Genomic DNA, 71,702 nt, shown 5'->3' with positions numbered 1-71,702 from the left:
CAAAGACATCTGTGTGTGCATGTAATAATTGTGTCTTTCTTAGGTAGATATCAATGTTGAAATTATTGGGAAGTCTTCCGTTGACATTGCAAACATTGAATGCGATTCAACTGTTGTTGAAGCTGAAGATGGAAACATTACTCTACACAACATTAAAGTACAGTACATGCAAAGGATATCATGCTGTGTGTCTCTGGCTTATTTAGTGTAGCGACACAAACCTAAAACATTGAGGTTTGGTATTGGACTACCGTATATCATATCTATTCACATATCACATACTGACTGCATTTAATCCATTGCCCTTTAGCAAGTATTCCAAGTGCCCCTAACATTGTTTTATAAATGTGTTATTGCATGGGTGCTAGTTACAGTTTAAGCATATCAAAAATGAAAATAAACATGTTTTTATGGAATCTTCCTTAGCCTACCAGCTGTTTTGACCACTGCGTATCTAAGTAGTATAATACAGGTTGTGATTTGTGCATACACACTACACAGCCTTTTACGCTTTAATTACTGAGCAAAAATGGTGTTTTGGCCTGCAGTGTTATACGTTGCATTGGAAGTTTTTCTGCTGTGATTGCCAACTACAGTATACGAAATCAAAGCAATTAATACTTGCACCCACTGTTCTATTTGTTTCAGGGCAAGACGGTGACATCAAACACCAAAACTGGAAACATAAAAGCAACTAAACTGCTGCAAGGAAATGTGAACTTGAAAGCTGAGAAAGGCACAATCACAACAGACAAGCTTCAGGGATCACAGATATCTGTGGACAGTGGTGAAGGAGGCCTGTGCTTAGTTGATGTGTATGCAGAAGAGTTCAAAGCTTTTGCAAAAAGTGGAAATATCAGGTACCGTGCGTGTTAAGTTGTTAACACTGGCTTCCTTTTGGTTGGTTTTGAATCTTTATCCTCGGACTGACAAAGCCTTGATTGGTTATTCCTGGAAGTTTCGCATACTTGTAGAGGCTCGACGCAGGGCCGGTTACCGAGATTAGCAGAGTGAAGTTTTCCGGTTGTTGCTGGGGAATTATCCCATTCACTAGGTGCCGCTGAATGGAGAACAGTCCTAAAATGCGTTGCTCAAGCGCACAACCCGAGAGTCGAACCAGCGCCGCTTGATTGTGAGCCGGGCGCGTAACGACTGAGCTAACGGGGCAAACTTTCCCTGTCACTAGAATCTCCTGAAGTGTCCTTGTCCGCCCCGATAGCTCAGTTGAACGCCCGACTTTGTGTAAGAAGAAACCACAGGCGCTGGTTCGGCTCTCGGGGTATATGCGCTTGAGCAACGCATTTTAAAGACTGTTCTCTGTTGAGCGAAAGAATTCACAGACATAACTCTCCAAGAAGCAGATACTTTTTTTTCGGTCACCGAGCCTGTGTCAGCCTCTGCCAAGTATGCGAAACTGCCAGGATTAAGCTTGCAAAGGCGCTTTCTCAGTCAAGGGATAAAGAATTCCACAATCAATCAAGTCTTGAATTTAAATGAATCGTTTTTCTCCACGACTATTTTAGTCAACTAAACTCCTATCTCGAGCAACTTCAACTCAGCTATGTTTAATACGGTACCGTGTTTTATTTTATCGAGACTTCCGATTTGTAGACACCCCTTTTGCATTTTTTCTGTGCCAAACGTTATCTCTTTTATTCGGGTCTGCTACTATTCGGTGAGTCCAATTCGGTGATTTTTTTAAATTATTGGGTACCATAGCTTAATTATCATTGCCGCTTTTACATCGTTTTAACATTGAAATAAGACCCTAACCCTAAAACGGCAATGATAATTTGGCTACGGTACCCGATAATTTCAAAAAATCACTGAATCGGACTCACCGAAACGGGAACTCACCGAAACGGGCAATTCCGCTTTTATTCAAATATATTTTCTTAACCACCCGTTTGTTGCAGTATTAAGAGCTTGCATGGCTCTTCGATTGTTGAGGCGCTCAAAGGAAACATTGTACTGGGGACAACAGAAGGAAATTTAACTGCATCATCAGAAAGAGGAAATATTAACACGCATATCGCTTCACCTGCTACAACTAATCTGGTCGCAAATCAAGGTGAGTTCTAAGAAATTGCCGTTTAATTTAATCTTGATTCGTCGATGCTGATACAGTTAGATTTCAGGAGATATTGTGTTATCGACCCCTCCGAACCTTTCTTCGCTACTGCGTCTAACTGCGAAAAGCGTCACGAACAACGCTTTACAATCGTTCGCCTTAAAAGAAGAAGTCAAGAATGATTCTGGTGTCGTTGTCACAGGTAGGCCTTGTCAAATATTGAACTTTTGTTACTCCACTTTGACAACTATATAATTTCATACGAACGACGACTACATAATTGGAATTACCCCGACTGTGGTGGTTAACTGCCATCTTTGTGCTAGCTGATAAAATAGTCAGAATGAAAATGCGATAAATTTATTGACATGCCGGTAATAATTTTATTGATTGCACACGGAAAATTAACAAGACATAAACATTATTATACGTAAACTATATTGATGACTGGCATCATGGCGGAGAAAGAACGTATACTGGATGCTCTATCCATGTTGTCATAAGTCGACAACAATAACAGTCAGAAACAAAAATGCGTATACTGTATTTTCAGGACATCTTGAATCTGACGGCCCTCTAGTTCAAGCCAATGCTGTTCATGGTAACATTGAGCTCCACACATCAACATGGTTAGAGCGAGTATCTAAGTACGCAAAGCTAGTCCAATCTTAGGTTGATTTAATTATTCCTGTGCACACTCCGTCGGTCATCTTGACGAGAAGGTTAGCGTCCGATGTCGAAGTCTTTCCTGTCGTCTCCAAAACAATGACTGGAGAATCCTGATGAACAAAGTTCAATCACTCATCGAAACACATCGTGACGTTTTTATATTGCTACTTATTAAAATAATGAATTACACAACGATAAATATTGTCTGTTCCCGAGTGTGTGTGGCTTATCTGCTCACCAGTCAGCTATTGCTTGAAGAGTATAAAGTTGAGGATGTTATTGGTTTAAACTCGAATGCAACAAAACAAAGATGTTAGGGACCACCATGGATGAAGAGTTTGCAATGTTTAATTTGGTTCCACGCGTTATAATTAAAATGAGGAGTGAAAAGATTGGTCAAGCTGTGGAGAAACGAATGAGGTGTGTCAAGTCTAGCTCGAACAACTTACCAAGGAGGCCCAGTGTTTGGATGCCTCATCACACAAAGCTGCGATTGGTCCAGATAGGTTTTCTGATGCAAGTCCCTTTCTCCCCATGCACAGCCCGCTCATGTTGGCGCAAATCACTCCTTGTACTTGTGGCTTTGTCATTGCTTCTTCCATCTTCAGTTCCAACTCAGCTTCCATACTAACTGTACAAAGGATAAACCTAGCTTACAATAACCTTAAGACACCTGCAAGTACAAAAGAATAGGTAACGCAAGGATTCAGAATCGAAATATCCAATCAAAAATAAATTCTAGTTGAAAGGAATGCTGACAGGAATTTAATAAAACCATTTCAATTTTATTTCAGGATAAAACAACTGATGTTGCATGTAAATAAGGAGCGAGAAGAATCGGTGGTTCAACTCTCCGTCAGTACAGTCCAAGGATAGCTCCACATTCAACAGCACCATACAAACTGCATGTTAAAGTGGTTAGGCGCTTTTTAGATATGACATGATGATGCTCTTGCTATTCAAGGGCCTTCTTCATAAGATATACACTACAGTACGTTACATAATCTTTTACTAAAATTTCTTGCTGGCAAATTCCAAACAAGCGGATGTATGAAAGCAAAGGGAAATAAAATACGTGTCACAAAAAACGTCATACAAGCTTGTGCTTCACTTTCAACAATAGCCCTGAAAACCTTCCTTTCCCGACAACGTAGGTGCTATTTTAGCACCTCCTTACGCCAATATTAGATCGTGCGATAGTGCATAACGAACCAAATACTTCAAGTATTCAAAAACGTGTACTGTAGGTGTGGAAAACACCTGGCAGCAGTGGCGTAGCAAAGGGGGGGGGGGGCTTGGGGGTTTCAACCCCCCATTTGGCACGCGTGTGACGTCACTATATTGAGAATGATGCTTTCAGTCTCTGTATGTCTCTAAAACAAAGTTTGCCTAATTTTAAACGAAACTGCATTAAAAGAGCGAGTTTTGCCGATACCAAACATTCAAATATCTCAGGCAGGAATTAGCAACAAGAAAACATAGAGACTTAATTTTGTTTCCGATAAATGCCGAAGAAAATATGACCTTATCCTTTTGCTATGCCACCGGACAGCACCATTTACAGGAATATTCATACCCACGTTTTTGTTGAAAATGCTCTCAGAATGCACCAAATTCAAGGTAATTTTTCAAAATTTTCTGGGGGAAGCCCCCCAGACCACCCTGCTGGGTGTCATTTTAGGCGAACACGCAGACGGGCTTCGCCCCCCGGTCGTCACCCCCCCCCCCCTTTCAAAATTTCTGGCTTCGCCACTGTCTGGCAGCAATCGTTCAAACAGTGATTGTGAACTATACAAAAGATCTGCTGATAGGAAAAAATCCTACTGTATTTCTTGAGATAAGTTACATGTCTTGAAAATCATACAAGTCTATCTTCACAATGTAGATACCAAACGACCTCTTTCAGCTTGATGCTGCGAGTTCGCTGTGGTAATGGCGGTTTGCACAAGTCAGGAAGCCGTACAGAAAACTTTGTTTGAGTTTAGCGAGTGTTACAATAATTTTGTCCAGCCCTTGTGTCTTGCAGTAAAGAATTAAAATAGTTGAGATAAAATCAAATCCATCAATTCACAAATGCATCTTGACAACTGTGCATCAACACTCAACCTCTAAAATCCTGGTAACTTCAACAGATGACTCACTTGATCCTCACAGTCAAATCGTTTGTATTAATATTTCCTCTCCAACAATTCTCTTAATGCTTCAACAACCATTCTCATTTTAGACCTTGCTTCAGCCATGTGTTTAGTCAATGCCTGAACACGATTATTTATAAACGAAGTTTTCTTGTCAATGAAATTTATCGCTTCTTGGTGAGTGAGCTCAGCATAAAATCCATATCCAATGCTAACATTGATCATAGAGGGATCATCACTGTAACATATGACAATGAATGTAAGCGTGCAAATTGCAAAAACCGCCAGGCTGATGCATTTCCCTTGAAGACTGAATGTAAACAGAACAGACACAAACTAAATATGACTTCAGTTGCATAGGCTATCAAATGAATTAAACGAATTGTGGTTGAACTAAATCAATGGTTTCCAAACTATGGGTTGTGACACAAACATGGGTCACAAACAGTCAAAAAATAAATCATGCAGGAACGATTCAAATCCACTAAAGTGGGATTGAAGAAAAAAGAGTGAAAAAAATGGTAGAGAGCTGAAATTGTGCATACAGGTTTTCCAAATATCCTAGCCTTGGGCCATGAGTTGTTCAACTAACTCAGAATGCGTTCCACATAAAAAAAGTTTAGAAAAAGTTAAGAAAGTTTGTTCTAATGGCCCAGTGAAATTTTTCACCACTTCGAATAACATATCTTGAGAGCAAGCAATGAAGATGTGCAGGTCTATATCAACAGTTAAACAACATTACATAGTGCTTCAAGGCAAACAATGCTAATAGCTCTGAAATATAAGATTTCATGAATACTTACACAACAGCCTGAACATAAAAGTTGCACCCGAGGTTAACTTGAGTTTGTATAGGTTTTTTCTCCGGACTTTCTTTGAGAATGTTTTCCACAACCACTTTTAGCTGGTAGTACTGGGCCAATTCTTCATATAAATCATCTCGTAATTTAGTCAGTTGCCTGAAAAAAAACTGTGTTACTTCAAAAGTACCGGTACATCATAATATTCACTGAAGTTATACGACAGGGGTGTCCAACCTTTTTGGCCAAAGGGCCACATGTAGTTTACGAATGGTTGCGCGGGCCACTTGAGTATTTACTGCTAATTTGAATCTTAAAAATGACGGTCTGATAATTTCTAATTAAAACCCTCACACCCAAATTCTAATCTTAGAAATGTGTTTGTACATTTTGTGGGTTATATAAGAAGAGTGAAGTTGGTTTTAAAGTGGTTTAAGGTTTTTATTTGAAAGCAAGCCAGCAGCAAAGCGTAAAAAACGTCAATTTGGCAATTGACCCTTCTGATGTTGCCGGAACAGCGGAGTTGCGCGTCCCGTAATGTATTGTCCGGCTGTCCCTAGGTTCATCCACGAAAAACTTGCTTGCACAAGTAGGTGCTGCCAAATAATGATGTCACGAAAACTGCCAATCTATGAATCCTCTGATCTTTTTCTTAAGAAACAATTTTTTTTGTAAAATTCTAGCAATAGAAAGTTTTGAACTTCTCTCGCTAAAAGCAAAAAATATTGCTGATTGACTGACTCTTGAAGCACCAGTACTATTGTGTGAAAAAGGGTGGACGTAACAATGTGGAAAATGTGATGCATAACAATGTGCATTGTGATACAATAAAATTAACTTGAACAGTCGCGCACCCCATGCACTAGGGATTATAGAGAAAGAAAGCAAACAATAAATGCCAATTTATCGGAATGTAAGTTCGCTATAAATTACGTTGGCGATTGAGTTGATTATATAATATATTATGTCATTTCGAAAAATATCACGCGGGCCACTCAGAACCTTCTCGCGGGCCACGGGTTGGACGCCCCTGTTATACGATGTATTTAAATATATTGCAACAAAATAAACATAAAATGAGAGATTATTTGACGAATAAAATGCAAAATAAAAGATGCAATATAACATATCAAAGAACAACTGCACACACAGCAAGCTGGTGCTAATGAGAAGCCCAATTACGGAACGGATTCATAGGATGCACTGCCTGGTAATTCTATATTCAAGGAAAACGTACAACAAGTGTAAACTACACCAAGTTATAGTGTTGCATATCGTAATTTCGCATATCAAATCCTCCTCAGTACAACTTTATAACAGGTACAGTAAAATTTTCAGTAGTTCAGTTGCTTTTTAAATACGAAAAAGAGTACCGTAACTGTTCATTGTAATAACAAAAGTATAAATTAATAGCTATACGAGATATATACTAGAAGCTTTGTAGGACTTATCGTACAGATAAAGCACACTTTGTTCTCCTTTGCTTGACAGAATGGCATCAGAATGATTTACTAACTCACATTAAGTGCTCTTTGTCAGCAAAATACATTTGAAACATTTCAAGCCAAACTGCTTGTTACTATATAGTTGATATATGTTTGAATTATCAACAACTAAGCAAGAAGCGGTGACAAGTTAGTAATATAACCTTACCAGGTCAGCCAATATTTTCAGGCGTGAGGGTACAAGTTATAACAGTCAGTCAGTCAGTCAGTCAGTTCATTTATTTGTCACAAACACAAACATGAAAAGAATACAAAGTATACAATAATTGGTTGTGTGTCATATGACGAGGAGACTGCGAAAAGACCAAACGGTCATCTAGTCAGCAGCCACCTCAAGGCAAAAAGCAAAAAGCAAAAAGCAAAAAAATAACTTCGACAATCGACACTTCAAAACAGAAATTTGTAATTTACTATTTATTTACACCAGAAAGGAATGTTGATATGATAAAGCTTTGGTAGAGAGTTTGCTTTTTCGAACCATAGACAAAGTAACCTTAACTGATTTAAGATAATGTAGGCTATTACACACAAAACAAAATGTATAATATAACTCTTGAAAACGTTTTCGACACGTATGTGTGTCGTGTGTACGAATGTTGATATATAAGCCAAAAAAAGACACAAAATTACAGCAGCTGTGCAAAACCAAACAAAAGACAATTCAACACAATTAGATTTATCGGAGCTGGTATACAAGTCCCCCCCTTGGTAACTCATGACAAAGACAGGACTCAACCAAACATATAGGGTGAAACTACTTTACCTTTGCTTTACTGTTCACACACTTCAATCCCCATGTTTTGGTCAATTCCTCTTTGTCATGAGTTGCCAAGGGGGGGGGGGGACTTGTATACCAGCTCCGATTTATCATATCATCAAGCTCATTGAATTCAGATTTATTTAAGGAAAAACCTACATTTTATGATAAAACTGTGCTTTAATAGTACACATTCAAGGTACTAAACCTCAGCAAAAAGCTTCAGACTAAACATCAGCACATGTTTAATGAACTTGTATTACAGTTGCAACAGGACGTCTTTAACTAGTAAATAAAAGCAAATACATCCAGAATTCTATACCGTTACCTCACCGTAATTCTTCTTTAAGTTCATCATTTAAAAAATGCTCATAGTGAAGAATTTTTGCTTGGTCTTTTCCTTCCATAAAGCCAGTTCAAATTTGTCACTGAGATGGTCTTGTGATGCAGCTTGCAGTCAAAATATTACAAAATATTGACAGTCAGAGTTGCCAGATGTTCTCGCATGCATTTCCGCGTTTCTTAACCCGTTAAGTGCGTAATTAAATTTTCGAAACTCTCCTTACTGTGCGTATTTAATTTGATCACTCGCAGTATTTTTCGTCGCATTATTGCTTGCAAGGATATTGGGGAACCCCCATGACGCAGCACAATACGCTTTTGTTCAATTTTCTTTTGTGTCTATTGCTTTACCTTTTCATCGACTTCCGCGGAGAAGTCTCCGGCTGGACTATTGTTTTCTGGTGTAATCGCATTACTCTCAAGTGATTATACCTTTCACCATTGTGAAATTATTCAACTAGTTGCTTATTATGGAGAAAAAAAAATCAGTTCACAAAACAGAATAATTTCTAAGCATTTATAGGATACTAAACAAAGTACACGTAAGTTTAGTTTGGAAATATTCAAACTGTATCATTTTCTGACTCTTGTTCTAACATTAGCAGCAACACAAAACCCTATTGTTTTGTTTACTATATGTTACAAAATATGTTTTCGAACACCAAAAAATATTTCTGAAACTGCTCGCAACATTACATCAAAAGGACTTCGCACTGACTGAACGCGTATAATGTGGTTCGAATTTTATACACCAGAAGGAAGCCATTTCAGAAAAAGAAACACATTTAGGATGAAATCGTTTTATTCTTGCAATTGTGGTTATATTGTAGGTGAGTACAGAAGCTACCTAATATTGTAATAGAGTGATTTAGGGATTAATGATTTCTGTCAGGCTTCAATCGTTATTGTAGTTTAAACAATGCATCTATGTTTCTTCACACGTCATAATTGCGCCTTCCAGACAAAGCGAATACAGGAAAGCGAAATTAAAAGTGCCATGAATAGCTGCGATCACGAAAACGACAATTGTCGTCTTACGCACAGCAAGAGCGACTGTCTCGGACGACAATTGTCGTCGTACGCACTTAAGAGGTTAAGAAAACTCAGTTGTTGTGCACCGGGATAATTTTGATGGATCATTTTTACTCAAATAACCTTTTACCGGCAGCTTTCCTCAAGTGATTCTGTTTAATGGCAAGTCATCGCTTTCAATCGTCTCTGCTTTAACAAAACGTTGTATCCGCAGTTCACCCCTGCGACGGAATCTCACCAGGAGTTCACTCCGGTTCTTAAACATTGTTGAAATTTGCCAATTTTTAAATTACGTAACTGTTTGCTTTTCCCTTTTTCTGAAAGTGGTTTATATATGTATATACCTCTGCACAAAACAAAAATTTTTAACTCAGACTCAGACAGAGACTCATAATATTACTGAAAATAGACTCAGACTCATAAGATTTCTTTTCAAATTCCAAATCTAAATTCAATTCGAACTCACGAATAAAAGTACTTGAGACTCATTTGCGTTACGTCTGTTGCCATCGAAGCTTTGTTACGCCAGCAGCGGTTCTGCTGTCATCAGGGGAATAAACATTATAAACCAACAATAAAACCTTCAAACCCCTGCATTTATCATCATAATAAACAAACTGTCGAAAGAGAAACTCATAATATAAGACTCAGACAGACTCATAATATTACTGAAAATTAACAGAGAACTCGAACTCACGAATAAAAGAACTTGAGACTCATTGTGTTATCTCTACGCCATCGAAGTTTTGTTACGCCAGCAGCGGTTCTGCTGTCAACAGGGGTCATAAACATTTTATAATCAACATTTGTAAAACATTCAAACATTCAAACCCCAATGGGAGTCTGGGGGTAGTAGCCTACACACGGGGTAGGCTAATCTCAACGGTAGGCTAGTACACAGAAAGCTCAAATTTGGTGAAAATGGCTATTAGGCCTAATTGGTTCAAACCCCTGCAGTTTCTTCAGTTATTACTGACATCACATTGTTTATTCTGGAAAAATTCCAGTTTATAAAATATGCAGGTGGGCCGTAGGGCGTAGGCTATAGGGTTGCGACTGTGAGCCAGATCTGGTTCGCAAGAGCTTTATGTTAACCACTACTTTTTGACTCTACAAGTAGCCTACAGTAGGCTATGTGAGCTGCTGGATTTAGCTTACGAAAGAGGCTTTCTCAGTCCCAAGGTCAATATTCTCATGATTTATTAACATGCTTGGAAAGCAATCACCAGTGATTCAATATTAAACAAGCAGACTTTTTTTGGTATTTTTATTAGCAGAGCTTCAGCGGCATGACAACAAGGAATCATGTGCGGCTCGATACTTGCGCTTACTCCGTGTCCTACGGTAGTACGTTAAGGCTATTGTTCCGTCGTACACCGGTTGAAAATCATGTAGCCTAATGGTTCTTTTGTCGAAATTTGCGAAAGCTGATAAAGGACAAACTGTTTTTAATTTGGTGAGGTTTGGAAAATCTAATAAGTTTAATTGCGAGATGTAGCCTAGTTCTTAGATCAACTTACATAGTAGCCAGTTAGTTCAAATGTAGCCTAGCCTACATGTAGCCTACTGTATATATAGCCTACTTTTTAAATTTTGAAAAATATAGGCTACAGTCAGACAACCTAATGCCTAATATAATAAACAAGATAACCTTATAGTCTACGGTACTGTCAAATACCAACTTTAGACTAAACTTATTAAAGCTTGCTCTGCTACAAATAATGTAGGCTACTCACAGTGGCGTATTTAGAAAGTTTGTTAGGGGGGAGGGGGGCAAGACATTGTGTCAGTCAGCCGCGTAGCGGCTGAAGGCCAATGGGAGTCTGGGGGTAGTAGCCTACACACGGGGTAGGCTAATCTCAACGGTAGGCTAGTACACAGAAAGCTCAAATTTGGTGAAAATGGCTGTTAGGCCTAATTGGTTCAAATTTTTTCTACTTGGGTTAAAATTAGACTTGTTTGACCCTTTAAATAGGGGGTAGCCTATACCAAAATTTCGTATGATGCGTCAGAACGGGGGAGGAGGTTAGGTGAAACCGTCAGATTGGGAGAGGAGGTCCAAAATCAAGAGCGAATCCGCAGAAGTAAGTTACTGTTCAAATCAATGAACCAACAAAAGATATCAAACACTTTAGAACAGTGGTTCCCAAAGTGGGCGCCAGCGCCCTCCTGGGGGCGTTTGCGACCATGAAGTGGGCGCTGGCTATAAAGTGGGCGATTTGGGAGCGCTGATGGTAAATCCTGGCAGTTACAAGAAGAGGATGGCAAAGCATTTTTTGTCATGTTTTGCTTCTAAGAAATACAAAAGACGGTGGCTATAAGAGCTTCTTGGCAGATATTGTGGCAATTATGTTGGCAACGTCGCTTCGCAGTACCTCACAAGTTAGTTGAGGTCGTAACATAACGCATGACAATTTGAAGCACTCCCATTACGAAAATCCGATCTTACAATCCGAGAGTATTTTGATTTAGAGTTCGTCTTAATCTATCTTGAAACACTGTCAGTCTGTCATCAAAGCAGTGAATAAAAATTAAATCGCACGCTCTGAATACACGCTTATTCAAACGATTGTGCAATGAGAATGATGAAGCTTTTGAGCGCTTACTACTCCACACCGAAGTAGGCTACGATGGCTTTCCAAGAGAAATTGCCTTGCACGATTTTATTCGCTGTTTGAAACTGTCGTGGAATTTCTACAGAGTTGTGATCTTGGCCTTGCGAATGACGTCCTGGTTGTGAGAAATGATATCGCCTACTTGTCAGTTGTCAGACATATTTTCCAAATTTAATGAATTGAAATTATCCCTTCAGGGTAACGAAATCTCGTGTTGTAAGCCTATCAGCGAAATTTAGCTAGACGAGAATTTTTCCAATTTTCCAGCTTGTATCAACTTGATACCAGTGACAAAGATATATCTGATGTTGATGTAGAGACGTACAGCAATCATCTTCAAGAAGTACACAAAGGCATGGGGGTTCGATTCCAGGATGTATTCCAGTTAGTAATCTATGACTGGATAATTAACCTATTCTGTGATATTTCCGAACATGGAACTCTTGAGGAGGAACTGATAACATTGCAAAGCGATATTGCACTCAAACCGAAGTTCAATATCTCGTATCAATCATTCTGGCTACAGAACCAAATCAAAGAGAAATACCCTCACGTGTGGAATCGGATCAAAGTTTTTATCATTGCCTTTTCCAGCTCATACTTGGTGGAGCGTGCTTTCAGTGCCGTGACAACGCTTCTGGATAACAAAAGAAACCGTCTTGACATAGTTAGACGGGGAGACTTAAGATTGTTCCTATCCAAACTGAAACTCGATATCAAGAAGCTGATGGCATTGCACCAACCTCATCTGTCTCATTAGAGTTGGACTTTAAGTTGTGATGAATGGAAAATAACTTTGGTTTTACTTTTTTTGTCGAAGGGGGCGTTTGATACTCTGTTTGTTGTCCAGGAGGGCGCGTTTGATACTCTGTTCGTTGTCCAGGAGGGCGCTATTAAAAAAAAGTTTGGGAAACACTGCTTTAGAACATAAACAATAAGTTAGTCCTTCCGACCTCGAATACCTTTTGAACAGTCTCGGCGATTCGCAATGACAATTTACAGTTTAATGCGATGGCTGCGCTTGGCAAATATATCAATGACTGCATCATACTCGAGTATCGTTGTTTAAATACAACTGAGCTAGACCATCCAAACGTGGCTCGGTCATGGTCGTGCGGTAATAATTTTTCGGGTACCTTAGTGAACTGAAACATCGCTCATTGGAGGCAGTTGTAACTGGAAGCGTAGTAAAGATTCGAAGTAATTTATGGATAATCGGATAAGTGTCGAGTTGTTCAGCAGCTTGACACGCAGCCACAAGAGTCGCAGGTCGTTTAGTTACAGAAACTGCAAGCCAATTCGCTCTCCATCTTCGCAATTCAATAGTAGCTACAAAGCAATTACTTGGTTCAATATCCAGTATTTCATGGTAGAAGTCGAAAATCTCGTCGATCGGGCAGTCCTCATCTTCATGAATCAATGAAGGCAGAAATGTGCTGACTTTAAAAGCTAGCGAGCAGTGCTCATTGAATGTGTCGTGAATTTGTGCCATGCAATTGTCAAGAAAGGGAAGAACAACTGTTCGTTTGGAACAGATCTCCGCAGTTTCAGCCGGAATATTAGGTCGATGTTGTTGTCTAGGTGCATTGCAAAAAACATACTCCCCCCGCGGTAGGATGAATCATCCAAGCAATTATGTCTTGCGCTACAATTTTTTTTTAAAAAATTTGTATTTTTTTACCTGATCATTAGGGGGGGGGGAGGCATCGCCCTTTATCCTCCCCCCTAAATACGCTATTGGCTACTCAAGAGTTGGTTTAAAAATTTACATAAAAAGTTTGAAGGATCTGTTTAAAATATGCATAAACCATAGCTTATCGATTCCACGGAGAGAGCCAGTATAAAGAAATCAATCGTTTCAAAAGCAGAATTGGTTTATTTACAAATTACAACATTTAACAAAAACACATTATTCGCATATTTCACACTGATTTCACACTCCAGAATATTCTTTAATCGACAACTTAACCGTCATTCTAACGCCAAAACATGAGCACAAAATCTACTTAACGGGAGTTAGGACAACGGATAAGCCCCGATGTTCTGGCAATATAAAGCTATGGTTCGTTGTAGGAAGACGTGACGCACACAATTTTCAGTAATACAGCCCATATCGTAAACATGGACTCACATGGAATACGCTTGGAATACGCTTGCCAACTGTAATAGATTAAAAAAAACGCAATTTCGATTCAAAGGGATCCGTTGGTGGGCTACAACAACGAGACAGAACGAAGTGCCTGAAGAAAAAAAAAAAAATTTTTTTCTGATTGAATTGAAGAAGCTACACAAAAAATTTTGATTTCGCAAAGTTAGCACAATTTTCAAATGAGATGAAACAAACCATTTTTTATTATTTTCACGTGAATGTGAAACGCATCGAAAAAAATTGGCTTCTATCAAACGGTTACACAATATGCCAGCTTATAAAAATCATCCATATTGTAGCTTGGTCAGTGAAGTCATTTGCGACATGTCAGCACAATTATGTTTTTGAAAGTAGAATAGAAAAAGGGTAACAACACTTTCCATTAAAGAAGATTCACCCGGAAAATCATTAAAAAAAAAACGATTTAATGACATGTAAAGCCAATGGGTGACTACAGAAAATAACAAAATCAGGGATCAATAGCAAAACTGTGCACACCGTTGCGCCGAATCAGCCTAGCATAAGTGCAATGAATGTTTTTACTTTGGTGAGATCCGCAAGCAAACAGTTGTCAAAGTTCAATTCACTTGGTTTGTGTTTGTTGGAAAATTGTTGGAACACTTGTGCAATAAAATACACAACCATCAAATCAGTCCTTTTTACGTTTATTGAACATCTGTAGACATTGAATAAACGTGAAAAAGACTGATTTGCTGACTGGGTAGTTTTCAGAACAAATTCACAATGACATCAAGTAAGAAATACACCATCGCGGCCATTCTTTATCATATAACAAACAATACAGTTGCAGGGCTCGGCATTATTCAGGAATGCAAACAGATAGGAAAACTACACCAAGAAACAAACTCATTATCCCGAAATAGCCTATTAAGCCCCGGGTGACCTTCACGACAAAACTAGGAGCGGAAAAATGATATTGAATCAACTGAGATATAAATACTAGCAAGAAAATAATAAAAATACGTGACTCATCGCTGTCGCACGTGGTCGGCTTGTCAAATAACGATCATAAAAATTCCAGGAAGCCGGTAGCAATTGGGACAGCTGATTCTAAAGTGGCCCAAGTCAAAACAGTGATTTTGAGATAATCGAGTTTGGAAATTCGTGCTGTGGTGGACGTTGTCGCTGACGGTTTGCAATCTTTATTAATCTTCATTAGGGCATGCAACCTTTATTAAAATAAAGATTGCAAACCTTCAGTGGCAATGTTTGTCGTGGCATGGGTCTTTGAACTTGATGATCTCAAATCCACTTTTTTAACTTGGGCCAATTTAGAATCAGCTGTCCCAATTGCTTTCATGTACAAGAAAAAATATGGAAAGATTCGTGAAACTAGCTAGCAGAGATGGATTTGTTTTGAATCTACTTTGTAGAACAAGCAGAGCATACTAGTTCAGATATTCAAAACAGAAACAATTATACTTCAGAAGCCATTACAGTAAATTACTAAACAGAGGTGCACTTGTTAGATCAAAGCAAAAATAATCATGAAACTGAGTGTACACGTGCAGGCCAACAACGTCATTTAGCGTCCAAATCAATCAAAACTAGTTTCCTGTTGGGAGCTTTCCTCTTTCACCCAACGAGCGTTCGAACGAAATCACGTTGGCAACGTTTCTTGGCCATCCACAACATACTTCCTCAGTTGGTACAGCTGCGTCTTCTCTCGAGAGAGCTTCAACCTATCTGAGAAATTCTTATCGAGGTACCGGGTTTGTAAGATAAATTTTGCCCTGGGCTTGGCTAGTGAAGATGGGGGCACGTTTATAATGCGTCAGTAATGAGTCCATCGAATCAAATTGCCTCTGGCCAATCCCGTATTGACCGTTGGAGAGGATAGTCACTTTAAAATGCCTTATTCGTCCGGGCATCCGCATCGAAATGGAAAACTCGCCAGGCTGAAAGAAATGGATCACAATCAACATATGTATGTTTTAGTAATTCAAAATTTCTTAACTAGTGGGTACATTGTGTATTAGTCGGGAGCACTTGCACCTGACTTGCACGCACAGCCAGTTGTTGGCACTCCGGGCAATTTATAAGCACTAGCAGATATAAGATGAAAAAAAAAAAAAAACTGAAGTCGTGGCGAGATTATTGAACAGTTGATTGGATATTTTCCTCAACTTGGACAATTCGAGCATTCAAAATGAAATCAATAACCCAGCGTACACTTTCACTGTAGCTTGTGCATTTTGATAACTTAGCCAAACTGAGATTAATTAGTAAACTACAGTGGGTTGATTGAAACATTGACGTTTGGAAACGAAACATAATTTCTTTCAAGTAGAAGTCATCATTCGCCGTCTCGTTTTGAATTGCATAGCTCAAAGAAAGATGCAGAAAAAGCAGGTAGTGCTCCAGGCACAGACGTAGACCATGAACGTAGTGTGAGGCGTGACGCTGATTCACAGAGTTTTTGCTGAGTCAGTGGCCAACGAATCACAAGAAAGCTACTGCTCACGTCACAATACGCGCATTGCACCCACGTAATAAAATGGTTGGTGGATGACTGCAGACGTAGAATCAAGGTAAAAAGGGACTGATTTGCTTGCCGCAGCACAAAACATGACACATTGCTCAGCAAGCAAAGGAACTTACTGCAGTCTCACAGTTCCTGACGAGAAATTCGCCGTTCTTAGCACGTTCATTCAGCAGCCGTTCAGCGTCAACGCGTCTGATGGGGCCAAAAAACCAATCTTTCTCATCGAGATTGTTGCTCGTTTGTTGTGGGTACGAAGGCTCGCTCTGTGAGAAAGCAAAATTGTAGCCAAACAAACTAACGTTAAATCGATGAAAAAAAAAATTGTTGAGCTTCAACTGGAAGACGAAAAGATGAATGTAGTCATTTTTGTTTTTGTGAGAAATCAAAATTGTAGTCAATCAAATTAACGTTAAATCGATAAAAAAATGGTCTTGCTGGGATTTTAACGCAATGACGCAACGATGAAGATGCGAAACTTACATCCACGGTTGGAATCATGGCGCCTCTGAGTGGAGTTACAGGATCGTAGCTGGGTTTGCAGACGGACTTTGCTCCGGGAACGGTCTCAACGTAGTTTTGAGGTACAAGGCCTTCTCTCCCTTCGCTGTTCCTTGCCAGCCACCATTCTGGGTCGTTGCTTGGCTGTTCTATGATGTCGAGCAACTCGTCCTTTTCAAAAGCTAACTCCTCTTCATTGCCAGAGTCAAAAGGATAAAGTGCGCGAACAACCATTAAGCAATCGCTGTCCGTGGGCTTCATAGAACCGGCAGAATTGTTGAACGCTGGGCCACTGCTCGGAGAAGCATGTGATTGCTTCGTGACGTAGTTAGAAGGAAACCAACCAGGGTTGCCAGGTTGATCGGCGTTCCTCCCAAACCACCATCCATCTCCTTCCATCTCTATGACGAGAACACGCATCCCTTTTGTTAAGCTCAATTCATCGTCTTTTGTTGCATCGTAGTTGAACTTGCTGACATATTCTTCGTTTAGATTGGCATGATTTGAGTGGTTGTTAGCTGCAGAGCCCGATGACGGATTTGGATAACCCGATCCTCCAAATGATCTTCCTCCGCCTCCAGCTCCGGATCCTCCAGCCATCCCTGTTCCTCCGGATCCTAACTTCCAGCTTCCAGGAAGCTTGTTTGCTGAAATATAGAAATAGTTGTTTAGTACATTAAAATGGCTACAAAACTCGGGTAGCTTTCAAGTTAGAACTTAAAAACCTTCAAAAAGCGGGGTAATCTGATGTGCAAGCTAAACAATCGTAACAAATTGCAACTGGAAGTCTGCATCATTTCAATGTTTCGTCAACCAAATATAATTGACTTTTTCAAGGAGCAAATCTGCCCTGCATATGATGAAGAACAAAGCCAAATTGCTATGCAAGCAAGTGAACACATAAATGAAAATCAAAACAATGTTTGTTACATTAACTTGAACCCAGCAACATTAAACGCCTTTTTTATTTGTAAGTGTAGCCTAGGAATTGCGTAACCAAGCACGGAGTTCAAAGGTAGATAGTTGCAAACGTTGCACGTTCCAAACCTTGCGTGTCACGATTTTGCCACATTCGAGACATTTGCTGTTGTTCTTCTGTCAGACAATAAACCAAAATGTTTTTAAAAAAGTATCACAACGCTTTCAAAACGCGACTGAAATGACAATCACTTAAATGTTTATTTTCTTTTCAGTGGGATGCCTCACAAAGTTAAACATGACTGATTTTACTGTGCAATGCAAACAGTTGATTGCCACACAAAACAATTTTTATTATTGCAAAGTAATAAAAACCCAAACAGCCGTCATATCTGGGTTTACAAAAGTTATAGCTAATCTACGGGATTGAAATGCAGCATCAACGTCAACCAGCAGCCAAAACTTTCTGTAAAATCATGATGCTAGTATTAATCTGCCCCTGAGAAAAAAATTTCAACCTAGCGCTCATGGTTTGTTATTGAATTGAAAATGCAATCCATTTAGTGTAGATTGCCTTTAATACGAAAGTTCATACTAAACAGATGGCCGATTTGGTGACCTGAAACAAAAACGACCAATAGAAGAAAAACCTGTTTTATAAAGCATACACTACAAGTTTAATAATGTAAAGCATGTGGCAAAGAAACACACGGAGCTGAAGGTGATTTGGTTCAATTCTTTTGTTTTTCACTTTTATTTTGAATCACCAACACCGTCAGAACAATGGTGCGTAGCGCAGCCGAGAGAAGGCTTGTTGGGAATGCAGGCAACGCTGTTTAGAAAGACATCTAGTCAATGATCCCATTTTTATGCTTCAACTTTCAGAGAATTACTATAGTTTAAAGGAGCTTTTGTGAAGTAAGGGATTGTACAGCACAAACGATCTTGTTTAAAATAAAGCCACAGCAGCATTGATTTATCTCAATATGTTTACCAATGTTTAGCTGCTATGTTAAATATGCGGCCAAATTTTATATATTTACTTTGTTAGGAAAATGGCTAGAGAGCGCTGAATGCCTTTGGCCCACACAATGAGAAACCGAGCTATTTGCTTGTAACAAAATTGCATTTAACTGACATAAAACTTAAAGGAAATCGGGCACATGCAGCAAACACAATTCCCAGACAGCAAAATCCGTCGTTTTCGCATTAATTTAACCCCTGCTTAATGTAAAAATGACGGATTTTGCTGTTTGGGAATGACCCAAACCTTAGAAGCAGTGAGACTGGCAATATATATACAACTTATACATATCAACCGCGATAAAATATTTTGAACAAAAAGAAAACTATCTCGCATTCTACATTCGCTGCGCGTACAGAGACACAATCGCTGCAGAAATGATAAAACTATATGAGCAGCATCGTAAAGTTTTTTTTTCGCTTAATACAGTGCTGCAAGACGCGTTGTCACAGCAGATTTTTCACATAGCTTCAAGGAGGAACTCTACAAGTCGATTTCGGATGAACGATTTTGAATGGAAAGCGCCAGTCGCACATATAGAGTAATACATACTAGATTTATCACAAAGATACAACTTTACTATTTAAATGCAGGTAGGCCAACTGTCTACAACAATTTTCAACAAATCAAATCATAACAAAGAAATAAAAATCCCACGATTTACTTCAACATCTGTTACAACAGTCTGCGCGTCATTTCGATTAAAATCATTGACGCGGAAAGTCTTGGGCATTGTACAAACCATTACTAAATTGTCTTACATAGTTCACCTCATCTGCTCACAGTCAGCACCAACTAACGTCTGAATATTATAACAATGGTGCTACGCTAACATTACGCAGCAAATATCCTGAAAAATTACCTGACTAAAATGCATATAATTAAGTCTAACTGAAGCACTTGACCAATTGCTTCAGCTAAACTTTTTTTAACTCCTTTCATAATGGTGATATCCAAAAGCAGAGCAGAGACGTTTGATATGACTCAGACCAGACAATGCAACACTGGTCCTGAGTGACTCTTGGTCTATATTTTGATCTATCGTTTCAAAGGGCACTTAACCTACAACCTATGCACTGAACAACAACGGTTTGCTTGTGCTCGATAGAGTTTTTTAACCGAATATCGACTGGGTTTACTAATGCGCAAGCACGCACACACGGGCAAGCAGCAGCGTAAACGGAAACTGTCATGTAAACCAGCACGTAGAGAACTACGCGCCATGCAGCACTTCCGCCAGTGGCACACCTCACTCGTCTAAGACGAAAAGCCAACTAGTCTGACTGTTGACATAGCAACGTAAAAGCCCCTAAAATTTCCCATGGATCTTTTGGTCTCGGGGTAATTTGGCTGTAATAGAGCCCTCATTATGTTTTTCTTAAATAGATTGTAAAACCAAGGTCTGTCCTAGTCAGGAAATTAGCAGAGTCATTACCCCTTTGTGCTAAAACAAAACATACCATTTTCACTGGTCTTGTAACAAGATTTTCTTGACAGAAACTAAACGAGCAGAGCTCATCAAACAAGACCTACCGAATAAGATGAAAAATATCCATTTAATTCAAAGGTATTTATGATCAAGCGTACGACTAAGTTTCAATTCTCTCTGTTGAAACTGAAATAACGTCAAGTTGTGCCATGCCATAGATTTGAGGTGATACTCGATATGGAACAAGGAAAAACAACTTATAATTCACTGAAACTGACCTATACATACACATAAAAATAGCCACTCAGTGAGTAGCTTTGTTTCAATGCAAAACGTTTGTTTTGCCCTTGAAGACAACGCTTAATGAAAAGCAACTTGAACTATATTTTACTGCACGTTAATGGATATTTCTCTCAAGGAACGCCGGGATGTCAAAACCGCGAGTAAGTGGTTGCATTACAACGCGCTATGTCTTCCAAAATGAGATGACAGACCGCAACAAAACCGCATCAAATAACGCATTAAACAATAATTCCTGCCAACTAGGTGAAAAATGGTTTGTTGACTTCGATTAGAGATTCAACCATGGCTGCACAAAGATAAGGAATGATTCGATGCATTTTCGTGCTGTTTCATGCTTTGTTTCTTCAAGATGTCATGTTGTCACATTTCGCAGACTTCTGTCGACTATTCATAACTCTGACTGTCTAATTGTCTTATCTTACCTGCCTCACCTTGCATAAGTTGTTATAACATTCCTTGGCATCGAAACACGAAATATAGCACTAGAAAGTTTCAACAAAAATGTTAGCAACAGGGGACAAAATCTGCAATAGTCTGCAGAATGCGACAAATCAGTCCGCAAATCTAAGTAGTCGTGGCTCTAAATCATTAAATCAATGCAACAAGTAAGAACAATATGGCACCACCAAGAAACAAAGTATAAAATAACACAAACTGCTGGCGTTTGAAAGATGTTATGAAAACCTCAAATCTGTGATTTCTGCCCATTTTTCGGCGATTTATTCAACCTTTATGAAAATTTTAATTTTTAGTGGATTACTAGTTACTTACTACACGTCTTTTTGATCAAATCAGACAACGACACAACATAAGAACCAAACACTTTTCAATTTTCATGCTTGCAAGGTAAAGCAATACAAAAATATTCTGGCAAAAAATTTCATCCACAAGCTGACAAGAAAAAGATTACTGAAAATGCTCGATAACAACCTAAGACGCAGTAAGTGACTCGTTCAACCATCCTACTTGTGATCTAAGCAAACTACAACTACTTGCTTTTGATACAAAACAAGACAGCACAGTAGAGCAAGTGGGCTCTGCGTGGTCACAGATAAAAAGGCGGAAGCTATGACAGTGGATAAGACAAGAGGCTTTGTTCCGGATATTTAAGCGCAACCTCGTGCAATGATTACATTGTATTAACATCATGGATCAATGCGAAAAAGTGCAGCTAAAATTCAGTGTGATGGGTCCTATGGTAAAGTCACATTCAACTGCACAATATTATCGCATTCGGATTGCCACAGTGTTTGTACATTTTTCAATCATAATGTCGAATCATTGTTTGATGTGTCAAGTGAAGTCCTTATTACTACTACAGGAAAAGCACGATATAAGGAATTCAAATCTATTAATCAAAAAATAAACTAACAGGTAAAGTTTTGTCCAAAAACGTCTTTGAAGAAAACGTATACTACTACAAGCAATTAATAGTCATTTGGCATTGCAAAACGATGTTTTTCACATTGAGAAAATGCAGTCTATTTTATTCATTCACTGACATTTTGTGTAGCACGTTCGTGTCCATCTTCAGGACGAACAACATTCAAAGATTAATTTTGAAAACTAGCTATTGTATGTACTACAAGCAAGTGCACAAATGCCTGCAGTTAGCATGCTTCCTTGATTACTTCTGCACTCCTTTTGTCACGTGTACTCCGCGAGGCAGTACTCTGTTTTATTCGTATCATTTCATTCTGGCAGGCTAGCGAACAACAGCTTCTTTTGTTCTAGTTCTAGTGTTGAGTTTAACAATCTTACGTTGTGTATTTTGTTGCAGAAATTGCGATTCGATCATTTTTCTTTTGTTAATACATTCAAGAAAAATAACCGTCTTTGTTCATGATCGAATCGCAATAGGATAAGGTTAATTTAAAGAAATTTGTGGAATGGTGGTGATAACATGCGCCTTTCCCAACTGTAATTTTGAAACAGCCGACGTGCCCGAAGCGGTTGCTTGTGTGGTGCTGCAAAGTCACACGTACAGTCATGCTGCTACGACGCGCAACGCTCCAGCGCCCGTAAACCTTGGCCCGAAGCTAAATCGACCTACTGTAGATATTGGAGTTTCTCCAGAAGAATGGAGCGTGTTCACCAGAAGATGGAAGGCTTTTAAAGAAGGTTGCAGCATTTCTGATGAAGCAGCTTCAGTCCAGTTATTTCAATGTACCGGCCAAGCCCTAGGGGACAGCCTTCTCCAAGCTGACGCTGAGACAGTGAGCAAACCTGTAGATGAACTTTTGCTTGCAATGCGACAACTGGCCGTTATACCTGTCGCCACAGGGGTGTTACGGTCAGAGTTTATGGCGATGCACCAAATGCGCGACGAAAAATTTCGCGCTTTTGCAGCTCGTGCTCGAGGAAAAGCGGATATATGTGCGTTCACTACGAAATGTTCCTGCGGGCTGAAAGTTAGTTATACAGATCACATGATCCGCGACACACTACTCAGTGGAATTTCGGACAGTGAGATTCGTCGCGAAATGATGGGAATGGACAAAGTATTGTCGATTCCCATCAACGATATCATCGCCCTTGTCGAGATTAAAGAAATGGCTCGCAATGCGGTACCATCTCATGACGTTTCGGCAGTGTCGACGTTCAAGCGCAAGAAAAGCCAAAGCCCTATTCCAAGAGACCGTGGACACATCCAGGCAGCACCTTCCTCTCCCAATTGGTCACAAAAAACTCACTGCCCTAAATGCAATAGATTATTCAATCGTTACAGAGAAGGCCCCAGAGGTTGGAACACTACGCCTTATTCCCTTTGTCTCGAATGCTTTCGGTCATCTCGTCATAAAAACAAATGGGGCGCTCCTCCTAAAGATGCATCAGTCGGAGCACTCTGTGTAGCACCTACTGTACCTCAAATAGGCACATTTGCCTCAACACAAACTGACATCGCAGCCCGAGACCCAATGTTCTCAACAATTCGTGGTCCTCACCACACATTCCAAAAAGGGCATTGGACACCATCCCGCATGCGAGAACATCCCACAGTTCGGGTAGACATATCTATGGATGACTCATGTCATCAAGGCAGGTACACTAGCGTGATAGCACAAGTAACAGCAATCGCAGATACTGGTGCCCAAATAAATGTATGGTCACTGAAGAACTTTGTGCAATCCGGCTTTGGACAAGAGACCCTTGTACCCGCACCAAACCTAATAGCTGCAAATCGCTCTACTATTTCCATTACAGGAGCATTTCGTGCCATCATTCGGGGTACAGCGCACGGCTGCAATGTTGAACGTCGGTGCATGATTTACATCAGTCCAGACGTTGACAAGTTATACTTATCTCATGACACACTATTGCATTTAGGTGCCCTATCCCCGAAGTTCCCAACTCTAGGGGAACATCAGATCAAGCAAGAAATGGCGCACAATCTTATCGAACCAGAAATCAACGTCATCAGACTTGTCAACGGTGGATGCACATTACCCAGCAAGCAACTGGAGTCGTGCACTTGCCCTCAACGTGGTGCAGTTCCAGCTCCCCCAACCAAGCTTCCGTTCCCATGCACACCTGAAAACAATGACAAGATGGCAAACTGGCTACTCCAGAGGTACGCCGCATCCACTTTCAACACTTGCCCGCACCGCGCGCTACATTGTATGGCTGGTCCTCCCATAGAAATACATGTTGACCCCAACGCGAAACCAGTGGCCGTTCATACACCAGCGTCTATCCCCTTGCATTGGCAAGAAAAAGTACACGCTGATCTCCTCCGCGACGAGGCTCTGGGAATCCTTGAAAAAGTCCCCCACGGCGAACCCACCACATGGTGTCATCGCATGGTTATCACACGCAAAAATGATGGCTCACCACGCCGTACTGTCGACCTGTCCCCCTTAAACAAATTCTGCCAGAGAGAAACCTTCGCCTCCGAAGCTCCATTCCAGCTGTCCCGTCGTGTCCCCGGAAACACTTGGAAATCGGTGACTGACGCATGGAACGGCTATCACAGTGTTCCACTGCGTCCTTCTGATCGGCATCTCACAACTTTCATCACTCCCTTTGGAAGATGGCGCTACACTAGGGCACCGCAAGGATTCCTATCCTCTGGGGATGGCTACAATCGCCGTTTCAATACCATATTAACTGATTTTGTGCGCAAAGAACGCTGTGTCGACGACACAGTGTTCTATGATAGCCAACTGGAGGAACATTGGTGGCGAACCATAAAATTCCTCACTTTAGTGGGACGGGCGGGCATTGTCCTTAACCCTGACAAGTTTCAATTTGCCCAACGCACCGTAGATTTCGCTGGATTCCGTATCTCAGAAGCAATGGTCGAGCCCCTCCCTAAATACTTGCTCGCCATCCAAGAATTTCCAGTCCCGAATAATATCACAGACATACGCAGCTGGTTCGGATTAATCAACCAAGTAGGAAACTATGCTCAACTGCGTGACCTAATGGCACCGTTCAAGCCGTTCCTTAGCCCAAAGCATAAGTTCGAATGGTCTCAGGAGCTGGATTCCGCATTTGCCGCCTCCAAATCGGCAATCGTTGATGCTATTCGCCATGGGGTAGAAATCTTTGACCCCTGCCGTCGAACATGTTTGCGCCCTGACTGGTCCAACAAAGGCATCGGATATTTCCTTCTCCAAAAACATTGCGTATGTGCTTCCACTATACCGGACTGCTGCTCATCAGGTTGGAAAGTGACTCTTGCAGGATCCCGATTCCTCTCATCGGCCGAACGACGTTATGCTCCCATAGAAGGCGAAGCCCTAGCAGTTGCGTGGGGCCTAGAACAGACAAAGTATTTTACGCAAGGCTGTGATAATTTGGTTATTGTAACGGATCATAAGCCATTGGTAAAAATATTCGGTGACCGTACGTTGGACGAAATCACTAACACTCGCCTGTTTCGTTTAAAACAGCGTACACTAATGTGGCGCTTTGATATCGCACACTTACCTGGCACAACCAACTGCGCAGCCGATGCTGCCTCACGTCACCCAGTATCATGCGATCTCATTGCTGTAGCGTCGTGTGCAGAAAATAATGTAGCAGAAATGGCGCTGGTTACTGCCATACAGGCAGATGCCGCCCATGCCTTTTGCTTGCAATGGCCTGAAATCGTTCGGGAAACAGCCGCCGATCCAAACCTTAGCAAGTTAATGGTAGCTATTGAAACGGGATTCACCTTTCCCAACACCGGCGACATTCGCCCATATCTCCCCTATCGTGACGGGTTCTTTGTTGAAGACGACGTTATTCTATATCATGATCGTATTGTTGTACCACCATCGCTTAGGCCTAGAGTACTCTCAACGTTGCATGCTGGTCATCAAGGTGTGTCTGCCATGGAACGCCGGGCACGTGCTATAGTATTTTGGCCCGGTATGACCAATGATATCCATGCTATTCGTGACTCGTGTACTTCATGTAATCGTAATGCTCCATCTCAAGCAGCTCCTCCCCCGACGCCATGTGATCCCCCAGCTACACCATTTGAGAAAATTTTTGCAGATTATTTTGACTATGGGGGCCGTCACTTTTTGGTCATTGGGGACAGATTCTCTGGGTGGTCGGATGTATTTGCCACGCCATCAGGATCGAGTGCCGCAGGAGCAGCTGCTTTGACTCAACTCTTGCGCTCGTACTTTGCCACGTTTGGTGTTCCTGAGGAAACATCTACAGATGGGGGTCCCGAATTTACGGCTGCCGTTACTGAACTCTTTCTTAAAAATTGGGGTGTGCAGCACCGCATATCGTCATCTTACTTCCCTCAATCTAATGGTCGAGCTGAGGTGGCTGTCAAAACTGTAAAACGCTTGCTCATGACTAATGTGAGCCCAAACGGAGACCTGAACAACGATTCCTTCTTACGTGCATTGTTACAGTTGCGAAACACACCTGATCCTGACTGTGACATCTCTCCAGCAGAGATCGTGTTCGGTCACCCTCTGCGCGACGCATTCGGTTTTGTAAACCGCCTAGTCAAGTTCTCCAATCGTCACATTCGTCGTACATGGCGGGATACATGGAAGGCAAAGGAAGACGCCCTTCGCCTGCGAGCTGGTCGAACCGATAAGGCGCTGTCTCAGCATACTCGTCCTTTACGTACCTTACAATGTGGAAAACGCGTATTTATCCAAAACCAAAACGGCAACTACCCTCGAAAATGGGACAAAGTGGGAATGGTTGTCGAAACGTTGCCGCATGACAAATATGTAGTGAAAGTTGACGGGTCGGGCAGAATCACAAAACGGAATCGACGTTTCTTGCGAGTAATTCCACATACTAAAGCATGTGCCGATCCCATCCCTCCTCAACCAAACATCATTGCTCACCCACAGAGCCTCCCATCATCTTCTTTTGCCCAGCCTCCTGAAACGGACTACTGCCCTCCCCACCCTCCGCATCACGAAATAGGCCCTAGCCCAGAAATTGGAGAATCTCCGATGTTGCTTCTCGATGCAGATCACAGTCCGCCTGCACTCACCTGCCCGACACCAGCCTCAAGCCCGAAGCTTTGTGAGCCACAGCACTCACCTGAACCTCCAAAGCAGCCGCTACCTTTCGATTCAGTGGAACCAACCGAACCCACAAGTGGAGTCCCTCACATTGAAAAATCGCCTGTTTTGCGCCGTTCCACGCGGTCCCGACGGCCGGCATTGGATTTAGACGCATCCTCTGGTCAATGGGTAATCAAGGGGTCGAGCTCGTAAATCTACAGTTTCGCCTTACGAGCTGGGGGGGATGCACAAATGCCTGCAGTTAGCATGCTTCCTTGATTACTTCTGCACTCCTTTTGTCACGTGTACTCCGCGAGGCAGTACTCTGTTTTATTCGTATCATTTCATTCTGGCAGGCTAGCGAACAACAGCTTCTTTTGTTCTAGTTCTAGTGTTGAGTTTAACAATCTTACGTTGTGTATTTTGTTGCAGAAATTGCGATTCGATCATATTTCTTTTGTTAATACATTCAAGAAAAATAACCGTCTTTGTTCAGCAAGAGCAAAAAACAAAAACGATTATGAAGAAGCATAGTTTGCGTTTCTTGTGGCTCACAGCGTTACTTTGATAAACTGGTAACAAAAAGTAACTTTGTATAAAGCAACTTCAAAGATAGAAAAACTTCAATTATTTTGTATGTGAGGAAGCATAGCTTTTAAAAACAATGCAATACTTCGGTGCTTTTTCAGACCTACGCTGAAATACGAAAAAATTAAAAAAAAAATTGAAAAGACATTGATCTCTGAGAAAGCAATTTTATGTGCGGAGACGTCTGTTTTCAAAAATATAATCAACCGACGTGGTTGCCGCCATTTAACAAGTTATACCGGGATTGAAAAAATACAATTTATAAAAGTAAACCATTCTTGGATGAATGATGCTAAGTTTCATAAATTACCTTTCTGGAGCTTTTGGTGCAAGAATTTACGATAACTTCTTTCGTGACATAAACGCTCTCGCTTCTCGAATGAAATCTTTCGTTTACCAGACGAGCTGTATCGGGAAGACGTTAGATTGCTACTTCCAAAGTGGTTCATACTGCGTATGCTGCCCAACAAATCACCGTGTGTCAATGCACCAGTGTCCATGCTGCTCGGACCGGATCAGTGCAAGACAAAGCAAACATACCCTAACTCAGTTGACCCTTAACAGAATCGAAAACAAGACTTAAAAAAAACTCGTACTGTCCAGACGTAAACGTCAACTATTCGACGACTGCATTAAACAGTTTGCAGAAGCAACATAGAACACCATTTGTAAAGAGTGAAAATGCAAACAGAGCGAAGACATGCCGAAACAGTCTTAGCAGAAAGTCATACCGGTACAAGAATTAAATCATTTTCAAAGTATGGACCTGATTACATGAACTAAAATACACTGATCTAAATCTAGTCATTTAGTTACGCTATCCACACAAGAAAACGGTGATATAATGCAAGTCGATCTCTTCGTTAAACCACATGTCTAAAATAGCTAAACAGGCAACCCCAGCTGGCAAAATTGGTAATTTTGCTAATTGGGTCGACACTTTGTCCTGGAATAACCGAAAAATTTACTATTCACCTTGCGGAGGAAATTACCAAATTGAACTGCGATCAACACGAGAGTGATCCAGGCAATTTGTCTTCAACACGTTTATATCTCTAAAGTTGTAAAATATTGCAGCTAGAAGCCTAAAGGCAACACATACATCGTTCGAAGTATGTAATACAAAAATATGTGGCCAATGGGTACACCTTGAACAGAATTTACAAGCAAAAACAACGCATTTATTGTTGAACGGTAAGCTGTGTTGTATATCGCTCTGTTTAGTGACAACCCTCGTTTACGACTCCTACAAAAATTAATGTGCAGACATCGGTGTGACCAACTTTTTCTTCACACACGCTTGACACTGCAAAGATATCAAAACAGTTTTCAGACACAAATATTACATATTTCAGTTTCGCCTTACATCACAACAACGGCCACATATTTAAGGAACAAGGATAACCGACATTAACCGTCTTAGGACATCTTATAACCAAATTTAAAAAATGTCCAAACAGCGAAGACCTTCTTTTTACATTGATTCAATGTCTTCAGAATGTAACAAGGGACCTGTATAATTGCTAGGTTGCTCAAATAATGAATATAGAATCCACTCGCCACAATGCGATGCCATATACCACGGCCTACTAGAAGTAGGTCATGCATATTCCGTAATTACAGTACAACTCAGAATCCACTTGCCACAATACGATTCCATACACCACGGCCTACTAGAAGTTAGTAGGTCATGCATATACCGTAATTATATATAGTACAACTCTGGTACCGTGAACCAGAGTATGCTTTGCGTTAAGGCATTTGGTTTCGTCACAAAATATGAAGTTCATGTTTCTATTCCGTACGCACCGATAGCTCAGTTGATTGGCGCGTAGCTTCGTGAACGAAAAAGCTTCAAGGTCAAGCCGCGCTGGTTCGGCTTTCGGGGTGTGCGCTTGAACAATGCATTCCAAGGAATGCTCTACATTCAGCGGCACCAAATGGATGGAAAAGTTACCCGGCAACAAGATTTCAACAATCAGAAACTTCACTCTGTCAATCTCGGTGCCCGGACCTGCATCAGTGATTCAAAAACTCTACAAGTAGGCTAAACTGCCAGGATTAAGCTCTCAAAGAGGCTTTCCCAGTCCGAGGATAAAGATCAAATCAATCATTCTAATCAGACAATGAAAAAGTTACTACTGTACCGCTGATTAGAGATGGGGCATCACAAGCACACAAACTTGATTAAATTGAGTTGAAGTAATTCCAAAACATGATTCTCTTGTTAGAAATTGTTCAGAAAACATTTACTGAAAAAAACGTACAACTGCGGGGTTAGCGATGTAAAAGTACACCCACTCCACATAGTTTGCCTATAAAATAAAATAGTTTGCCTGCTTGTCTATGGTTCGAAAAGCAACAATCCTAGTGACACGCCAATATAGTCAGGGAGTAGCACAGAAGCCAAGAACAAAGGCAACATACAAGCCCACTCACTGTAAGGTGCAGATTCAGTTGCGATGCAGTCCAGTCATTACAGGCCAAACAGCACAATCAAATACCAGATGGTACAATGGAAAGTATATATTTGATTTGAAGATTAAATCAACAATTTATTTGACAACAAAAGCCAAGTTTGGTTAATATTTGAAGTAAAAAAAGCAAAACAAAGATCTTGAAAGAAAAAGGATGTTTGACAGGTTAGATTGTATAGACCTGGGAGTATGTCTGTTCAATGTTAAACATTCATAATTAATATTGACTAGCTGAAATACGTCAGGATCCTTCACTGAAATAAGAGACTTCGAAATGCGTCACATTTTCAGAACCCGAATTGCAATGCCATCGCACGGATTACAATCAAATACTTTTCGGTTCGTGTTCTCAGACACAGTTTCTGTTGTTAACATTTCCAGTTATGGTAACGCTGCAAAATACGTAAATAAGCCTGTTCAACTGCCATGCTTATGAAAAATACTGGTCAAAAGCGAAAAGAAACCAACACGCTGAAAGAGAATTGTACCTTTTCAAAGGATTAATTCACATTCACAAAGCGGAAGAAATCGAGAAAATGCGGAAACAATTGGTTCCGATGGCACGGAAATGATTTACCTTTTTATCCGTTATTTCTGGCATACCGTGCGTCATCATTTGCAAGTGAACAATGCAATATTGCACAGAAGCCGTCTGTTACAAAACCTGTCGCATTTCTTAACATTTTTTTCGAGCAAATCTTCAACCCAAATCACAACACTTTTACAAGTTTGTATCAGTCTAATAATGGCTATTCCATGCACTTTTATTTTGTTTTTTGTTAAAAACTGGATGATAGAAGTCAGTAACAGGTGAGAAGTTGTAGTGCACGTGCACGACTCCGAAAATAAACGAAAAGTAGAAATGGGAAGCTCCAACCGCTTTGCTGGTGCACAAAATATGAACGCAAAGTTTTCAAAAGTAGTTTGCAAATTTAAAATGAAAGTACTACAGCAGGAAGAGGATGTAGGTGATGATCTTTTAAAAAGCAAAAAGATGATCTTTTTCCCTTTCTGTAATCATAGCATAAGCATAATAGTTACAATGGCTGCATGACTTTGAGACTTGACAGGAAGCAGTAAAAGGCTGAGCTACATCATCAGGATAGCCTTTCTCAGTATAATCACCACAAAATCACACCTCATTTACAGTTTCAAAGTTAACGGCAATGTGATACTTTGATACGAATTTTTTACGAAAATAAGCACTGGTCAGTTTTTACATAAATTATTCAGTGTTCTTTACATGTTAGAAAGTGCGATCTCATCTGTTAACATATCCAGTCTGCAAACATCGAATCAATGTAAAAAGATTGATTTACTGGCTGACAATAATAATCATACGATGGTGATGAAATTTCGCCTATCACTGCACAGCGCACAGCCGACCGACATGTGGACCTTGTGATAAAGGTTCTGTGTGCACACACGCTATTGAGTATACTGTAAGTGCATGGCAAGGTGCCCAGATATTTCCCACTCTATCTGAACCTGTAATTTACCGGACGATAAAGGAATATTTTCTCCGCTTCCGTTTTCGACCAGACAATGTGAAGTGTGAAGAATTTTGCAAAAGGCTTTTGGACAAGTTTCCTAACAGCAAAACACATCACAATCACACAGTTAGCTCGTCTCGCGCCACAAAAGTATACAACACACATGGAAGTTGAGTTAAATGTCCACAATGGACAGGTAGCCTACACTTGACTGGACGCCTACATAGAGAGTGATATTTGAACAGAATAAGAACTGTTGCAATGTTTACATGACAAAGAGCGTTGATACCTAAACGGCTAAAACTGTCCAAATAATGCCATGGTGCAAGGTTTTCTCATAAATCAAAACGAAATGCTAGTCTTCAAACACTCTCTCGCATGATAACAATTCACACGGTGCAGATATTTCCGTCACAAACGGCCAAACAAGATTTCATGAAATCACTGGTATAACAAATAGTGTTCTGCAGTCGGTTAGAAAGTATAGCGATAGACAACGTGATTTGGCTATTTTCACTTATTACATCACAAAACTCTCAACCAGCAGAATAGTGTCGGTCACTGATGCAAAGCTTTGAAGATGGCTGTGATCCAACACCCACATGATTAATAAGCTTGAACTAAATTATCCAGGTTGTACTCAACCGCTTTGTATGACTAAACAACAATTCGTTTTCCATTTTAAAAACCCTTTTTTTTAAAAAGCATGTCTTTGGCATGGACACTTTGGACAGGCGTATTTGAACACATAATATTACATCAAAGTGAGCGCCCGGAAATACCACCATTTTTTATGATTTATTATATTTAATATTTAGACGACCCATTGATTTAATCATACTCACCAAGACCTCGCAATGACTTTCGCAAGTGTCTTTCCATCTTTGGCAGGTTACGAATCGTATGAGAGAACCTTAAACAGTAAATTTCCAACTTTATCCGCACAAATGTATGCTTCCAACTACTTGAAACTAATCTTATTTGGTCAATCTAACACAGAAAGCTACGCTGTGGAAAGAAAATGAGCTGATGCTTCAAGTCTTTCTACGGTACAAACCTTTAAGTTAAGTTCTAGAAGCTGCTGGTCTTGCATGTAGCAACAAATCTGTTTTTAGCACATTAATGCTACCTTACTCCAGTAGCTTAAATGACGCATTGCATGAAAAAACTGTTTCATAGCGAAGCATGAAATTGTCACTAAATTCTTGTCAATATTCAAGTGATGAAACGCAAAAACAGTTAACTGGCATTGTTTTAACATTGGTTTACTGTGAATTGCGACCTAGAAAACTCAGATGCACAGCCACTCAACTGCCAACTGACCGTCAAGCTGTTTAAGTCAAGCGTGAAGCTACAAAAACTGTTTACTCATAGTTGTTCAGGAATGAAAAATCAAATAGATATATCTCATACTATGTGAATGCTTTAATTCACTTTTATTAAACATCAGTAGATGCTGAAATAATGTAAACAAACTGAATAGAATAGAGGTTTGTCAAGCATTCATACAAACATCATATGGGTAGAGGCTGGTCACGGGTTGAGATGGAACGCACAGGTCGATTGAAATCCAATTACCTTGTGATATAGAGCAAACAAAATCTCATCTCAAACCAATACAATCGCGGGAGACACATAGCTTCTGAACACAAGGAAGTGAAATTAGCCCTTTTTACATTGATTTTATATGTGCGAAATTGAATCACTGCAAAAAAACACCAATTTTGCTAGACGGACGGAAAGTTTACAACACTTTTCATAGCTCAGCTATCCTTTGCTTAACAAAACTGCACTGCACTGCACGTAGCCTCGATTGTGAAATTATGGCTCAACTACACCAAACGGGCAGAAACACTGGTACCCTAGTCACTGCACTCTGATGCCAACACTGGATTTTATTGCTGAGTATTGATGGAGCAATAAAATTTGTCTATTCTGTAGGAGCGTTTCTCATGTGAGTTATTGCACGTGCAGACCGCGCAACGCCCGTAAAGCATTGCGATACAATTGTGAAAGGAAACCTTCCATGCTTCAAAGACGAATAGTTCAGCCGTGCCACTTCCGTATTAAAAAAAGCAAAAACCCGACAGGCGGAATTAGCAAAAAACATTTTAGGTTGATGAAAAACGAGTGTTACATAACGTTAAAACAACAACTTTTAATCAACAAGCATTCTAAACAACTTTCTATAAATACAAGAAGCAGAGTTGACTTTGTTCCACGGCCATCATCACACCAGACAGGTCTGCAATTCATTTTGCAGGCAACACTTATGAACAATAGCCTAGACTTCCTGCACTACAAGTAATGAGCATTGATCACCGAGCAATAACGCTATTATCAAATGTGCGCGCTTGTTAATTGCAGCAATAACGTGAGGGACTGAGGGTACACCTACTTCAGCAAACCAGAACTTAACTTATCTGAAAACAGGGCCTACACTAGCCCAGCTGATCAATCAGGCCTTTTTTACATTGACTCAACATCTGCAGATTACAATAACAACGTGACATACATCATGCCCCATCTACAACAAAAGGACGAACAGTGCTCAAAGGTTCTGTAGTTGTGTAACATGACGAATCCCAAGCCAAACCATGTCGGGCCATTGCATCCGGGATAGGGATGCTGTGAAAACTACGAAGTTCAGGCACAATTCAAGAAAGAGAATTTTTAATGACAAATACGAACAACAAGCGCATAGTGTAGAAACTTTAAATCATCAGTTGGTCATTTTCATTTGTTTATCAGTATCACTATATAGCCCAATTCAGATCTACATAGCCTTCAATGAGCTCTAAAATGCAAAACTGCATTGGTACACCGATTAATTTCCTCATATAACGCAATCTGTGTCACAACAAAATATGTCACATGCTATCTCTATTCTCTACTGTATGATACTGTACCAATAAGGAGTTACTCACCAATTCTATTTACCAATGATTCTGGTTTTCCCTTATCCGTTTTTAAGTAGTTTGAAGGAACTAGTCCAATTTTTCCACCTCCATTGCGAACCTAAGATGAAACAAATAACAAATTTAAAGTTTAAATAACAATTTATGTAGGTACCGCTAGTTTTATTCAAGATCTAAGTGATAAATAGCACAAAAGCTTCTCATATGTTACCCTAAAAACATGTAAAATTTTTGTAATAATCTGATATACTGCATGTAAACTGTTCAAGTGTTCGTTGAATAATAATGCATTGCATGAGCAGAATTGCTTTTAGCTGAACTTAGTTCTGCAACCAACACGGTAATTAGATTTTTAACAACTGCATTTAACACAGCTGTAGAAGATGTATATATCCAAAATTAGTATTCGTATAGAGAGATGATTGTTTATTTGCCTTTCTAATACGAGTCGAGAAAAAGAAACACAATTACATACAAATCAAAATATAGCAATAGAAAGGTTTGGCAGCACCGAACAACCATACGGTTAACCAGTCAAGGTGCTGCCTGACATCAGACATCATAGGCTACATTGCAGCGTTAGACATTACAAGTTATACATTAGCTAAATCAATAAACAGCATGATTGAACAGTAGCTTCGAAATCGAAATGAAACATATGAAACGTATAGGATAAAAGGAAGCAGTTGGAAGTTAAAGTCACACAAATGTCTATAATCCCATTTAGCAATGTAATGCATAGTCAAATCTCTTAATCATAACAAGCTTTGGAAGGGATCAGTTTGATGACTTAAAGTTTAAGTCATCAAACTGATCCCTTCCAAAGCTTGTTGGGATTAAGATTTGACTATGCATTACATTTAAGTCTTAAACAATATATGAAAACAAACCGTTTGGATAGATCAAACCAGAAAATGGAAAAAAATTGGCAGATAATGTGTGGCTTTGCTGAAAAAGATTTCATACATTGAGGTAAAGAGGCAAGTACTGCCACAGCAAAACTAACCGTTTTGACAGTGCATTTGAATGTTTTGTGTTTAAATTTGAAACGAAAACAACCCAAAATATGAAACAAAAAAATTACCTTCCACCAAGTAAACTTGGCATCTAAAAGCACTAACTGTTCATTTTTTCGAATTGTTAATTCTTCTGGGTCTTTAGCAGTGTAATCATACAGCGCAATAACTATTTCATCAGTGGCAATAGCCATACCAACTACCTAGCTATAAGCTGTTATATTTTATATCATAGTCAGTTCTATACAAAAACAAGTACCATAATAAGTCAACAAACTTTACAGGCATTTCATGAATGTTGCCATAGTTGAGATGAATGTAGAAAACACCAAAACATAAAAAGTTAACACTGTCACTGTAGACATAAATGCTTCTGCAGTTAGCTAACTTGAAAAAGTGACTCAGTAACCAGCTTTCTCAAGGTTTCAGCTTGAAAGAATCCTTCGGTTACAGTAAGAAAAAGGCTAATTTACCAGAAGTTAAAAAAAATTCACTAAATACGGTACCTTTAACCCGTTTATTGTATAGCCTATATCATACCAGAATAAAGTTAAGCTTCATTGTGAAAAATTTTAAGCTTCAACTATATAAAAAATTATATATATAACCATACTGCAGTGAGTTAAAAAATTTAGTCTTCTGGATTTTTTTTTTACTTTTGATTAATATTACACCCCAAACCAGTTCACTATATGTAAAAGTCTGCTGGAAATTCAGAAATTTTGTTGTAAACATGGAGTTGAAGAATACACTCCAGAGTAGACATATTCTTGCAACGTTTTGTAAGATGGCTCTCAACCAGTGGTGTGTAAAATAAATTTGTGAATTTGTTGAAACCAATTTAAGACTTTCTTCTAGAAAAAAATACATTTTCACAATAGGGTAATAGGGAGCTGATGAAAGGTAATAATTTAGAAATACTTCCCAACATTAAGTGAAATTTTCTAAACCTAGATACTTCCCTCTCAACTATAATAAAATTTAACTGGAAATGAAGATTGCAGTGGAAATTGACCTTTTAGCTTTAAAACAGGAGTTTATATGCTTTCCCAGACTTGAATGAAATTTTACTGATAGAAATGGAAAACAAAAATTATAAAAGAAACTTCTGGTTAAACAACATTTTTTCTGATGAATAGAACAAGTAATTCATGAAAATACAATGCAATTCATCTAGATACAAGCATCAAATCGAACGTTTGAGTTATAAAACACATTGGCATCCTTCCTACTGATAAAATTAATTACAAGTATATACAGTAGAACTTGCATATAAAACAATTAAGCTAAGGTCAACAAATTTCATTCATATCTGTCCTGGGCGAACCTGCCTCAATGTCTGGCCAGTGCACATCAGTGCTCGTTGGTTCAACGTCAACACTTTTCCAGTAAGTAAAGCATACAATATATTCCCACATACCTTCTTTTTTTTACACCAATTAATTGAGCCTTTGCTCCAGATTTTATATAATTTTCGTCTCCCACGAGTATTCAAATCGTCCTTGTAGCTAAGCTTCTCATCCTCGTGGGAGACCCCAAAGTTTATCCGCTCTGCCTACGGGCAGACCGGGTATAGGAGTCAAACGTACCTGTGTTACGGTCACGTGGGCACTGCCTGGCTTTATAAAATTTCTGTCGCCCGGCCCGTCGTGAGCTGACCTTTTTGCGTTTGCAGAAAGCTAAGCCCTGGCCCATTCCGCCATTCTAACTTTTGCGGACGAGTCGCACAAAATTCTTGATCTACACTTTCCTTCCACAAGTACCTAGACTCCCCAGCCTGGCCCCCGCGACCTAAGCTGGTAGACTTCCTTCCGGGTGCATCGCCACCCCATAATCACCCCGCTCCCCGCCTCCATGGGGCGTGGCAGGCCGGTTCTTTAAAGTCTCTGACCTGGCTATGTTTATTGTGTTCTTCTCGCCGTGTCAATTATTTTGTACTCATGCATCGTTGATCAAAATAAAACAGTTCATCATCTATTATTAAATATAAAAAATATTAATATATAATATCACTTTGCAGATTAAATTAAGGTTATGATATTTAATATCTTTCAGGTATTACCGATTTATTACTTTTGCATATTTTTCAGGACCTTCTGCTGATGCCCCTTTTAGGGTGAAACAGGCTGTAGAGGTTTTAGAGAGTAATACTGTGACTTTTGTTTTCTCTTCAAAAATTTCTTATTTTTATTTATTTATGTTTTCTTATCAATTGTTATTTGCGAGTATGTTAATGTTTTTCTCTGTAGTACCATGTGTACTGGACCAGAATACATTATTATTATTATTATTATACCTATATTTGATATATTTGTTATACAAATTAAAACACATCACACACTGCACAGACTCACTGGATTGCTAAGGGTTATATTTCACATTCCAAAATCATCAATGCAAAACATTATTAAATCAAAAAAATTATATTATGATATATTGTTTGTGTATAGTAACAGTGAAAAAATAACAAGTGATTAAAATAAGCAGATTTTCTTGTGTGAGCCAGGGTCTATTTGAATAAGCTTGAAAATACTATTACAGTAGTCCTGTTTGTTAAGCTCACAGTTAACAAGCCCACCCAATTATATTAAACCAAATTTGGTCCAATCTGTAATAACTCCTATTCTTTCCTGTAATAAAAAACCTGCTTAATAAGCTTAATAATTACACTTGCTTAAATCTGTGTAAAAAGGCGTCACAATTTAATATTTTTCGTCTAGCTTCCTACAATTTTACACTTTGTTATGCTGCTTTTTTATGTTCTCTGATTGTTGGGTGGTACAAAAATGTGGCTGGTTGATGACACAAAAAATGTATGGCAAAGGCTAATAACAGGAAAAAACTGATTGTCATGTATACTTGTTAACAGATTTTAGAAACTTTTAGCCATAGTACTTTCGGCCACAGTCAATTAAAATACGTGTAGGAGTGGCAGAAATTTGGCTCCTACTTGGCGTCGTTGGATTTGGAATTTTGTAATAGTTGAGGATTCTAATATATTCTAAGTTTGCATACAGATGGTGACGTAGGAAACATGTCGATTTTATGTGAGCAAACATTTCAATTTAATAGTTCAAACATTTTGCGTGCTCTAAATTTCATTTCAATTTATTTTTCTTTGTCGAAATGCAAAAGAAACGGTATTGTGGAATAAAATACAAAATAAAATTCAAAACTGTAGCCGAATAGGGAACTAGCCGAATCAGACTAGCCGAATCGGACTAGCCGAATAGTAGCAGACCCAAAAAATGTAGTGGCTATTCTTACCATATATTGCAAACAGTGCTCCCATCCACAAATCTGATAAAAAACCTAGATTTTATCTAAAAAGCTAATTGTAGGCTATTTGAGTATTTGTGGTGTGTTAAATAGAGCATGAAAAAGTATGTCACTACAACCGTAACTCAAGTTCGCTAAACTGTGAGACTACATATTGCCAAAAGTCATACCTGTAGGTAATTGACATTTCAGACAAGACAAACGCGCTAAAATAGCCAAAGCATAATCCAACTCACTATGTTTGTTGCAAGACATTTGGTGAAGCCAACTGAACCACTCCTAAAAATCAATTATGTCTAGCTTATAAAGACAGCTCTCGAAATTAGATTCCATCTACTACGGCAAAAACATTGCAGTCGCCAAATCAAGATACCTTGGATTACGGCGGCAATTTCCGTATGCTTTTGCCACTGTTGTTCAGTAATTACCGTTGGTTTTCATTGAGTGTTTGAGCATGCTGACTGCTGACGAGAGCCTGCATGTTTGACTCCAGCCACCCGCACTTGCTGTTGTTTCTCTAGGTAAGAAACTTTACGATAATTGCCTCTACCCAGTGATCGATTTCGAGTAATGGGTAGTACCAAATTTAAGTCATAAGTAGAGTAGACAACGGGAAACAGACATTGCAGTCGGCTGCAGCGTGAGTCAGGTGTACTTCGGAAGGCGTACACCGATGCATAGCGCTCAAGTCTGCTTTCCCGCAATGCAGGATAAAGATAAAACAAACAAACAACTATGCTTGTTATACTTAAATGGGAATAGAAAGCGTTACTCTTTCTGGATGTAACCTAGTTTGTACCCTGAACAGTTCGTACCTTGAAAAGATCGAAAGAAAAAATTAAAAAAAGCCAAAGTTGCTGATTGCAGTTTCCGCAAACAAGCAAAAACTCTTAGGATCATCACCGGAAATTTTAAAATGTTTGCGGAAACTGCGATCAGCGGCTTCCGCAAACTCTTAGGATCATTATTGGAAATTTTTAAATGTTTGCGGAAACTGCGGAAAAACGGTTCTATTTTTTCTCTCGATCTTTTCAGTTTGTTTGTTTGCGGAAACTCCGATCAGCGACTTCGGCTTTTTTAAATTTTTTTTCTCGATCGTTTCCTAACCCTAACCCCTTTTAAAATGTTTGCTGAAACTGCAATCAGCGACTTTGGCAAACTCGTAGGATCATTACCGGAAATTTTAAAATGTTTGCGGAAAAACAAAAACTCCAATCAGTGACTTCGGCTTTGTTCTATTTTTTCTCTTGATCTTTTCAGTTTGTTTGTTTGCGGAAACTGCATTTTTCTCTCGATCTTTTCCGGGGGAAATTTTAAAATGTTTGCGGAAACTGCAATCAGCGACTTCGGCTTTTTTAAAAAATTTTCTCTCAATCTTTTCAGGGTACGAACTAGGTTGCACCCACCCTTTCTGCTGAAGATAAATCGTTATTTCCTAGGGTTCTTTCTTTTACACAAAAAATTGCCCGTTTATAGATGCATGTTCCTGCATGATCAGACACATTGTCGTTTTTGATCATTTTAGTTCTACCGATCCAGTTCTCTACTTGTTTTTTAACGTTACCTCTTAAGATGTTTAGTTCAGATGGATTACTTCCATAAAATTCCTTGCATAGTGCATACTTCACAGAAGATATTTGCAACTTTTCCTCCCTCAATTCAATAAGAAATGGCTGGGATACGTGTCAGTACCGTAGGCTATATAAACGTTAGCCGCGCTAACTTTATCTAGCCTACTACTTACAAAGGGCATTGTGGCGTATTCATTAGGATTGTTATTTGTTCGTAACAAAAATTTTAAAGAGTGATAATTTTTTGGTTAGTCATTAGTTGTTTAGAAGTTTGGATAGTTTGCCAATTTTACATCAATTCAACATTGTCGTACGTTGATTTAACATGAAAATGGAGAAGTTATGTGTCTGGGGCACGTGAGTGTTCACAGCAAGTAAAATAGTCCATGCTGACATCTTGGTGCGATGGTTCTGCTGATTAAAATCCCGCTGCGAGTAAATAACACAGGAAGAAATTTTGAACAATTTTTGTCCTAATTAAGTGCTCATTTTGCAATGGCATTTTTATTGCCGTAGCAGAATGGCCATTATGACGTTTACAGCAGCATTTACCTTGGCAATTGCCGTGTGCTGCCGCTAATTTCTAGGATTGTAAAGATATGTTCTTTTGACCTTGTTCAGTTATTTTACTGTTAGTGTTCAACTGTTTTATTCGCATCAACAGCGCACGGGTACAAAGGATTGACACGGCGAGAGAGCACAAACAAACATAGCCAGGTCGAAGACTTTAAAAAACCGGCCTGCCACACCCCGCGGCGGCGGGGAGCGGCGTGATTTAGGGGTGACGATGCACCCAGAGGGGTAAGTCCACCAGCATAGGTTGCGGGGGCCAGGCTAGGGAGTCGAGGTACCTGTGGAGGGAGAGTGTGGATCGAAAACGTTACATGACCCGTCCACAAATTAACAATGGCGGATCGGGCCAGGGAGACAGGCTCTTTCTGCATAGCCCAGAAAGATGACCTGCGACGGGCCGGGCGACCCGTCGCGTGTGGACGCTGGAACCGGCAGTAATTGACCGCCGGGCGGCGCCCACGTCTCCTTCGCGCGTCCTCGGCGCAGGTACTTTGACTCTTATATCCGGTCTGCCAGTAGGCAGAGCGGATAAAATTGTGGTCTACCACGAGGAAGAGTCGAACTATTTAAGGATAATTTGGCTCTCGTGGCAGACAAAATTCGAATAAAAATGTGGAGCAGAGGCTCGATTAATCAATAGAAACAAAAAAAAATATAGGTGGGAGTGTACTAAATACTCACTGGAGAAGAGCAAGCTTTGATTCGGCGAGCACGGATGTGCACTGACCAGACGTTGAGGCAGGTTCGCCCAGCTGGGTCGGGGAGGCTAGCGATCGAAACCAGAGGCACTGATAGGCTACATTACCGGTAAGTACTGTACCGTATCTACTATTTACGTTTTAGTAAACACAAAATTTTAGGCATCATTCATAGGAATGCTTAAGGTTTGTTTGTTTTGTTTTTTTGCTTGGGGTGACTGCAGACTATGGTGACTTTTTTTTTCTGCCATTCTTCTTGTGCAAACTAAAGTGCTTTTTATTTGTGGTTGTTATGATTGTAGAGTTTTTTGCCAACCGAAGTGTTGGTTTTTATAGTCTGAATCATGGTATTTAATTGATTTTTGGGAGCTCGTATACAAGTCCCCCCCCCCCCCTTGGTAACTCATGACAAAGACAGGACTCAACCAAACATATAGGGTGAAACTACTTTACCTTTGCTTTACTGTTCACACACTTCAATCCACATGTTTTGGTCAATTCCTGTTTGTCATGAGTTGCCAAGGGGGGGGACTTGTATACCAGCTCCGATTTTAGTTGTTAACCATGTATTCATTGCAACACAAAATCACTTCTTTGTCAAAGTTGTATTGCAATTTAAAAAGGTTAAAAAATTTGTTACGCTACGCAGTGAATGAAGTTAAGAAGTTTGCCAATCCATCAGAGTTGCCAAAATTATCAACCTGTAAACCTGTATCCAGTGCTTCCACTTCTGACAATTGATAAATCCTCTTCAGTTTCCTTTTTTGTCCTAAAAAATCCCTTTTTTCTCAATCGGAAATCCTTCAAAATTTCCTTCATAGGCGAGGTTATTTTTGACGTTATTTAAGATAAAAAAGGTGCTAATATAACTTTAAAGTTGTTATAATCTCAGTTAAAGTGCCCCTGACAGGTTGGATCCAAGTATAGTAACTTTTTAAAGCATTTCCTAGCGCAGAATTACACTTAGCGAACTTTTTAATCTTAACCTCGTAGCTCGACTGGTTAGGGCGTAATTTAATCAAACGACTGCTCCGCAGCGCCACCACAGGCGAAACTCCATATTTCACTGCTCTGAGACGACTTTGGTGGTATTACGTCATCCTAAGTGGACGTCGTTAGCAACGGATGAAACAAACGCTTCCTAGATGTAATTGGTGGATCACAGTTTGGTCGGAGTTGGTACAAGCGGTTGCTTGTTTCGAAGATTTATTGTTTTTTGCAGTTTAATAAAACTGTACTGGATACGTTCCTACAAAACCTAAAATATACTTTTAAGTGAAAAATGAAGAAATCGTACGAATCATCATTCATATTTAATTCATCATCACTATTCAAAAATAAATAAAAGTTCTCTCTCTCTCTCATAATGTGCCTTCAGTTGGCCATTGAAATCCTGTGTAACGGCCATCTGGATCTGGAAATTTTTTTCGGATTCGCCAAACAATGCATGACGGCATCACAATCCAATTGTTGCTTCCGAGAGCATCACCTTGTAGTAGGCTATAGGCTACACTCCAACACATGCCTGTAGGCATTTTTACTTTAGTGGTATTAACAAAATTATCTTCAGTGAAGTGAACATATACGACTAGTTTTGTATGGCCCATCCCACTTTCGAACACTTGAAGAAAACTTTGATCATTTTCTTCTCAGTAGCCTACCTTGTTTTGTGAGAAAGTGGGAAAAGAAAGCACACGGTCTTTGTCACTGACAATGTCACATAAACAGCAATTTGTAGGCATTGCCTCAACCATAAATTAAAGGTAGCCTACTGTTTGTGAGATACTGTTGTTACACTGCAAATGGCTATAGCCAGATTAGGACAAATAAAAAAGTATGAAAATTGTAGCTGTTTGATAAAAGTAAACTCAACCTATTTGATCGAAACCTGATAGTAATAATAAGTTCACTTTTTCATTTCGGTAATTCTTAATTTGCACATTCTTTATACCAACAGAGCCCCACACGTTCACGTTTTGCAGTAGCCGTACCATACTTTACCAAGTCATCACAGAGAAAGAATGTATTCTTTCCGCTTACTGTGACGTCACAGCGGTGTTGCCGTTTTTATTTTCGCAATTGAATGAGTGCCAGATTCGCCGATGTCAACGAAAGTTTGCAAGCGTGTAACTTAGTAGCCTGTTGATATTTTTTACGATTTGCTGGTCAGAGAAGTTTGTTAGTGTCATCTTTTTGGTATCTTAGGTAAATTTAGCGAATTTATTTACCTGTCAGAGGCACTTTAAAGCTATTTTAATCTCAATTTTTTTTCAGTAGTACCGGTAATCCGGTATGTCGAAGCAACGTTGTTTTATTAGAACAGTAGCCTAGGCTGCACAAAAGCAGCACATATTTACAATAACATAGTTTACTTCCTTTGTTCACTGTCAAGCCAAAAAACTTCTTGTCAGTTAGTCGGTTCTGAGGCATTTACCACCTGGAGTCCTGGACATCATTTACCACTCTCATCTTTCCTACCCGGACTCCTAATCTATCCCTAACACCGAAAATGTACAGGTGGTAAATGTCCAGTAACGAAATATTATCCATCCATTAACAAATTTATTTTTGTGTTTAGTTCAGTTTTCCTTGATGCGCTAACTTAACACTACAGTAATAGGCTAGCTAGGCTATCTCTTTTTTCTCCTTGTCAGTAACGTCTTCACAATGATCTGAGACTGGTGAAAAACTTCAAGATACCGTACTAGGCCTATTCAATATTCATGATACTGACTCAGTCTGTGTACAGTATGCTGTATACACATACACAGCCCAGCTAGCTATATTATTATGACAGCATAATAGGTTAGCCCACAAACTTTATCTGCTTGCTGCTATTGCACCACCACACATAAGAAGATTCGATCAATTCAATTTATTTTTCTTTGTCGGAAAACAACAGCAATGATAAAGTTGATTGATTGAATTTTTATCCTCGGACTGGGGAAGCTTCTTGCAGAGCTTAATCCTGTAGTCCGGGAGCGGGGATGGTTGACCCTGCATTGTTGTATTAAGTTTTTTTTACTGTTGATTTTGGTAGCCAAGGGTCTCTATTTTCAGAAACTGCTTGATGACATGTTGTCACCTTTGGGCAATTTGAGAAATTCAAGATGGCGTCCAAGATGGCCGCCATTACCTATAAATGACCATAACTCCCTATCCATTCACCTTAGGAAGGTGATTTTTGTCTCTATACCTAGGTTGTAGGGGTCAAGCTATCCATTAGAACTAAGTATTACGTTAATATCGTATTACATAATGGTAATTTCCAAGATGGCGTCCAAGATGGCCGCCATTACTTATAAATGACCATAACTCCCTATCCATTCACCTTAGGAAGGTGATTTTTGTCTCTATACCTAGGTTGTAGGGGTTAAGCTATCCATTAGAACTAAGTATTACGTTAATATCGTATTACATAATGGTAATTTCCAAGATGGCGTCCAAGATGGCCGCCATTACCTATAAATGACCATAACTCCCTATCCATTCACCTTAGGAAGGTGATTTTTGTCTCTATACCTAGGTTGTAGGGGTCAAGCTATCCATTAGAACTAATTATTATCTTAATATCGCATTACATAATGGTAATTTCCAAGATGGCGTCCAAGATGGCCGCCATTACCTAAAAATGGCCATAACTCCCTATCCATTCACCTTAGGAAGGGGATTTTTGTCTCTATACTGAAGTTGTAGGGCTAGTGGTCAAGCTATCCATAGAACGAAGTATTATCTTAATATCGTATTACATAATGGTAATTTCCAAGATGGCGGCCATTACCTATAAATGAGCATAGCATAACTCCCTGTAGCCTAAATCCCATGTAACTATCATATTGTAGTAGACGGGCACTAATAATTCACTATTGTCTTTTTAGGTGCTGCTCGTCAGGGCCCGATTAACCATGATGCACATGAGGCACAGGCCTCAGGCCCCCTGGTTTTAGGGCCCCTTATTATTTTACATTAGTATCGTATGCGTAGGTAGTGAAACTTGTTGTGCCAGTGTGTCCACAGTTGTTATTTTTGAGTAACAATTTCAAATTGTGTAACAATTTTGCTATAACAGTTGAGCACTCCTGCTCTGCATTGAAAGCGATTGCCAATAGGGGCCCCTAAACTTAGCTGTGCCTCGGCCCCCATCAGCCTTAATCAAGCCCTGCTGCCCGTAGCCTATAATATAGTATGACGATCACTAATAGTGAAACATGAATGGAGAACAGTGCCTTTTCGTGTCCAAATTTGGATGTGACAATAAGGCTGAACCGTTGAAAGACACTGGTCCTGTCAGTATTAAAAACTTTATCAAGCATAACAAAATCTATGGGGACAGGTATCATGAACTTCTTGAAGAAAAAGTTAGTGAAAATCCTGAATGCACAGTTAAATGTCACAGAAACTGTGCTTCAACATACACTTCAAGCCTCCAGGATCAAAGGCATAAAAGGAAGAATCCAGAAAGTTACTCGTTTTACATTCCGCCTAAGACCAGGAGACGGTCATCACTGCCAGGGTTTATCTTCAAAGTACATTGTTTCTTTTGTGGTGAAAATTGTGTGCTTGAAAAATATCCGAAACACCATAAACGTTGGCGACCAGCATATTCATGTCGGGAAATAGGCAGCGCAGGTGCTGGCAAGAAGTCACTCAAGCAAACTATACGTGAAGCCTGCGAACGGCGTCAAGATGAGCTATCAGAAGTTGTGCGACAAAGGGTAGATATCACTGTAAGTGACCTTCACGCAGCTGATGCAAGGTATCATTGTGGATTGCCGAAATAGCTTCTTGTCAGAAAAAATGTGGCTTCAGTTGCAACCAAGTCTGATAGCCAAACTAACATTGATTGTGCCTATGAATCACTTGTTGTAATGATCAAAGACTCGTCCGGCTTCTTGAATTCAGTTGAATTGCATGAAGCATAGGCTACAAAGAATTCGGGAGTGATAGTCTCACACGTCGTTTAACTGTCCCAAACCAGATTTACGCAAGGGTGATTTGCCTGCAGGTTATTGGGCGGGACAAGGTTGTGCTTGGTCATGAACTTGCGTCAGTTTCAACATCCATGTTTGATGATACTGGAGATATGAGGGTTGTGAAATCTAAATCTACCTTAAAGAAAATTCTCCAAGTTGAGGTGTCTGATAGAGTTGCTGGCAGCGCAGAAGGTTCTACTAACCTCTTCCAAAAACAAGAAGCAACTGATAGTTGATGATTTTGTCCAGGATAAGAAGTTTCATGAGGACAAAACACAACATCATAAGTTAGTGGTAACAGGAGCAGATCCGGTGCCAATCAAAATCAGTGAAGGTGGAATTGTCATCTCACGGGCAGATCTGTTAACTTCACACGAAGAAGCAGATAACGTCATTGTTCAACAGGTCTTGAGTAGTGCCTCGCAAAATGCAGAAAGAAAAATCACTGTCGTTGCCGATGACACTGACATCTTTGTACTGTTGCTGCATTATCATCACATGGCAAATCTCAAGAATGTTGTATTGATGGAGACCCAATCAAAGGAAGCGCAGTGCTTGATATAGGAAAAAAACTCCTTCACCTCAAAAAAAATCACCTTCCTAAAGTGAATGGATAGGAAGTTATGGTCATTTATAGGTAATGGCGGCCATCTTGGACGCCATCTTGGAAATTACCATTTTGTATGTAACACGATGTTAAGATAATACTTCGTTCTATGGATAGCTTGACCCCTACAACCTAAGTTTAGAGACAAAAATCACCTTTCTAAGGTGAATGGATAGGAAGTTATGGTCATTTATAAGTAATGGCGGCCATTTTGGACGCCATCTTGGAAATTACCATTATGTAATACGATATTAACGTAATACTTAGTTCTATTGGATAGCTTGACCCCTACAACCTAGGTATAGAGACAAAAATCACCTTCCTAAGGTGAATGGATAGGGAGTTATGGTCATTTATAGGTAATGGCGGCCATCTTGGACGCCATCTTGAATTTCTTAAATTGCCCAAAGGTGACAACATGTCATCAAGCAGTTTCTGAAAATAGAGACCCTTGGCTACCAAAATCAGCAGTAAAAAAAACTTAATACAACAATGCAAGGTTAAGGGAAAAAATGGCGTTTGGCTCCCAGACTACTGGCAGTTTCGCATACTTGTAGAATGTAGAGGCTTTGAAACACTGACGCAGGCCCGGTCGCGAAATTTTTGTTTCCCACGAGATTTCTGTCTCATTTAGCCTACATATTTTGGTAAAAGTTTGTATTAAAACCGTGTGAATGCAACATTTCGACGTTGGCACGGTTGGTGCAGTGGTTTCATCGTCTGCCTACTGATCGGCAGAACGAGGGTTCGACGCCGTCGAAGTCAAACTTTTTTTTTCTTTAAATTAATTTTTGCGGTGCACAAGAGCTTTTCAAAAGAAGTAGGGTTAGGGAAAGCTTATATTTTATTATCATTGCAGAATTTCATTGGCAAGATGGCAAAATCAACCAATCTCTCAAAACACTTTCGGAAAATCTTACTTTTAGAGTGACTAGAATCAATGCGACAGAAATGTCGTGGGAAAAAAATTTTGCGGCCCGGTCACCGAGATTGACAGAGTGAAGTTACCGATTGTTGAAGTCTTGTTGCCGGGGAACTATTCCATCCATGAGATGCCGCTGAATGGAGTGCAGTCCTTAATGTGCGTTGCTCAAGCGCATAACCCTAGAGTCGAACCAGCGCAGCTTGATCTTGAAGCTTCTTCTTTCCAGAAGTGACGCGCTAACTAACTGAGCTATCGGGCGGACCAATATTGTAAAGTAAGCAACGATCATGCTGCTAAAACCGAAACTCAATCAATTGCATAACCTTAGCGGGTTTAATATGTTTTGTTACAGAGATATAACATAATTAAACAAAATCAACTTAAACGTTTTCGACACGTAGCCTACGGTACCTTAAGTGTGTTCTCATCAGGAATTACTCAATTCTGCAAAATGAAAATTCTAGGATAAATCTGACCATGCACAAGGCCTACAACTGTAACGACACACAGGACTGAAAAGCACAAACTGAACACGTGATACAAGAATGATTACGAGTAAATTATACGGCTGGAAACAGATCACATGCGTAAAGTACAGGCATGGCATGTGACAAACAATTAGAACACACACAAAAGGAACGATGAGCCACAAACGAATAACTGCCTGTTGATAGACGGGTTATTACGTTTGATTCGGCTTTCATGATCTTACTCCGAAATTCAGATCTGCCTTGAGAGATGATTTTAAATTGGTCGATCGAAACATTGTCAGTGCACGTTTCACAAGAGGCGATGTGCCCTTTAATTGCACTTTTGGTTGTTAAGTTTAGTGCGTTGCTCAAGCGAAAACCCCGAAAATCGAAACAGTGTCACTTGATCTTGCAGCTTCTTCATTCGAAAAATCGGGCACTTAACCAACTGAGCCATCGCGGCGGTAATTCGTATGTTCTTTGGAATTACCATCGTTTGGTAATTTCATCATTTGTTGTCTGGTTTGAGTTATCTTTCGTCCTCTTTTTGGAGGAAATGTAGCCTACTTCTATTTAATGAAAAATGGTTTGTCCTCCGAGGACGTTCAATAGTGCTTATTAAACGAAGGCTACTTTTCTTTTCCATTTTAAACAATCAATAAAAATTCCACTTAGGCCCAGCTATGTAGTTTAGATTGAAAAAATATCTAATTAGGCTATCTATCATTGCAGCCTAAAAGTAGAACCATAAACTGGTTGAAAAATTGTAACAATCAACTTATTGTAGGGGAAAGCCGTGTATTATGAACCCCCTAACAATAAACGTTCCTAATTTTACAACTTCAATGAAAATATGGACAATATTTACAGAACAGCAAGCTAACGTGCATACCTATTCCCCATCAATATATTAGTAGGCCTATGTGATATTTTGCAATAAAAAGTTATTTCAATTTTATTAATTTACCAAAAGAGTTCATACTACACAACCCTCTGTGTAATATGAACCCCTGTGATGTGTAATATGAACCGCTTTGAATCATTGCTGAATAGACGTGGATTGACTACACAAAAACTGCACTAAAGCAAGCCACATTACATGTGCAGCATAACAAAATTTATTACCATAAGGTTTTCAAATAATTTACATCAATTTTAGTAAACATGCACTACTTTTTAAATGTAAGTGTAGCGGACGCTGCTTTCAGCATATCCACCCATACACAGCCATCAGTGGGATGGCAACATTCCTGGGCAAAGTCGGCAAGGAATGATAGGACACGAGGTCGATTACACTGCTGTATTGTTTACTAACTCAACTCAGAAGATCAATGCTTGCTCACAACGTAATTGTTTATAGTTTTTAATCTTCGATCCAGCAACACAGAAAGTAAAGGAAAACACCGGAATATTAAAGCTCCACCACCAACAACTGGATACGAAATGTCGTCGCTGCTACATTAATAATAAACTGATCCAAACGTCACCCTGGCAGTGCTGAAAATAGAAAACGGTAGCAACAACGAAACTGATATATTGCTTTAGAATTACCAAGACTGATTTCTTGATACTGGTTTTAAGTTCTGACTTTTGATATTGCATTCAACTGATTTCCACATTGAAAGAACCGACTTTTCATATTGAACAAAAACTCAACAAACTATTGATTTTCACATAGCAAAAACTTAACACACTCTAATTTTTACATGTTGCAGAACTCTACAAAAGACTAAATTTCACATAGCGAACGACTGATTGATTTTCACATAGCAAACGACTGATTGATTTTCACATAGCAAAAAACTGATTGATTTTCACATAGCAAACGACTGATTGATTTAAAATCATGAGTTTAACTTCTTTAAGAAGGTTCTAGTGTGAGATTGCGAGTTTTACATATGATCACACAACGCAACACGACTGCAATTCTACATAACGATGAACCAAGGTAGGAATTCGGCATAGTGACGTTGATTACAGAAGTTGAATTCCCGATTGCTGAATTGAATTCCCGAGACGTGCAGTTATGCGCTCAAGGCGTAGTCTTCTGGAAGATTCTAGTGACTTGTACGTGTGACGTCAGAGACGACAGAGCTCTCTGGCGCTACATAAGCATTAACTTCACAAAAAGATAAGCAACATTAATCGAATGACGTGCACTGCATTGAGAATGCTGGTAAAATTGAAGTCTGAACCCTAGTTTACAGAACCCAGAACCACCCCAGTTTACAAAAATTCGTTACACCATCATAAAGCACTTGGTAATATGAACCTCCTGGGTTCATATTACACATTCAGCTAAGGTTCATGTTACACACTTGTGGTGATTCCAGTTAAAATGCTGATAACCAACTAAATAGGCCTAATGCATTTTTTAAACAAAACTTGTTGTGATTTCCATCATCAAGTTTATTTGAGGCAGTGGCGCCGGCAGGGGGGGGGCAGGCGGGGCAGCTGCCCCCCCAATGTTTTGGGCATCATCTTTTTAATTTTTTTTTTTTTTTTAATACATATTAATATTATTTTTTTAATATTTGGATCCCAACCTCAAGTAAGTCAACTCAAGTTGCAAGGGGGGGGGGGGGGGGGGGGGGGGGGGGTAAAAGCTCTCTCTTTAAAAAAAAGTATGGAAAACCTTGATGACTAAAGTGTACAGTGGATAAAAAGATTTTCTACAGAAGCAAAGATATAGACTTTTTAAATTCTTAACTAACGTCACATTGATGTAGAAAAATAACAACCTGTGAAATTTTTGATACCTCACACTCCCATGACTTCTTCCGCGCGCATTTTGGCATTGATTGCTTGCAGTGATTCTTTCACTTAAACAAAACGTTTGTTTCAGCAGTTTTGAGTTGTTCGATTCTTAAGTTGTAAAGGAGACTCAATTTCTCCAATATTTATCATTTATGTTTCTTCTTTAATCTCAGCAGAGTATAAAACTTGTAAAAGTTTTTCATCCATACGACGTCATGAATGAAATTATATCTCAAATCGGTGTAATGACGTGACATCATCTAAACATTTTACCGAATAATAAATTAACAAATTCGATCGTCAAACGTGGTTTGGTGGTGGTAAATATTACGTAATGAAAAAAATGTGATAAGGTTGGAAGACATTACGTCATGTATTTTCAATACAAATATGAAGTTTAAAATTTATTCTTTTGTTCATAGTCGTAATCCTCCTTCAAAGCGGTACTACAAAGAACAATTTTCGATAAGGGGGGCATCAAGAATAAGTCGACATGACTTTTAACCCTTAGAAGGTTGGGCTCCTGGAGTCTTGCTCAGTTTGGGGGGGGGGGACTGTCAATTCTTCTTATGGTTTAGGAGTGATATCTCTGTTATTTTGACACGGTTTCAAAATTTGGGATTCACTTTGTAAAATTATTCACGCTGAGCATATCCGAAAATTAAAACTATGTGAATTTTAGAACTGCTCATATACGTTGAAATGTTGAAAGTCACTTATGAGTGTAATTTGTAGCGTGAGTTTACACATTATTTTTTGGTAGAGTAATGAAGAACGTGCATAGTAATGTTGTGATTAATTTTTTTTTACATTATTTTACATACAGCCAATGCCCTTCACGCTGTGAAACAGTTAGGATTAACGAGACATTGACCAAATTAATTACTTTCATCCAGCTGGTGGGAAAATGTTTCACAATAGAATATGAAATATTTCAGAGGATGTGCTGAGAAATGCCTTAGAGGGGGGCATCAAGAATATGTCGACATGACTTTTAAGGTTTACGTCAGCTCCGGAGATCAGTAAAATATAAGGTTCTCATTATCGTGATTGTAAGCCGCGGGAAATTTTTCTCTAAAAAACAGATTCCCGGGAAGCTAAACAGTTTTTCCAGCCCTGGTAGAAAACAAGAGAAATTAAATAATATACCACTGTCTTGCATGTCTTGCACCAGTGGCGTAGCAAAGGAAGGGGGGTTCGGGGGTTTCAACCTTTCAAATTGAATTTACGGATGTTAATACATTGTTTACAAGAAAAGTTTTAGCCTATGATATAATTTCTCGTCAAACTGTGCAAGGATGCAAGCCATCTGCAACTGCTGAGATCGCTTGTTCGATCTAGATTAACATCTAAACAGCTATTCGTTATACAAAACTTGAATATATCAGAAATAGCCTAAAGTAACTTCATTGTCTCAAAGCTTTTTGTTTGACACTCATCAAGATGTATGACTTCTATGACGTTACATCTTCTCAACTTTGGGTTGACTTCAGAGCATAAAAGCTAGTGACTTACCGGAATAAGATCGTTTTTTGAATCAACCAAGAAAATTGATAAATAATAAAACTGTAATAATCTCGCAAAAAAAAGCAATCAACCTATGTCTCAAAAACAAAGTTTGTTTAATTTTAAACGAAACTGCATTAAAAGAGCGAGTTTTACCAAAACCAAACATTCAAATATGTCAGTCTGGAATTAGCAACAAAAAAACATAGAGACTTAGCTTTATTTCCGAAAAATGCCGAAGAAAACATGATCTTATCCTTTTGCTATGCCACCGGACAGCAACATTTTACAGAAATATCCATACCCACAATTTTGTTGAAAATGCTCTAAAAATGCACCAAACTGAAAGTAATTTTTCAAAATTTTCTGGGAGAGCCCCCCCAGACCCCCCGCCGCTAAGTGTCGCCTTCGGCGAACACGCCGTCTTTCAAAATTTTTTACTATGCTACTGTCTAGCACTGTCAATATTTTGCCCCCCCAATGTTGAAGGTCTGGCGGCGCCACTGATTTGAGGGTATATTAATCAAAAAATTACAAGTCCATTGATATAGCTACTGATAAAAAAAACAACAATTTCTTCATCTGCAAAATAATATCACACAAGCTGGTCACAGCGGTAAACCATAATCTCTTCGTGGGAAAATTGTAACATAAGATTCCCGAATCCGTTCGTCTGTATGTAATGACCGAAAGAGAAACACTCTTCTGAAACGTCTATTCAAAATTGTATTTCTGTAAAATTAGCCCGCGGCTATCGAAAATGGGACGCAACACCGTACGCCACTAAAACCTGTCACTACAGAACTACTTCGATAAAAGAGGGAAATTTTATCCAGCTGGCAAGCACTAAGCAAACAGTTAAATATGCCTTCAACTTTCAAGCAACCATTTTACGAATGACTAGAATAATTTGCGATATCTCAAATGCACGTAGACAGTAACTGTGACGCAATAATGAAAGACATTGTCACGCAATTCAAACCGGTGTTCAAAGGTAGTGATGGAATATTTCATCAGGTCTTACGACCGATGGTGCAATATTTGGACATTTTCTAGCAATTTCCATGACGTAAGATGCCAGCTAGGTTAAGTAGACCATAACGGTTTTTATATGACGTTTGATTTGGTGAAAATTGTCGGGAACACAAGCTTTAAACCTTCGTAGGCCTACCCTCAAAACTTCAACAACACGCCAACTTTCAACAAGAACATTTACTGTCGAGTGACCAGCAAACTTACTTAATTCAAGCTGTTAAAAGTCAAACATTTTTATTGCCACGTTTTCTGAAAACAACAGGGGGTTCATAATACACGGCTTTCCCCTACCTTTGTAGATTATCTATGCTCCTACATCAAGTGTCTGGTATTGATTACGCGGTGCCAACCAAAACACAGCTTGTTTTATTTAAAGGAAAGAAACGCCATATTTTCAAGTAGACCGAGGGCTTTTGCATCTACCCAATGTCTTGGGATATCTTAAATGTTGTTTTCGCTTAACCCATTAAAAGCCGCCACAAGTTCCCGTTGCTCTTTTTAGGAAATATTTCAGCCACAAAGTTGTATTGTCATAACTTTTAAATTAGTTTAAAAAAATTTGATCATTTTTGCTTTTTTGATGCATTTTTATGTTTGCCTTTTAAAAGGACACCGGCCACATAGTCAAATGTAAATCTCGCGATACCTTAACATAAGAAGGTGTTTGTTTCGGTAGAAATTTGTCAGATCTTACTTGAAGGACGTTTCAAAGTTATTGTATGAACATATTATATTCACGGTAACCATCGGCGTAGCTAGTAGGGGGGTGTCCCCCCCAGTTGGCAGTCTCCCCCTCGGTCGGAAGCTTGTGGCAGTAGAATATTTTTAAACGTAAACGAAAAAGCATAGTCAAAATCTTTTTTGAAATGGATTTGGCTCGTATTATATTTGCTGGTTCCTACTTCACGCGTTCAGGGGTGCAAAATCATGGTCCACCGCGGGCGGCACAAACCATAGCGATACGCCACTGACAGTCGTCGGCTCCAGCTCGTGACCGAGCATTGGTTTCGTCATCAAATCGAATTTGGCTTTAGATGGTGATGTCATATATGGCTTTGGAGGCCAGTGTATGATGGAAAAGACGTGGGCAAAAGTCACATTGTATGGAGGGTAAGGATTGTATGGAGGGAGGGACGTGGTAGTTTTAACTTTTCTAGTGTTCGTTTTTTTGGGGCTTTTTGTATCCTTTTTTTCGAAAATTTCCGTGCCTTCCTTAGATCTTTTTCTCCAGAGTAATCTGTCACTAGCAAGGTTTTCCCATGAATCCAGATCAATGTTTGCATGGTTGAGGGAGACTTTCAGCTGATCTTTGTATCTCATTCTTGGTCTTCTGGGGGGGGGGGTTCCTGTCTCTAGTTGTCCCTCCTCGTTGTTCCTTCTCATGACATGTCCTGTCCAGCGAAGGCAGTGTTGCAATATGGTGACTTCTGAACTGGGCAACCTAGCGCGATCAAGGATTGCATCTTTGGTGAGAGGTGAGAGTGCCTAGCATTTGACCCAGTTTCCTCTGCTGAAAATTTTCAAGACGTTTGATGTAACGGCGGTATAATGTCCAGGTTTCACAAGCATAGAGAAGAGTGGATAGAACGACTGCCCGGAGGACCATAATTTTTGTGCGGATAAATATAGCATGGTTGTTGAAAACACGATGGTTAAGTCTTCCATAGGCACAACGTGCTGCTTTTACACGATGTTCAATATTCTTTGACAGAGTTACAAACAACCAAAAAAATGTGGCCATGTGGCCGGTGTCCTTTTAAAAGGCAACAATAAATATAAAGCAAAATAAAAAAATAAAAGAAGCAAAACCTTACACAAATTAGAGTGTAGTAGGAAGCACAATATTACAGAGTGTCAAACTATGAAGAAACATAATTCATATCTATTACCAATAGGCAATAAAACATGCATGTTCCTCCTCACTTCACTTTATCGGGCTCTTCTCATTTTTCAACAATTTTCAAACTTTCACAAAATTCAGTAAAAGTACGTTGTTTGCAAATATTTATCAACACCTTCCAAAACAGACCCTAAACAACTACTAGCAAGTCCAAAATGATTCAATCAAAATAAAATGATGCAATACTGATGCATTCAAAACGATGTCCTTTTAAAAGGACACCGGCCATGAATGGGTTAAGACAAGCCCTGCGTTATGTCTTTTCTTCTTGTAAATACTTTTTTGTTCGAAATTGCTGCGCTTTTAAATTTTGGGGCCAGGGCGTTTTGTCGGTTTCAAGCCAAAGTTATTTTTTGAAAAACGCCCCTGGTTGGTTTAGAATCTTTATCTCCGGACTGAGAAAGCTTCTTATAGGTCATTTCTTGCAGTTTTGCATAAATGTAGAGGCTTTAAACCACTGACGCAGGCCCGGTTACCGAGATTGGCAGAGTGAAGTTGACAGTTGTTGACGTGTTGTTGTCTGTAAACTATTCCATCCACCGGGTGCGGCTGAATCGAGAGTAAGCGTAGTTCTTAAAACGGGTCACCATCTCGTTGAGAAATAATTTAGAGACAGAAGTGCCCACTTGCAGCAAATTCAAATATTTTGCTAAACATTCAGTGAACAGCATTATATAGCGATGAATAGAATGAGAACTGACATGAAGACAAGCGCTGCAAAGAAAAAAAATCGGTCACCCTTACCAGTGGAGACAAAACCGAATTTGGATGATGATGATGAATGCAAGACAAGTCCGACTATCAACAAACACCCAACACATCTTGCATGGACATGAAGACAATGTATTCAAAATGAAGACAAGGAAATGATTTTTCATTGACAATATACAATGTTAAAAATGCTGATAAATGAAATAATGTCGTCAAATGCAATGTTCTTACACCGTAGACTGATACTACACCAGAATCTATTGAACGAGAATTACTGGCTATTTAGGTCAAAGCTTAACTGTGTTGTTGTAAAATATACGCTTAATAAAACATATACTGCACAATTATCTAACTGATTGGAAATAATAACACCGCTGGTAATGGCAAGATAAGGACTGCCACAACATGGAAGCACAATAGCACATATAGAGGTAGAATGCTTTGTAAAAATGATGCAAGTTTTCAATCAATTGCACAATGTTTGATTGCAGGTTTTAAACACTCGCAGAAAAAAAATGATTCTAATCACAGTTACAAATCCAGAATCATTAACAACTATTTTACAGCTAATCAGCTAAAAACTTGATTGGCATGATAGAAGCAATTGTGAAGCACCAGGGAGATCGACAGTGAACACAGAAAATGGGTAAAAACCGCAGTAACCACTTCACAGTACAGAGAAGCAAAATATTGGCAGTTTAGTAAATGACAAGTCAGTTTTGTACATTCCATACAATACATTACAAATTTAAACACTGGAAGAATGCAACCAAAAAACACAATATCTTAGAAATTAAGAAAAGAAGCATAACGAACTTTCGGTGGACTACAACAGACTGGAAGACAAACTTAAAGGGTTTGCAAGCAAAATGAAATCGTGGTGAGTTTATGGAATTGCAAAGAAAGTAAATATTCGTGTGTTATGATTGCAAGTTAGTCATTGATGCCTTCATTCAAGGTAACGGACCTTTCAAGAATCATGCGCCATTTCCTTGCCTCTTCTCACCATAAGAGCACCACTTAATACGATTGCTGTGTTTTCCTTAAAAATTCGGACAGAAAACGACAAATTGGCCTAATTTTACAAGCAGAGGGTTCATACGATTGCCCTATTAAGGCTATTTTTTCAGTCAATATAGCCTCAGCTTATAACTTAATTAATTTAAAATTAGGCTGATTTGTCGTTTCCTGTCCGAATTTTAGGTCACACGGCAACCGTGCAACTAAAATGCCAAACTGTCGTACGTCATCAACAGGTGTAACACCAAAGTGACGTTTGTCGCAGATCCTCAAACTCACCAGGTGATATGACATTCACTTATTCCGTTTTGTTCAATGAAGCAAATGAATAAAAATGATATTTCCTTGATACAATGATGGCAAGGCAGCATTTGACTTCAAGTGATGCTCCCGAGTTGAATATTGAATAAAACAAAGCAGGTCGGCTTCACGTGGAAATATCGCTCGTGATTTTATTCGTTGTCGCTGCATTGTAGCGCTGATCAAAAAGTTTGACCGCAAATTTGTACAACTCTACATCCTGAAAAGAACATTTAAAAGTGTTGGTTTTGTGATCAATACACCAAACACTGAAATCTTAAAACCCATTGAACCATGTAGAATCGTATTTGCGCGTCTAGGCTACCACTGTATGCTAATCCGGTAGTTAATACCTGTTCAAAGCTTCTTGGTAAAGTCTACAGTGCCGACTGTCAATATGTGATAAAGTTTATTATCGCTTTAACATTTTTTGTAGCCTAGACTCCGGACGTAACCAAACAATAATTGTCTGATTATGTTACAATTATTGTAATATAACGACACGTACTATGTTTAATTGTTTGTATATATTTTTATATTATATATAAGTACGAAATTACAACGTTATAGCTTCTGAAAATAGAAAATTAAAGGAATTTGAGATTTATTTAAACACATCTCGGCTACAACTGGGGAGGAGTCATAATGCTGCAACAGCTGATGGACAGTTGGGCACTTGCAAGTGCGGACTAATGTCGGGTTCCACCTACCAAAGAAGAGATGAACCAATGATATCACGTTTTTTGTGCACACCCAACATACACTACTACTAGCCACATGAAAAATTTACCAAGAAATTTTTTTCCTTTATGATTTTGAGCAATTCAGTTGTTAATCCTTTAACTGGCTTGTTTCTGTTCTTTTCTTGGCGGGTTTGGAAGTCTCTTTTAAACCGCCAATGAAAGGTACTTTCAAATATGAGTTTAGTTTCATTCAGTTTTTCCAATAATCCAAAAAACGCCATGTCCTGAAAATTTATTAAATAAAAATCGCTTGAGGTGACAGTTGAGGTACTTGGCAAAACCAAAAGTTTATTTTACCTCCTCAACTGATAGAGGAACAAAAGCAAAAGTACCAGGTACAACAGAGAATAAATTAGAAGATAACGAAGGCGAAAGCTTGTAGGGTTTTAAATCGGCGTCATAACTGTTTTAAAAAAAGATCCCTATATAACTAGAGCAGGGGTCACCAAATGGCGGGCCGCATGCCGCCCGCCACGCTGTATCGCTGCGGCCCGCGGAAGGTATCAGCGTACAAGTATAACCAAAAATACTTTTCTTGAGGAGTTAAAGAGCACGAAGGCAAAAAATACTTTCCGGGAAGCATATTTTAGCATTGCATACGATTCCACCGACCGACCAATCAGATTATAGTTCTAGGTGGGGGTTGCTTAAAGTTATTCCAATGCGGTGTCCAGCCACACTGTCCCAGTGGTTGATTAAAACGTCTGTTTTCGAATTTCGAAATTGTCTGTGAGCATAGGGTCGCTTATTTTAAGTTTGCAAATGTCATGTAAACACTAGTGCGAGTTTCACCGTTATTGTGTTTCACGAGCAGTGTTCTCTTTATGCTAGTTTTTGTTGGCAAAATAGGTCGGTGTGCCAACTCAATTTATAATAAATTGGCAAAATATTACATATAAATTTAGAGACTTTTTCTGATTGTATTATGAAAATATTTAGCTTAGTATTGCAAAACGTTTTTTTTTAAAGAAATATGGAACGCTTCACGATTTTGCGTGTCATCCTTGCGCAGGAGCCTTGCTAATCTGTATCGTTCCAATTATAGTATATGTACTGCCGAAGCAAGTACTGCAAAATGTTGTTAATCAACAAATTCTTGCCACGCTGATAAGCACCGCACGTGACAATTGTCTATAATAAAAGAAAGACGGTTTTATAGACTCTCACAAAAAGGATGAAAAACCAACTCATTGCTTTTTTAGAGGGAAAACTGTTCATGAATTACGATAGAATTACGATTTTTCGGTGATTTCCACAAGCGTTTGTTTCATGGTACCTGGTTTCTTTTTTTCCCTATTATTGGAGCCCATTTTTCGCTGATATGTTTGCAGGTCACTATTGTCGGAATGGCCCGTTTCGGCGAGTCCGATTCGGCGAGTCCGATTCGACTAGTCCGATTCGGCGAGTGCCCTATTCGGCGAGAGCCCTTTTCGGCGAGTGCCCTATTCGGCGAGTTTTTGAAATTTTTAAAAGGAAATTATCGGGTACCGTAGCCTAATTGCAATTGCCGTTTTTACATCGTTTTAACGTCGCTAAACGTTGAAATCGTGCAGAAAGGAATAAAAATAAAATGTTTGAACTATTAAATTAAAATTCGTCATGTCAGTTCACTTGTTTTTATTTCTGACCATCATATGAAAAACAATACACGTCAACATAGCAAAGGTGTAGAAAAAGGTAGAAGCGACAAAACGCGAACGTTAAAACGTGCTTGTGACCGAAGTAAGTTATTGAGTTGAAAGAAATTTAGCAAGGTTGCATCACCTTCAGAAAAATTTAAGATATGAAGGAAAAATAAAACAAAGAAAATGTTACAAAAAAAATAATGTTTATGTCTATAAGTTAGTACTTTTAAATAGTTAAAATCATAGGCGTCTAACTATTTTTTTAGCCGTGGGGGCGAAAGCGTGTTTCATCAGCAGCAACGTAAATTCAGCGAAATGTCACGCAGATGGATGACGTAATTATGTCGTCACACTAGGATTGCTTTTATTGCCACACTCGGAGTTATCGCTACGTTCGACCTACCGTTAATTATTATAAACAAAGCTCGACCAAAACACATGCTATGCGTCTGCGTTGGCTAGCGGTTGATGGACTGCGACTCTTTAAGCTAAGCGCAACATAAAGTTTAGCAACGAACTAGATTTATTAGCATGAAACAAGAGACGAAAAGGTTTACTAAAATGTATACTGTAAATGGAATGAAAATACTAATTTGATCATACGCTTGAAAATATACCTGTTGAAAGCAAAATCATTCATGTTTACATCAATTCAACAGCACGTCACCTTTAATAAATTTAAAAGTTGCTGACATCCGTAAACAGCCCTTGAAAAATAGTTAGAGAGACGTTTGATTAAGTTTTCGACTTGACATTGCTCCCTTTTCACTACAATATCGCAACTTATGGCTGACCAGCTTTCAAGTTCCAATTCGCTGTAATACGCCCGTTTTCGTGTTGCAGATGAAACAAAAGATGCGCATATTCCCCGCCTTTGATCGGGTTTCTATGGCAACGGACGTGTGTGCGCCATGCAGTTTGCGCGAGTCCGTTGTTGTGTTGATTATGCCGCGTGTGCGACTGTGGGCAGTGCGGTTTGTACCAGCCCTTGTTACGTTGGTTAGTGGTAACCTCGGGCCGAGACTTCAAGTTCATTTTCACAGCAACCGATTCACTGCCGCGACAATTCTCTGCAGAGGTTTCGACTTTCGAAAGCGACATCGAGTCTGTTTGCAAGCGCATTAAGCTAAACGCACGCTGCGTCAACGTAGCAAATTATGTTGTTTTTGGGTGCATTCAACATCTGATGACATTGAATCGACGCAAAATGGTAGATTTTTGCTATGTCACAGGCAGCAAAATCAGTCATTTTTACATTGATTCAACGTCTGCAGACGTTAAATCAACGTAAAAATGACAGATTTTTTTTTGTCTGGGGTGGGATTGTAGCATCGCTACTCGTTCTAGTGATTATTTACTGCGAAGCTGTTGCGGTTTGTATTTAAAAATGTTTTCCTGCTGCCGATCGCTAGTTCATCTATTGTTTTATGTATCAATGCCGCATAAAAAGTTGCTCCCACGCGGAAATATGCGTGGGGGCCTGGCCCCCACGGCTTAGGCGCCTATGGTTAAAATGATTAGTTTGGATCAACAAATGTGTGACCTACACTCCTACAGCTTAGATTGAAAGGAAATTATCGGGTAGGCTACCGTAGCCTAGTTATACTGACCAGCAAAAATTTGTTCCAAGAACCCAGTTAGCCTAACAGTTCATTTTTACATTGTAGTAACAGAATGAAAAGGCTAACCAAATGTGTGGCCTATCTTTTTTACGTCGCTAAACGTTGAAATCGTGTAGAAAAGGGTGCTTTTGCTGACTAGGATACGTTGAAACTGAGAAACATTCACAGAAGCCCTACGATACGTTGCATTTTTAAGATAATGTATTCAGACGTTGAATCAATGTACAAATGAAATGTTATGCTAAATGGGTTCTTGGAACAAATCGTAGGGCTTCTGTGAATGTTTCTCAGTTTCAAAGTATCCTAGTCAGCAAAAGCTCCCTTTTCTACACGATTTCAACGTTTAGCGACGTTAACACGATAGGCCACACATTTGTTTAGCCTTTTCATTCTGTTACTACAATGTAAACATGAACTGTGTTCTTGGAACAATTTTTGCTGGTCGGGATAACTAGGCTACGGTACCCGATAATTTCCTTTCAATCCAAGCTGTAGGCCACACATTTGTTGGTCCAAACTAATCATTTTAACTATTCAAAAGTACTAACTTATAGACATAAACATGATCTATTTTATTTTTTTTTGTAACATTTTCTTTGTTTTATTTTTCCTTCATATCTTAAATTTTTCTGAAAGTGTTGCGACCGTGCCAAATTTCTTTCAACTCAATAACTTACTTCGGTCACAAGCACGTTTTAACGTTCGCATTTTGTCGCTTCTACCTTTTTCTACACCTTTGCTATGTTGACGTATTGTTTTTGATATCATGATCAGAAAGAAAAACAACTGAACTGACATGACGAATTCAAGCACGTTTTAACGTTCGCGTTTTGTCGCTTCTACCTTTGCTATGTTGACGTGTATTGTTTTTCATATGATGGTCAGAAATAAAAACAACTGAACTGACATGACGAATCTTAATTTAATAGTTAAAACATTTTCTTTTTATTCCTTTCTGCACGATTTCAACGTTTAGCGACGTTAAAACGATGTAAAAACGGCAATTATAATTACGCTACGGTACCCGATAATTTCCTTTCAAAAATTTCAAAACCTCGCCGAATAGGGCACTCGCCGAAAAGGGCTCTCGCCGAATAGGACACTCGTCGAATCGGACTAGTCGAATCGGACTCGCCGAATCGGACTCGCCGAATAGTAGCAGACCCCACTATTGTTGCCTGTATTGCGATGTGTCAAACATTTCCTTGTTTACTGAAACTGTTAATTGCAAGATATCTTTTGCGAAGCGAAGTGACAACACCACCCTTGCTTGGCGATGAATATTCTGATGAAACCGCTCGCCTCGCTATCAGTGCACAAAACAAGTGGCCTCGTTTATTAGGCATTGTTCAAAAAGTCAAAAGTGTTGTAAAAGGAGCTTGGCCTGGCAGTAGCGTTGTTCGATTAATTTTGTTGTTGCGGTATTCTAACATAAATATGAACAACATGTAACGCTGGATACTGGGTACGAAATGCGTTCTTTTCTAGCATAAGAGTCAACCTACCTAACATTTTATTAGTGCGGCCCGCCACAGCTCTCCTTAGTGCCAAAGTGGCCCGCATGCAAAAAAGGTTGGTGACCCCTGAACTAGAGGACACAATAAGTCAAAACAAAAACCCTCTGTATGGAAAAAGTTTACTCTTTTACAATACTCCTCGTTTCGAGACGAAGAAGACTGGAACTAAAAGGTCTGAAACAGGTCTTGCGGTTATAATTCATACACAAAAAATCAAAGATCCGCTGAAAAACACACCAGAAAAATCCAACACCAGGCGGCCAAGTCATTGGAAATTCAAGAAATTAAGACTTAAGATCTTTATATACGCTGTAGAACAAGAGATGCTACAAACAATGTGCAAACTTCCATGTACTGCATCAGGTCTCACAAAAATTAATCAATGAATTATGATTGCTTTAACATCAAAACCCATCATGCTGCATTCTGACAAACTTTACTTGTAAGTTTCTTTTCGCACTCTCCAACAACTTTCGATCTCTTTCTAAAGGATCCATTGATTCTCCAGTGCAGTTGACTTGCCGCTTATCAGCCAGCATGTGAGTTTGTCTGTTGAACGCTGCGTTGTATGAACAATTCACGAACGCGTTTAGAGTGACCGCAGATGTCTCAGATGCTGTGAAAAGAAAACATGCCGCAATGAAAGAAGCTCTCACTTGACACGCAATAGGTGAAAATTTTCATTGCCACAAAGGGCATGCATAAAAGTTAACTACAACAGCAGATACAATCAAAGGCCATGTAGAATTTGTACAGCCTTATCTTTGCAAAAAACGATGGGAGATAGAGATTGGATTATATCAGGGTTGAGAAAAACCCGGGTTTTTTTGGGTTTTATTGTGTTTTTTTTAAAAAGATGCAAAAAAAGGTAGATACATGCTTATTTCACCACAAAACTACTTTTTACGAGTGAAGTGCCTTTCACTCACAGTACATGCTTGCATAACTCAATAAAATAATGCACTAGGGCTGTTGTTGCTTGAATGTTGCATCATCCATTAATTTCAAGATCAAGTTGGATGTTGCATCATCCACTGATTTCTATGTACCAAGTTGATGCTACTGTGGTAGAAATCACATTATTGCATCACTTGTTTAGATTTGAAGGCAAGGAGCATTTATGCCATCATGTTTAAATATTTTTTATCATGTATATATATATTATATATACATAGTAATGGATGAGCAATTGAGCGATTGCGTGGCCTATTAGGCAAATGCTCTGAAACAGCCATGCGTTAGAATCCAGAATCTGTAATTGGTAAATAGCCTCCTAAATTGCATTTCACATCATACAGACTACAGTAGAGTAGTACTTTCACCAATTTAACTATAAGGCCTTCTTGCATAAATGAGTTTTAGTGTAGTATACACAAAGTGACATTACTTGATTTTTGTGTACTGTGCAATATCCACTGCGTTTTCAGTTTATTCTTGGAAATTACTTCACAATCACATCCTTAAGTCCTAATTAAAAGTTTGTTGTAAGTGCCTTGTAGTGTTTTTGTAAATTTTTTTAACTTTCCAATAAAAACTGGACAAATATGATGCTCTGGGTTTTTTTAAGGGTTTTTTTTGGGTTTTTTAAGTGGGTTTTATCAAAAAAACCCACCCGGGTTTTTTTAGGTCGGGTAAAATACCAACAACCCTGGATTATATCACCATTCACCATGTACAGTTAGTTGCAATGTACACCTACAAACTATGGGCAAATTAACACAATTTTTTTTCATAATGTGAAGTTTAAAAACTAAATTATCAACGACGTAATTGTATATATCTTTTTCGCTTTTAACCAGTTAGACCAAACTTACCAGACCAACAACTTTTTGATGTGTAATAATAATTTCCATTGCAGATCAAGTAGCTCATCGACCAAGTAGCTCCGCGTTGAAAGTGCCTCCATTCGCTTAGAAATCGTGCTATGGGATCTCGCAGCATGGTGATGTAAAAAAACCTGTGAAAATTAATAAAAATCATTCAAAACAAGGCCTTACAACATGGTGGTTGGTCTGCCTGACATACTATATACTTGCATTAGACATAAACTTTGATGCATGGTGAAAGACGTGTAATCAATGACTATGTTTAAAGTTGAGGTTCACCATAAACACTTGGAACAACACCTATAAGGACCAGCTTGTGTAGTTGTGTAGTGTGTAGTGTGTACACAGCGGTACACGACAACTGGGCGAGACAAAGTGGGCGATGCCACCTTGGGCGAGACCAGGTGGGCGACGAGTCAAGTGGGCGACGGCCAAACTGGGCGACGGCCAACGTGGGCGACGTGCCAAGTGGACGACGGCCAAAGTGGGCGACGGCAGCGAAAGTTTAGCCGGTCGGAACGGTGGTGACATATATAATTTATGTAGTTGCTTTGTGGCGTCACGGTTTATCGTGAAGCTTAAGAGAATAAAGTCATATTTTCTGTTTTAGATCATAAAATATGACTTTTTATTTTTACTTTAAAATGCAATGATTGAACCCTAGTAACTTCCTAAATGCAGTTCAAACAGCTCCTGTAGACATTGAAATTTGATAATTTGTGGAAGAGAGGGGATGGGAGTTTCACGAAGCATGCTGTAATAGCGCTTGCTGTTTGATGTTAATTTGCATTGTGACATCATCTTGACACATTATTTTGCAACACACAAACTAGTCTCTGAGGAGTTTTTTGTTAGTTGTTCGAGTGTGTTATTGTTCAAAATACTCCCTAACCGTTATCGAAAGATGTAACTAAAAGTCTTTAAAGTCATATTTTTAAGTGGTGAAGAAAGTTGTCAAACCGATAACAGTGAAACAACGACGTTGCTGTTGCTACGGGGTCAATTTAAGAAGTTATAAAGTCATATTTTCTGTTTTAGTTCATAAAATATGACTTCTCATTTTAAATTTAAAATACAATGATTGAACCCTAGTAACTTCGTAAATGTAGTTCAAACAGCTCCTGTAGACATTGAACTTTGATAATTTGAGGGAGGCAATGAGAGTTCTCACGCTGAAGCTGAGTTTCACGAAGCATTGGAAGCAACATTTTCATTATTTTTTGTAGCCTAGTAATAGCGCTTGCTGTTTGATGTTAATTTGCATTGTGACATCATCTTTGTGACATCAGCATTGTGACAGCAAGGCAAGTCGTAGTTGTCATCACAATCGAAAGCGTCTTTCGAGTTTCGAACGATACTCAGCTACCGGTTCAAACAAGTCAGAAAAATATTTCGGTACGAACTGTCAACTGATATTTTTTAATCCGAATGTTCTAGTCTAGACGCTGCGTAGCCGCATCAGCAGTTTACGGAACACATTGTGACTGACAGTTCTTACTAGGGCCATTTTTTATGACCTAAAAATTGAAAAATATGACTTTATTTTTAGAGCATCAAATTTATGCTAATCTCCGTAGTTAATGATTCGTATGTAAGTTTTTACATGTAGGCCTATTTTGAACAATAACACACTCCAACAACTAACAAAAAACTTCGGTTTCGCTTGAAAATCACTGCCAAAATTCAAATGTCTAATGCACGTAACCAGCTACTTAGTAGTTAAGATCTCAGCACTGGCTGACCTAGTGACCTAACGCAAGTGTTTATAATATTCAGAGACTGGTTTGTGTAAATTCAAGACAAATGTACGACTAGTCCAATTGATGTCAAGTTATCTTGTTGTGTTTGTTTGTGGTTTGTGTGTTGCAAAATAATGTGTCAAGATGATGTCACAATGCAAATTGACATCGTGAAACTCCCATCGCCTCTCTTCCACAAATTATCAAATTTCAATGTCTACAGGAGCTGTTTGAACTGCATTTTAAAGTAAAAATAAAAAGTCATATTTTATGATCTAAAACAGAAAATATGACTTTATTCTCTTAAGCTTCACGATAAACCGTGACGCCACAAAGCAACTACATAAATTATATATGTCACCACCGTTCCGACCGGCTAAACTTTCGCTGCCGTCGCCCACTTTGGCCGTCGTCCACTTGACACGTCGCCCACGTTGGCCGTCGCCCAGTTTGGCCGTCGCCCACCTTGGCCGTCGCCCACTTGACTCGTCGCCCACCTGGTCTCGCCCAAGGTGGCATCGCCCACTTTGTCTCGCCCAGTTGTCGTGTACCGGTACACATTCAGTGACTTTTAAAGCACAAGTTAAATTTTGTGCAATATTTCTGCAAAATACATTTACATTCTCTGAAAACAATCACAAAAACCCTTTTATGAAGAGCATTTTTTAAAACTTCTTTAGTGAAACAAATTTGGAAATGCTTTCATACTACATGAACCGACATCAAGAACATGAGTAGTAAAAGCGTTTGATCTGTGTTTCTAAACATTTTTGAAAAAAATACTTTACTCGTCTAGCTGAAAATACTACTAATATAGAGAAATCAATTCTTGAATAAATTATGCCAAGAGATTAGATTGTTGTGGAATGCTAGCATTCGATGAATACAAATAAACAGAAACTTGCGACAGGAGGGTAACAATAGATGAAGGATGTGATACAAATGAAACAATGGAAATATTGGCCAATCAAAGTTAGGAGGAACAAACAGAAGATAATGACAACGAAGATGTTGTTAACAATTCCAGGTCTGTGGTACTACAAACCTAATTCTCTACCAGAATTACTATCTTACTTTCGTTCCCCGTTAGTGGTTGGTGTAAATTTTTTAGGTACACACTCCATCAAAGAAGTCCAGCTGGCATGAAGTCCACACAGCCAACCTGCAATGTAAGACAAGTTAAAAAACATATATTTTATAATTTTCGTTCTTAATAGCAATGTCCTCTATGTTGTGCTTAATATTATGGGCACATAGGTTATAACAAGACTTGCAAGCTTTTATGCTGTTCTCAACTTAATGCATCCAGTGTTCTTATCTTACTACTGTATAACATTTAAAATCTATGCTAATGGATTCTAAGACCCTCATGGCAACTGACAAGCATCCAACTTTGTAAATAAAGAAACTGCAAGATCAAGCAGCAATGATTTGGCTCTAGGAGTGTGTGCTTGAGCAATGTACTTTAAGCTCTTCATATAAACTTTACTCTGGCAATCTCAGTAACCGACTTGTGTTGTGGTTTAAAGCCTCTACAAGTAAGCAAACATGCCAAGTTCAAGCTCTAAAACATTTTTCTCGATCCAAGTATATATAAGTTTTTCCGCAATCAATTAGTCAATAATTACCTTCGATTGCAATGTGACTAGTATAATTACAGCATTGAAGTTACATGGTAATAAATTTTGATCGAACATTTTTAGTTTTTTAAGAAAATATTTAATCTGGAATGCCAAAGGAAATAAATACCAATTTTAATGTGCTTAAAATGCATTGACACCAAAACCTTTTTGAGAGTTCAACAAAAAAACTACTGTTCATTGTATAGCCTATATAATACATGAATAAAGATATTGTTTTGGGATACAAAGTTCTTTGATGGCTTTAGCCGCCAATAGTTTTAGATTCAAAGTAAAATATTATGACACTCATCAACTCAAAAAAGAAACAAAGACAAAAATTCTTCATTGTGTCTCTTTGAAAGTTATCTTACAATTCAATCTCTGCAATTAAGATATTTTAGGACGCAACCCACCTCCTGATGATTTCTTACTAAATAACCAAGTCGTGTTGTCATTCGGTCTATGGCAAATATAATTGCGCTTATTCGTATATTTACAAGGCTTTTTTATGTCCAAATACTGCACTAAATAATTGGTAAGCATTGTTCCTCCAGTCTTCTGGATGTGCAACAGCACGACGACATCTGTTCCATTAATGTTGAAACTTTTGTTGTTTTTAGAAAAGTTGGAAATTCGCATTGGTAGTGTAGGGTGTAGTTTGGATTCAGCTTTCATAGCATGGTGGACATTTTTCTTATTGTAGATAAACAGACTATTACCACTTTTAAACAATCTTGTTACAAATAAACCAGACTTCTTCTCAAGGTGGATCACTAGGTTCCTTGTTTGAATCTTTTTGTCAGTGAGTGTAGATGAATTCAAGAGTATAGTAACTCCAACAAACAAAATCCAAATCAAAAGTTGTTTCCTTTTTTTACAATAAAAGCATTTCCTAAACTTCCGCAGCTTCATCTATAGAAGAATTGCAATAAAATTAATAGGCAGAGGCTATATTTACCACATATATATTGTAAATATATCCTTTGAGGTTATATTTCCTTGTTTATTCAAGCCAGTCGATGACCTCAATTATGCACTCATGCGTGTTGCTATGTAGGTTTTGTATCTTTTTGCACAACCATAGTGCCACGTTCAAAATGTAAAGTCGCGCATGTTTTATAGCCTCTGACACTATTACGCTATAGTTGTTTAAGCATAAAATTTGGGAGCTGGTATACAAGTCCCCCCTCTTTGATAACTCATGACAAAGAGGAATTGATCAAAACATGTGGATTGAAGTGTGTGAACTGTAAAGCAAAGGTAAAGCAGTTTCACCCTATGTTTGGTCGAGTCCTGTCTTTGTCATGAGTTACTAAGGGGGGGGGGGGGGGGGGAATTTTATACCAGCTCCAAATTTTGTTAAGTTGCCTTTTTTCTTTTTTTAGCTACAAAAAAGTCAACTTATCAGCTTTGTAATTTGTCTTTTTTAAATTAACTTATGTGATACAGTAGTTTGCACTCTTGTTAATCTCTATTCTCTATGTAACCTTGGTGTCACAAAGCTCAGAAGCACTATTTTTAGCAAATTACTTACACATGTTCTTTTTGTTGGTACCACATTTGTGTGTTCTCTATTTTATTCTCTGCATATTAGTGACAACTTAAAATAAAAACCAAATATGTTGTACCTTACTCCATTCTCCAATGACTTGGGCACATGGCCTATGAAAATACTCCCAAGTTTGTGATAAAGAAAAACGTCACTCCCAAAGGAGGTTTTCCTTGCGATTGATAGAGTTGATAAAATATGTTTTTCTTTTACGTCGTTTCAACATCGGTAGACGTTGAAACGATATAAAATAGAAAGCTTTGCTAGCTAGGGCCTGCTGGGTGCAGTCAAGTGCAGCTTTTTACTGAATTCACTAGTAACAGAAGCTCAGATGCATGTAGCCTACAGATGCAAAGCAGAGTTTAAATCAGGGGTCAGCAACTTTTTTTGCATGCGGGCCACTTTGGCACTTCGGAGAGCTGTGGCGGGCCGCACTAATAAAATTTTAAGTAGGTTGACTCTTATGCTAGAAAAGAACGCATCAACAAACTTAGTCAAACAACGCTACTGCTAGGCCAAGCTTTTTTAACAACACTTTGGACTTCTTTAACATTGCCTTCCTAACTAGCTCCTTTAACGAGGCTACTTGTTTTGCGTACTTATAGCGAGGCGAGCGGTTTCATCAGAATATTCACCGCCATGCAAGAGTGGTGTTGCTTCACAAATAATAATCTAGTTTCAGTAAACATGGAAGTGAATTGACACATCGCAATGCCGGCAACAATAGTGACCTCCAAACATATCAGCGTAAAATAGGCTCCAATAACAGGGAGAAAGAAACCAGGCTCCATGAAACAAACGCTTGTGGAAATCACTGAAGAAACGTTTCTATTGTAACTCATGAACAGTGTTCCCTCTAAAAAAGCAATGGGTTGGTTTTTCATCCTTTTTGTGAGAGTCTACAAAACTGTCTTTTTTTGATTATTAGACAAATGTCACTTGCGGTGCTTATTAGCATGGCAAGAATTGTTGATTAACAACATTTTGCAGCACTAAGCTAAATATTTTCATAATACCAGAAAAAGTCTTTAAATTTATATATAATATTTTTCCAAGAGTTGGCACACCGACTTATTTTGCCAACAAAAACTTGCATAAAGCAACACCCGTGAAAACCAGTAAACGTGAAACCCAGTAACGGTGAAACGCACACTAGTGTTTACAGGACATTTACAAACTTAAAATAAGCAACCCTGTGCTCACAGACATTTTCGAAATTCGAAAACAGACGTTTTAATCAACCACTGGGACAGTGTGGCTGGACATCGCATCGCAAAACTTTAAACGACCCCTACCTAGAACTACAATCTGATTGATCGGTCGGTGGAATAGTATGCAAAGCAAAAATATACTTCTCGGAAAGTATTTTTTGGCTTCATGCTGTTTAACTCCTCAAGAAAATTATTTTTGGTT

General features: G+C 39.1%; 5 protein-coding genes and 1 non-coding gene across 10 annotated transcripts in view; 1 reads left to right on the top strand and 5 right to left on the bottom strand.

Annotated features, from left to right (window-relative positions):
* Nucleotides 1–2,946, top strand: part of LOC145785133 (protein FAM185A-like) — a 6,609-nt gene extending 3,663 nt beyond the window's left edge. For 2 of the 3 annotated variants that reach the window (XM_082596835.1, XM_082596834.1), the window contains exons 3-7: nucleotides 48–157; nucleotides 649–860; nucleotides 1,917–2,071; nucleotides 2,139–2,273; nucleotides 2,625–2,946. In XM_082596835.1, the coding sequence (XP_082452961.1) occupies nucleotides 48–157; nucleotides 649–860; nucleotides 1,917–2,071; nucleotides 2,139–2,273; nucleotides 2,625–2,743 (731 nt within the window). In that variant the 3' untranslated portion in view covers nucleotides 2,744–2,946. The remainder of the gene's footprint in view (nucleotides 1–47; nucleotides 158–648; nucleotides 861–1,916; nucleotides 2,072–2,138; nucleotides 2,274–2,624) is intronic. The other variant, XM_082596836.1, reaches the window with a different exon arrangement.
* Nucleotides 2,416–3,366, bottom strand: LOC145785136 (ragulator complex protein LAMTOR5-like). The gene is made up of 2 exons (XM_082596839.1): nucleotides 3,190–3,366; nucleotides 2,416–2,850 (listed from the first exon to the last, which is right to left on the bottom strand). The coding sequence occupies exons 1-2, from the start codon at nucleotides 3,364–3,366 to the stop codon at nucleotides 2,740–2,742; spliced, it is 288 nt and encodes a 95-aa protein (XP_082452965.1). The 3' UTR covers nucleotides 2,416–2,739.
* LOC145785135 (protein UXT-like) lies at nucleotides 3,301–8,401 on the bottom strand. 2 transcript variants are annotated; one of them, XM_082596838.1, is made up of 4 exons: nucleotides 8,271–8,401; nucleotides 5,679–5,834; nucleotides 4,882–5,113; nucleotides 3,301–3,413 (listed from the first exon to the last, which is right to left on the bottom strand). In XM_082596838.1, exons 1-3 carry the CDS (start codon nucleotides 8,342–8,344, stop codon nucleotides 4,909–4,911), a joined length of 435 nt encoding a protein of 144 aa, XP_082452964.1. In that variant the 5' UTR covers nucleotides 8,345–8,401; the 3' UTR covers nucleotides 3,301–3,413; nucleotides 4,882–4,908. The 2 variants fall into 2 exon arrangements, with proteins under 2 accessions (XP_082452964.1, XP_082452963.1); XM_082596837.1 differs by lacking the exon at nucleotides 3,301–3,413 and having other exon boundaries at nucleotides 3,414–5,113.
* A 5,381-nt stretch (nucleotides 8,402–13,782) lies between these two features.
* Nucleotides 13,783–35,954, bottom strand: LOC145785335 (cytoplasmic protein NCK2-like). Of its 2 annotated transcripts, XM_082596995.1 has the most exons (5): nucleotides 35,790–35,954; nucleotides 34,715–34,805; nucleotides 17,062–17,726; nucleotides 16,698–16,844; nucleotides 13,783–15,994 (listed from the first exon to the last, which is right to left on the bottom strand). In XM_082596995.1, exons 1-5 carry the CDS (start codon nucleotides 35,913–35,915, stop codon nucleotides 15,794–15,796), a joined length of 1,230 nt encoding a protein of 409 aa, XP_082453121.1. In that variant the 5' UTR covers nucleotides 35,916–35,954; the 3' UTR covers nucleotides 13,783–15,793. The 2 variants fall into 2 exon arrangements, with proteins under 2 accessions (XP_082453121.1, XP_082453122.1); XM_082596996.1 differs by lacking the exons at nucleotides 34,715–34,805; nucleotides 35,790–35,954 and adding an exon at nucleotides 18,127–18,232.
* Nucleotides 35,955–57,968: 22,014 nt separating this feature from the next.
* On the bottom strand, nucleotides 57,969–69,379 carry LOC145785162 (heparan-sulfate 6-O-sulfotransferase 1-B-like). Its single transcript, XM_082596859.1, has 6 exons — nucleotides 69,154–69,379; nucleotides 68,193–68,280; nucleotides 65,368–65,510; nucleotides 63,994–64,169; nucleotides 58,837–59,013; nucleotides 57,969–58,266 (listed from the first exon to the last, which is right to left on the bottom strand). Exons 1-6 carry the CDS (start codon nucleotides 69,377–69,379, stop codon nucleotides 58,174–58,176), a joined length of 903 nt encoding a protein of 300 aa, XP_082452985.1. The 3' UTR covers nucleotides 57,969–58,173.
* Nucleotides 59,757–59,858, bottom strand: LOC145786043 (U6 spliceosomal RNA). Its single transcript, XR_014291263.1, has one exon. It is a non-coding gene; the product is annotated as a U6 spliceosomal RNA (small nuclear RNA).
* Nucleotides 69,380–71,702: the final 2,323 nt, after the last annotated feature.

The sequence above is a fragment of the Aplidium turbinatum genome, chromosome 16, assembly GCF_918807975.1.
Source record: "Aplidium turbinatum chromosome 16, kaAplTurb1.1, whole genome shotgun sequence".
Classification (NCBI taxonomy): domain Eukaryota; kingdom Metazoa; phylum Chordata; class Ascidiacea; order Aplousobranchia; family Polyclinidae; genus Aplidium; species Aplidium turbinatum.
This window is presented reverse-complemented; position numbering and strand designations above follow the sequence as displayed.

Bases quoted from the DNA above. Each gene is read 5' to 3' on its own strand.
- LOC145785136 (XM_082596839.1), bottom strand. From the start codon at position 3,366: ATGGAAGCTGAGTTGGAACTGAAGATGGAAGAAGCAATGACAAAGCCA. The intron at 2,851-3,189 runs GTAAGTTGTTCG...TTTGTTCATCAG, and splicing joins CCAAACACTGGGCCTCCTTG to GATTCTCCAGTCATTGTTTT.
- LOC145785135 (XM_082596838.1), bottom strand. From the start codon at position 8,344: ATGGAAGGAAAAGACCAAGCAAAAATTCTTCACTATGAGCATTTTTTA. The intron at 5,835-8,270 runs GTGAGGTAACGG...GTTTTTTTTCAG, and splicing joins GAACTTAAAGAAGAATTACG to GCAACTGACTAAATTACGAG. The intron at 5,114-5,678 runs GTAAGTATTCAT...CATATGTTACAG, and splicing joins TTTTATGTTCAGGCTGTTGT to TGATGATCCCTCTATGATCA.
- LOC145785335 (XM_082596995.1), bottom strand. From the start codon at position 35,915: ATGGCTATTGCCACTGATGAAATAGTTATTGCGCTGTATGATTACACT. The intron at 16,845-17,061 runs GTAAGTTTCGCA...GCTTTCTCACAG, and splicing joins CCATGATTCCAACCGTGGAT to AGCGAGCCTTCGTACCCACA. The intron at 15,995-16,697 runs GTAAGTTCCTTT...CATTTCTTTCAG, and splicing joins TCAGGAACTGTGAGACTGCA to CCTGGCGAGTTTTCCATTTC.
- LOC145785162 (XM_082596859.1), bottom strand. From the start codon at position 69,379: ATGCGAATTTCCAACTTTTCTAAAAACAACAAAAGTTTCAACATTAAT. The intron at 64,170-65,367 runs GTAAGTTTGGTC...TTCTTTTCACAG, and splicing joins ATCAAAAAGTTGTTGGTCTG to CATCTGAGACATCTGCGGTC. The intron at 58,267-58,836 runs GTAAATTTTTCA...TGTTCTTTTCAG, and splicing joins TAAAGGAAAAAAATTTCTTG to GATGTAGAGTTGTACAAATT.